Source organism: Nicotiana tabacum, chromosome 7 (assembly GCF_000715075.1).
Source record: "Nicotiana tabacum cultivar K326 chromosome 7, ASM71507v2, whole genome shotgun sequence".
NCBI lineage: Eukaryota > Viridiplantae > Streptophyta > Magnoliopsida > Solanales > Solanaceae > Nicotiana > Nicotiana tabacum.
In genome coordinates, this window is record NC_134086.1 from 14,730,771 (window position 1) to 14,802,859 (window position 72,089).

Sequence of the window (72,089 nt, forward strand, 5' to 3'; positions counted from 1 at the left end):
TACCACGTCCCTTCCCTTGGAGGTATTTTAGGACCTCTAAATCTGGGCAGTTCTAGACGACCCCTAAGGTGTTTAAAAGGAGAAAATTCTAGGTGACATGCAAGAACACATAGGACTTAACAGATAAATGTAGAAAGAAGCAATTAAGAGGCCCAGGTTTACCTCCACAAGTAATGCACATAAGCAGCACGTCTCAAACATGAACAAGATCAATTTTATTAGAGAAAAAACTTAAACAGGATATCTAAGTGGATGTCAATGCACAGAAATATGCAACTTTGTTTTTATAAACTTGATAGTAAGGTCCTAATCAGTCTGCCTACTGATTTTAAACTTGTTAAATCTGAATAGCTTTAAGTAGCAACAATACAGTTTCAGAGTTGCAGAATTTAAAATCGCCCTATAGGCCTAAAAGTAGAACAGTGATATCCTAAAAATATGATAACTACGTTGATATAGTAAAAGAGTGAGCAATTTTCAAAACAGACTCTTGAGGTCCTATAGGCATGCTTTCTAGTAGTAGTGAATGAAGGCAATGTTTAAAAGATCGATTAAAGAAGTGGACAATTGATTAATCTAATTTCAAATAAAATAACACGAATTAGACTGACTTGTGTAACTAAATTGATTTTAATTCTATAGGCAGAATTCCTGATTTTATTCCCTATAAGAATGATATCTAGTTGTTAAGAGATGATGTTAGAAACTTATAGGCATGATTTCTAGTGGAAACAAATGTAAACGCCCGTTGTAACAGAAACTGAACCTAATCACATTCTAAGGATTGATATCTAATTATAAAGTCATTTAGGTCCTATAGGCATGATTTCTATTATTGGAACCATTTAAATCCTATAGACATGGTCACTAGTATGGTAAAGCAAACATAGCAAGTATATTAACAAAATCATATAGGCATGGTTTCTAGTATGGTAAAGCAGACATAGCAAGTATATTAACAAAATCCCAAAGGCATGGTTTCTACCCGTACTACCCCATAGATGTATAACTACCCATCCCTTTTCACTAATCACTCCAATATTCGTTTACAAATAGTTATTACAGACCAGCTGAATAAATTACATAAATAGATAATAAAAAAAAAATAAAAGAAGAAGTTACACTATAGGGAGCCTGAAGCAGGCCCAAATGATTTTCCCAAGCCTCCCAATAACCTCAAATGCCAAATTCCATAAACAATATCATTGTCTAGGTGCGTTAGAGTTCCCTAAGGATCTAAAGGATCCCGGGCAGTGCTCACACCTAGATTTTATAACCAGAACTGAGTAAGTGTAGTGTGGAAGAGCCATATCTAGTGCATCAGAGTTCATAAGGATCTCATAGGGATCCCAAGGCAGTCATACACTGGAGGGGCAGAACTTAAGGACCTAAGAGTGGAGTGAGAATGCTTGACATGGTTTTGAAAAGGTTTTAATAGGAAAGCAGTATTTGAAAAGGCTCATTAGTTTTATAAATAGGGGAGTTGTTAAGTAAAATATTTTTAACAAGAGTTTTGTAATCAAACAAACAACATATCAAACATATAGTCAAGACAGATTCAACAACACTCAAACAATAGTCCTTCACACAGAGGTAATGGGAATTGGGGACACATAGAGCACATAGTATACATGAGCATAGCAGTTCTTGTGGGGGTTTATAGGATTAGGGGATAGCTAGTGGTACCAACACAGTATGAATTTCAGAATCAATCATAGAATCAGACATTTAAAGTAACAGATCAGTTTTTATATTAAAACTGGATAACAAGCAGATAAGCATTTGAAACAGGGTTGAGACAGGCTACCAGGGGAGTAGAACATGTTTTGAAATGCCCTAAGAGGGTTAGACTAGCATGTTAGATGAAGCAATATTGTAAATATGTCAATTACATGTTGAACAACAGAACCATAGATAGAAACAAATTACAAACATGATAAATTAAAGCAGTAGAAGAAACATATTGGATTTGAGACTTGAGTTGAAATCAGAACATGCTAGTGAAGAGATAGTAAACACAAAGTGAAGAATATGAGAGCACAATAATTAGCCTTGGCTTGCAGCCGGCTAACTCAGAATAATAGCAAGTAACCAAAGAGAAAGAGCAGAAAAGTTTTAAGTGTGAGAGAGTTTGAACTAATGTGTTCGTGTGTGTTGACTGTTAATAAGAGAACATATATATAGTAGTTCGAAACTAGGTAAAATAAGGTAAGAATCACAATTGTATAGTAATTATGGAACTCAGAACTAATTAGAGCAAAATCAGTACAAGTACTCCCTTAATTAAGGGAATTAGTTCAAACGGTAAGAACATGTGGCAAATAAGGAAAGAAATCAATGCGTAACTAGAGCATAATAAACAAGGAAATAATTCAAATATAGTAGGTACAGAGTAAACAATTATGGCTAGGTTCAGAAAATTCTAATTAAGGAGATAGTCGGTAAGAATCGAGTAACAATGCAGACAAGGTAAGGAAAAGTTAGTTTAGGCAAGCAAATCAATCATATTGAGTAGGAAGGTAAGAATCGAAGGTTTAAAGAAAAGTTTTCAAATCAAACCAAGAAATAGGGAATTCAGAATCAATCAAAAAGAATGTCATGAAAAGAGTTAGCGTTTAGCATATAAATAAAGTAAGACATGGATAGTCAAGAGTCGACATACAACTCTAGCAAACATGAAAGTTAAACAATACTGACTCAATGAGAAAGAGGCGAGTCTTGAACAGTCAAGATGAATACAAGCACATAAGATTAGTGTAGGTTTAGGCTAAGAAACCCAATATAAACATATCAAGGCAAGATAATCATGAGAAATCACAGAAACTCAAAACGAGAACCGGTCAGTCATGCTAATACACAGAACCAAACGAAGAACCCTACAAAATTAAGGCTTTCAGCATAATGAGTTAAGATGTAGTAAACTCATAGAATCAGTCAAAATATGTAAGAAATAGAAGTTTAAACACAAAGAATCAGTTAGACAAGGTTTTAAAAAGAAGTTCCGAAAACCCTGGTTTTAGAAGAAGACGAAAAACACTTGAAATCACATGATTCTTGTAAATAACCTCAAGTATGGTGTAAAACATTCAAGAAACAACTCAAATCATCCTAGATCTAGGAGATGTAGAAAATAAAATTAGGGTTTCGAAAGAAACCCATATAGAGATAAAGAAACCTGTTTGGAAACCCAAGGATCGTAGCAAATATAGAATGATTTCGCTTGGAATCACATTGGAATAGCTAGGAACAAGCAAGAGATGAACCCTAGATGCAAGTAGGCATGGCCCTGGGCCCTTGAGGACCTTAGAGAAGGCAAGAATGGCATGAGAGAAGCCATGTGAGGCTTAAGAAATGATGAGAGGTCACTAGAGATGACCGGAGATGGGAGGTCGGCATTTGAAGACTAGGGCTAGGTTGAGAGTGTTTTGAGAGCAGAGAGAGTTTTAGGGCAGCAGGTGCATAGAAATGATTAGGGTTGGGGTCATTTGGAATTAAAAAAGGTATGTTTTAACGAGGGCCGTTGATCTAAAAGATCAACAACCATGATCTGATGGGGTCTTGGGTCGGGTAGGTGTATTTAGGGTCTGAGTTGGGTAATTTGATCAAAAATTGGGCTGGGGTATTGGGTTGAATTGAGGCTGAAATTGAAATACAATTTGACTAGGTTTTAAATAGCCAATTCAACCCTATATAGTTTATAATAAATAATAAATGATTTCTAAAAAAATAATTTCGTGTACTAAAATGATTTAAAATAATTGTTTAATATTTTAAAAATATAAAAGACCCTTTTATGCATTAATAACGTAATTGTACATTAATAGGGTTAATATTGTAATTATATATAAATTGGCTTTTAAAAATTTAAATACAATTATAAAATGTACTAAAAATATTTAAGCAATATTTTGGCACAAATATAGAATTTAGATGGCTAAATCACTACAAAAATAATTTGAAGGATAATTATTGGAGATTTTATGAGTAAAAGGGGAGGAATAAATCAATTTGAAGCCTTTAAAATTATAGAAAAACTATAAAAATGCTTATGCATGCTTATATATGCATATATGATATTTTGAAAATATATTTATGTATTAAAAATATATAAGAAAAAAATTAGGTATCAACGGCTGCCTCTCTTTACCCGGGTAGGATGAAAGAGTTTTCGGGTAAAGAAATGATGGACAATTTTGACCGGGCGGGATGCTTTGATAAACAGAGGCTGGATTCCTGTTTTCGATTTGCCTACATATCCCTAGTTTTACAGGAATCAAGCCATGTGTAGTTCAGTATTTATCAGCGGAATATGCCGATGAAATTATTGCAAGAACGAACACGAGATGCGGAAGAGTCTATGGTGAGTGGTTAAGTTTCTGGATAGTTGAAGGAACTGGATTGAGATCGCTCCTGCTAGGATAGCAGTTGCTTACTGGTTACCTGCAGATAAAAGATGCTACAAACATGTATTTGCAAAAATTTAAACATGATGCAAATTCCCTTTGGACCGTGAAGGTTGTCTTTGGACACTTAAATATGACGTCCTTAGACCATGACGTCCTGGGCCATGAATTGTTTAGTGAGGGATTCGCATGCCATGAAATAATGTTCTCGGGCCATGACAATGGTGCCTTCGGACCATGACGACTTTGAATAATGATGGAGGCAGGGATTAGCCACATGCAGGTAGGGAGGAAGGGATTAGCCTCATGCAGATATGAAGGCAAGGATTAGCCTCGTGCAAATATGGAGGCAGGAATTAGCCTCATGTAGATATAGAGGCAGGGATTAGCCTCATGCAGATATAAGGGACATGGATTAGTCCCATGCAAAGAGCGAGTAGCAAATAAGAGTAGTGTATTTCTTAACTGGAGATATATTCAGTGTCTGATGGCCGGATGGATGGTGAATTTACTTTGTGTATATATGTTTGCGAGTGCTATCGTTACGTCAAATGTGTCTGCATTCAAAGAAAAATTGTAAGTTTTGTGGGGGGAGGTTGGTTCGTTCTTTTGTCCGCTGGCTTTGCTTTGCTCCGTTCTAAAGGCCTTTGAGTTCCCCTGGGTGACACCTAATTGTTATGGAAATAGAGTTTTCGAAAATATGCAATTATTGAAAAAAATAGAGTTATTTTTTTATAAACGTATTGATATATCAAATAATTTTTGATGAACTAGTGATTGTAACACGTCTCAAAGGCATTGCAGCTCTCTTATGTCAGAATTTTGAGGGTTCTCTTCAAAATTCTGCCCCATTTTAGTAGATGATCCTTCGGCTGTTTGCGGATAATGGATCTCGCTGAACCTTCTTCGGAATTTTGAGAATCCTTCTCAAAATTCTGCCCTAGTTTTTTAACTGATTACTGACCGTCTGACACATATTGGTGTTGGCTGGACTTGCTCTGGAATTTTGAGAACCCTCCTTAAATTTCTGCCCCAGTTTCTGGTCTTGGGGAAATGAAAATTTTATTATGATATGACCGAACCCATAGGGCTGCCTACATATCCCCTATTAAACGGGAATTAGGTCAAGCGTAGTTCAATTACATCAGATGAGGAAATGTAAATAATCTAAGCGTAGTATCTCTTGACTGCGTCTGAATTGATTGGTTTTGGCCAGATTTCTCCATCCATTTCTGCAAGTATGAGTGTGTTGATACCCAATTTTTCCCTATGCATCTTTACATGTAGATACTTTCAAAATAGCACACACACACACATATATATATATATATATATATATATATATATATATATATATATATATATATATATATATATATATATATATATATATATATATATATATATATGAGTATCTTATTTTTTTCCTAATTTTTAAAGGATTTTTAAATCAATTTATTGCCCATTTTAGCAGTATAAAAACCAATAATTATTCCCAAAATTATCATTTTGGTGAATAACTTATTCTATTCTCATATTTATACCCAAATATAGCTAGGGTAATTTTTATACATTTTTTTCAAATTTATTTGGTATTTTAAAAGCTAAATTGTCTATAATTGCAACTTTAGCCTATTTTAAGATTAATAGCATTTTATAATTATGAAATTGGTTCCAATATTTTTAAATTAAAATACATATATTATTAATTGACTCAGTACTTTTAATTTTTTTTAAAACTATTTTTTACCATTTTTATAAAATAAAAGGGAAAAACTGGCTATTTAAAATCTGGCCCATTTTTATTTCAATTATAGCCAAATTGATCCCCCTAATTGACCCAGTTCTGAAACCCAAAAACAGCCTAAATCCCTAACCCAATTCACCCAAGCCCAAAGGCAATTAGACCCGACCCAGACCCCTCTAATCCTGGCCGTTGATCTCTGAGATCAACGGCCCCTATCCGTTCATGCCTTTTTTAATCCAAAAGACTACCCTAATTCCTTCATTTCTCATCTCTCAGCCGCCTCAAAACACTCCTCTCTCTCAAACTCTCTCCAGTGTTCTTGAAACCCTAATCGTCTTCTACCAGCTTCAATCTCAAACTCACCGGAATCCATGGCCTGATGGATTAAACTCATCTCCTTCCGCTCTTAAACACCTGGTGTTCGAAGTTTCGAGGTCTGACCTCAATGGTGTCCGTTCAGATCCTCTCCGATTCAAGGTTCTATGGCCTCTCCGGCCTTGCTCCAGCATATCCAAGCATTATGAGCCTATTTCTGACTCATCCGACTCAAGATCGGACTTTTCCAAGCCTTTCTCATTCCAGGGTTCCTCTAAAACCCTAGCTATTCGAGGTTTTTTCTGATTGTTCTTTTAAATATATGCTATATCTGTGCTTTACTGGAGTTTTAAAAAAAAACGTTTTCCCCAATCTTTTCCTTCAAAATTTGTTTCTCTTCTATTTAGGGTTTTTGAAAAGTCTTAAAATGCTTTCTGACTCTTCTTCTTCTCTTCTTTGTATGAATCTATCTACGCTATGTTTGTATGTTCTCTTTTTTACCTAGCATGTTCTTCTCTTGTTTTTATGTTTGCCTTATTATGCATGTTCTTCTATGGTGCTTCGTTCTTTCTTCTACTATGTTTCTGTATCACGCTTCCATATGTTTATCTTATGTGTTCTTTTGCTAGGCTTTTCCGATACCCCTGTGTTCCTGTACTGTATTTTCTACTAAGATTTTTAGTTCTTTATTTTGCCTTCTTCTGGACCTTGTTTGAGTTCTCTTTAAACATGTTCTTCTACTGTTTTCTTAAGTGTTATATTACCTCTTTTCTCTTCTGAACTTGTTTAAGTTCCAAGCTTTTCTTAAAACTTGTTCCTTCTATCCTCACTATGCTTCAAATCAGTTTCTACATTCTATTTGTTTCGAACCTGCTATTTTATCTGTTTGTTTTCTCATGAGTCTCTGAAAGAGATCTCTGAGCCTATTTCAATTATTTGGCCCCTCGTCTCTATATCTGATTCGACTTTGAAACCCTAGAATTGGGGGGGGGTTGACGAGGTTGATTTGGTGTTTGGACTAGGGTTCTACTTCGAACCCTTGACTCTCTCAGACTCATTTTGAGTCTATGAACTAGATTTGAACCTTTTTGTTTATAACCCTGAACTCTTCTATACGAGACTCTTCTGATTAGAAGGACAGTTCTTTCTTGTTTAAGCATGTCTATATGCTTTTATATGTGTGTTGAACCTTATGATTGGATTCAAAATTTTAGGTTTGATTGATTGTTACTGATTTTCCTTAAGTAAAACATTTCCTCACCTTTCCTGGCTTGGTTCACTCGTACAAAGCTTATAATTTTGATTTCTTGACTGTCAACCGATTTCCTTTCCTTACTTGCACAAACCGTGTGCTGTTAAACCTTGTCCTTAAATAGACCTTTATGTATTTACCCCTCTTGTACTGCTTTGGAGAAGTGTTTGATTAACCCTTTTCCTTAATTATTTTGCCCGTTTGAAATCAGAATCCCTTACTCAAAGGGAAACCTTATGTAATTGATTTCAAAACTATTTTCTTACCTATTTCTACTTGCTTTCTGCACTATAAAGGGCACGACCCTTCTGCACTTTCACGCATGACTTACTGAACAACTCTCAATTCGACACTCTTAGACACATAATCTCATAGCTTTCTTCTAAGATTTTCTGACTATTTTGCTTGCAATTTGGCTTTACAAAACCACTACTTTCTCTTCTTGTTTCCCTGAAATTGGTATATTCTAATTTGGTTTTCAGCCTCATCCCTATGTGTTTGCTTTATAGCTTCTACAATCTTGTCTACTTTGCTGTTTATGTTCTGTATCGAATATGCTATCTCTTTGCATCTATTGTTGTATGAATTCCCATACCCTTATTCCCTTCTATGTGTTTGAGTTAAAGTTCAAAGCATGGCAACATCCAAATTGTTGCTCATGTCTGGACTTGATCCTTTAATGGATCCTAACTCCCAAACAATGTGGCTAACAGGCTGGTTGGGGTGTGCCAGCACTTCCAATTGCTGGGTATGACCACCAGCCTGTCTTGGCTTTCCCCAAAATCCCCTCTATGCACTTGTACTCTCTCTTAGATTCTAAGTTCTGCCCCCCTCCTATGAGCCTTGCTTTGGGACCTTGAGCTCCCTCTGAACTTGGACATTTGAGGGCTGGCCCTTCCACACTGCACTATAATTCTGCGATATATTTGGGTGTAAGCACTGCCCGGAGTCCACTTGAGACTCTTAAGGAACTCTGACACATCCCAAATAAGAGAAAGGCTTTGGAATTTGATCTTTGGAGTTGGTTTACTTCATGCTTCAGACAGAAGTCTGAATCAGGCTATCCTTGGTTGGGATTTTAGCTTTCTGATGTAATTTTTACTTTCCTTTCTTCATTCTGGGCTGTAATAATTTGTAATAACTTATGGGGTTTTAGTGAAAAGGGGAGGGTCACTCATGTATGCATAAGGGTAGACATCATGTTCATAGGTATTTACTTCTGCAATCATGTCCTGTTTTCACTTCTGCATTTTTCATATAGAAATCACTTTTACAAGTTCCGCACTTCCGTATTTTTCATATAGAAACCATGCCTACAGGTTTTGCATTTCATATAGACATCCTATTTATAGGTTCTGCATTTTCATATGGAAGTCATGTTTATAGGTTCTGCATTTTCATGTAGAAGCCATGTATATAAATTTTTGCACTTCTGCATTTTAGAAATCCTGTCTATAGCCTCTGCATTTCATACATAGATACCATGTCTATAGCTTCTGCATTTCATACATAGAGATCATGTCTATAGGTTTCTGCGTTTCTGCCTATCACATAGAGAACATGTCTATAGAGTTTCCTGAATTTTGCATATGCATCTATCACTAGGAAAACGTATTTATAGGTTTAAATAACAAACAACATTCTAGATACCATGCCTATAGGACTTCTGCACTTTTATTTAGACTATAAACATTTTAAAATCAATGACACTTAAAAAGCATGCCTATAAGAGTAATCAACTAATCTGAATCGACCACTCGCTTATGAGTTTTGAAATCAGTAACAGCATTGCTTAAACGCTTGCAGAATTTGTGTTCCTGCTGTTAATAAATCTATTGCTGAAATCAGTAGCTTTCTCTCGTATCTAGATGTCATGCCTATAGGTTTCACCTAGGCAAGCTATAAGGTAAATTAGCTAATTGGATCAGACTCTGTTAATTCCAACTAGCAGGCAGGACTGATTCCGGTTTCTTATCTGAAATGTGTAATAAACCAGTCTACCTCCTTAATATTTAAGTTTAATTCAGACCATAACCAGTATCTACAAGACATGTTAAACAATCTGTCTTTAAGTGAGGAGGCATGTTTGACCCTTTAACTGCTATGTGTTTTCCCATATCTGCTCTATGTGTTTTGTTTGTCGCCCTAGATTTTGTCTTTTAAACCATTAAAGCCCAGTATCCCTTCCCTTTAGGACTAGTAGTCCCAAATGCCTCCGGGACTGATAGGATTGGGACGGGCAAGAGCATGCAATAAGTAACGAAACTATTCTGCGTTTTAATACCTTAACGGGGTAGGAAATGTAGATATGGATATGATGACCGGTGCACTAATACCACGTGTAACCCTTCTTCTAAGGAGTAATTACCGGGTATCACATTGATGTGATCCATATTATTTGAAAACCTAGGACCCCCCTTTCTTTTACATGTTTATTTTATTACTTTTCAGATTTTCAAACTATTTCTTCAATTTTCAGCTTTCTTTGAAGCCATAATGTGACAGTCCCTCGTATTTGAAACCCTTATTTGCTTATTTGTTCTTAAAGTCACAATTGTAGCATGGCCGGGAACCACACTAGTGGATCCTGATGGGTTCCTAACACCTTCCCCTCGGGATAATTTCTAGCCCTTACCCAAACTCTGGTTTTCTAAATCAAACCCTTCTTAGTGTCCTAATGCACTTTAATCATTAGGTGGCGACTCTTCAATTCAAAATACAATTCCCAAAAGGGAATGAGTTGTCCTTCTAAACGTCATGAACCCAATTTCACGAGAAAAAGGGGGGCGCGACAGAGTGCTCCTCCTGTCAGTACCCTGTAAACCATGTACGGACATTGCCAGTTGGGGGAAAATTTCCCTTTGGCTTCATCTTGATGTGGGAAGATCTTCTTCTGCACCAACTGACCTGGTGCAAATTGCCTTGGTTTGACCATTTTATTGAAAGCTTTGAACATTCTATTCTGATAAAGATGGCCATGACACACTGCATTCATCCTCTTTCCATCGATAAGGGCCAATTGTTCATAGCAACTCATTATCCATTCTGCATCGCTGAGTTCAGCTTCCTATATGACTCTCAAAAAAAGGAATCTCTACTTCAGGTGGGATGACAACTTCGGTACCATAAACCAGCATGTAGGGAGTTGCCCCGGTTGATGTGCGAACCGTAGTATGGTATCACAATAAAGTAAAAGGCAGATTTTCATGCCACTATTTGTGATTCTCTACCATCTTCCTTAGTATCTTCTTGATGTTTTTGTTGGTGGCTTCTACGGCTCCATTCATCTGAGGTATGTAGGTTGTGGAATTCTTGTGTTTGATTTTGAAAGTTTCACACATAGCTATCATCATATCACTGTTGATATTGGTGGCATTATCAGTAATAGTGGACTCGGGAACTCCGAATTGGCAAACAATACGATCTTTGACAAAATTTGCGATGACTTTCTTAGTTACAGCTTTGTAAGATGCAACCTCTACCCATTTTGTGAAGTAATCAATGGTTACTAGAATAAACATGTGTCTGTTTGAAGCAGTGGTCTCAATCGGACCAATAACATCCATTCCTCAAGCGGTGAATGGTCAAGGTGAGCTTGTTGCATTGAGCTCGTTTGGCGGCACTTTTATCATATCGACATGCACTTGGCATTGAAAGCATTTGTGGACAAACTGGACGCAATCTGTTTCCATGGTCATCAAAAAGTAACCGGCCCTAAGTTTCTTCTTAGCTAAGACAAAACCATTCATATGTGGGCTGCAGGTCCCAGCATGTACGTCCTCAAGCAGTGTAGAAACTTCTTTTGCATCGACACATCTTAGTAAACCTAAATCAGGAGTTCTCGTGTACAAGTTTCCTCCGGTGTGGAAGAAATGATTGGACAATCTCTGGAATGTGTGCTTCTGAGTGTGGTTTGCATGCTCCAAATATTCTCCCTTTGACAAATACTCCTTGATGATGGAACCAAGGCTTTCCATCTATTTCTTCCTCAAACATGAGCACAATATGTCGGCTGATTATGGATCCTCACTGGAATGGTGTCAATATAATTCTTATCTGGATGTTGTATCATAGATGACAAGGTGGCCAATGCGTCGGCAAACTCATTCTGAATTCTGGGCACATGTCGAAATTCTATCTTCGTGAACCTCTTTCTCAATTCCTGTACATGGTGCAAATATGGCAATATCTTGGAATTCTTGGTGGCCCACTCTCTTTGTACCTGGTGCACGAGTAAATGTGAATCACCGATCACTAGTAGCTCTTGGACATTCAGGTCGATAGCTCTAGTATGCAAGCTTCATACTCCGCCATGTTGTTGGTGCTGGGAAATCTGAGTTTAGCAGATACCGAATAATGTTGACCTATTTCTGATACCAAGAATGCTCTAATACCCACTCCTTTGAAATTTGCAGCTCCATCAAAAAACATCCTCCAACTGTCATATGCTTCGGTAATGTCTTCTCCTACAAATGATACTGTTTCATCAGGAAAATACGTCTTCAAAGGTTTGTATGCTCCTCCCACCGGATTTTCAGCAAGGTGATCTGCTAATATTTGTCCTTTGACTGCCTTTTGAGTTACGTAGACGATGTCAAACTCACTCAACAATATTTTCCATTTGGCCAACTTTCCAGTCGACATGGGTTTCTGGAATATGTACTTTAGAGGACCCATCCTGGATATGAGGTATGTAGTGTAGGCACAGAAGTAATGTTCAATTTCTGAGCTGTCCAGGTCAAAGCACAGCAAGTGCGTTCAAGCAGACAGTACCGTGCTTCATAAAGTGTGAACTTCTTACTCAAGTAGTATATGGCCTACTCCTTCCTTCCCGTCTCGTCATGTTGTCCTAGAACACATCTGAAAGCTCTATCCAATACAGATAGATAGAGTAGCAAAGGTCATGCTGGTTTTGGCGAGACCAGAACTGGTGGTACGGACAAGTACTCCTTGATTTTGTCAAAAGATTTCTGACAATCCTCTGTCCAGCTTGTTTCAGCATCTTTCCTCAATATCTTGAAGATGGGTTCACATATGACTGTGGACTGTGCTATGAAGCAACTGATATAGTTGAGACATCCTAGGAAGCTCATCATGTCCTTTTTGCTCTTAGGTGGTGGTAACTCCTGAATTGCCTTGACTTTGGACAAATCCAGCTCGATCCCCCCGCTACTGACAATGAATCCCAGCAGCTTTTCTGCGGGAATCCCGAATGCACATTTTGCGGGGTTTAGTTTCAAATTGTACCTCCATAGCCTGTCAAAGAACTTTCTCAAGTCTACTTTGTGATCTGCGGCCCTTTTGGATTTGATAATGACGTCATCCATATACACCTCTATTTCTTTATGGATCATGTCATGGAAGATAGTTGTCATGACTCTCATGTAAGTGGCCCCAGCATTCTTCAGAATGAATGGCATCATCTTGTAATAGTGTACATCCTAAGATGTAATAAAAGTTGTCTTCTCTGCATCTTCTTCATCCATCCAGATCCGGTGATAGCCCGCGAAGAAATCTACAAAGGATTGGAGTTCATTCTTGGCGCAATTATCGATCGAGATGTGTATATTTGGAAGTGGGAAGTCGTCCTTGGGACTTGCTCTGTTTAAATCCCGATAGTCAACACATATTGTGACCTTCCCATCCTTCTTCAGAACTGGTACAATATTAGCTAACCAGGTTGGGTACTCAACCACCCTGAGAATTTTGGCTTTGATCTGCTTGGTAACTTCCTCCTTGATTTTCAGGCTCATGTATGGTTTGAACTTTCTGAGTTTCTATTTTACTGGCGGACACACGGGATTACTGGGCAGCTTGTAAGCCACAATGGATGTGCTCAAACAGGTCATGTCATCATACGACTATGCGAAAATATCCTCATACTCTTTTAGGAAGAGAATGTATTCTTCTTTCTCTATTGGTGACAAGTAAATGCTGATGCGAGTCTCCTTGACGGTCTTGGCATCTCCTATATTTACTGCCTCAGTTTTTTCCAGATTAGACTTAGGCTTATTCTCAAAGTTTTCAATCTCCCTGACAATTTCTTTGGGTATCTCATCTTCTTCATTTGAATCACTATTCTCATGTTGCATTGCCTCATTACATGTCACAATCACTGGTTCATCAGGAAAAGTAATAATAATGTTGTAGAAAGGAAAAATGTAAAGATAGTAGTGAATAATAAAGAGCAAATGCATTTGATTAAAACTTAAAAATTATCCAGACAAAGTACGGCTCGACGAATCGAGCATTTATTTTGAAACAAGTAAATCTTAAAACAAAATTACGGGAAATCTTAAATGCCTATAATGGCTATAGAAGTAAAATCTGCCAAGTACCCAGGGACTCGGCATGCTCGGGATGGTGTGGCAGTTCAATTCCTGAGAACGGCTCCCTTCTTTACGGTTTGAATGGTGGGGCCCCCTTCGTCCTCCTCCTCAATTATGGCACTGCAGTCCATGTCCTTATCCTCCAAGAACAAATTCTTCAACCCAGCTAGTGCTTCCTCTTTTACAGTCCCTCATATCATATCAACTTGGTGAAAAGCTTGTTCCAAACGTGGCACTGGTTGCTCGAAAGGGTAGTACAGTCCACGCCATGGAGGCGACCAATTTCTATACTCTTTCCATATGTACTGGTATCCGAGCCAAAAGGTTGTACCATGATTTTTCAGCTGTATTAGTTTGGTGATACCTTGGAGGTTCTTTCCTAATCCTTTGCCGAGTTCATATCCAAACCAGGCCAATATGCTTTTTATTTTACTGCTCTACCATTTATCCTTCTCAATGGCATTTACCCGTTCAATGTAATGATAGGTTTCCCCTCTTAGCCTTCTTTTATGTCCAATGGCCGGGATGGTTTGACTAGTGTAAATGGGGTTACTTCCATCTCCGTGAATGATTACCTCATGACGGTTCCATTTAAACTTCACAGCTTGATGTAGTGTGGAAGGCACGGCTCCAGTGGTATGTATCCATGGCCGGCCCAATAGAAGATTATATGAGGCTGGTATGTCAAGCACCTGAAACTCGACGTCGAACCAAGTTGGCCCAATCTGCAAGCAAAGATTGATTCCCCCGATCGTGGCTCTTTGGGATCCATCAAAAGCTTTCACGTTCATGCTTTCTACCCGTATTTCATGAAAACCTTTGTCCAACCTTTTCAAAGTGTCCAATGGACAAATATTTAAGCTTGAACCTCCGTCAACCAAGACCCTGTCAATGAAGTTGTCTTCAAATTGCACTGTAATGTGTAATGCTCGATTGTGATTCAGCCCCTCAGGGGGTAGCTCATCTTCGTGGAAGATAATCTTATGACTTTCCAATACTTTCCCCGCTATGTTGTCCATTTCTCCGCCAGTGATGTTATTGAGTGCATAAGCATCGCTCAGAACTAGAATTAAAGTGTTCTTATGTGCCTCTGAATTTGTAAATAGTGACAGGATAGATATCTGAGCTGGGGTTTTGTTCAGATGGTCAATGACGAAATACTTCTTTGCCTGTACTTTCCTCCATAGGTCATCTGGCCCTATATCAATGACGGGCGGCCTGGTAGTGGCATCCTGGCTTGATCTTTCCAAGTGTTCAGGCGTATAGATTCTCCTAGTCATTCCTTGTGCGACGTCAGATTCCTTTGCCTTGACCTTCCCTTTTCGCCTAGCCTCAGCAACATAGTCCCAGGGTATTGCTTTTAAGTTGAATGGAGGTATGGTTGATACTGTCACTGTGAAAGGTATGACCGCTTCTACTTCAAATGGAGTGGGGGTGGCTATAGGCAGAGCCACCTCTACCTCGAATGGAACTGATATGGTTACCTCAACCTCGATCGGTGACTGAGTATGTACCATAATAGGAGTAAATGTGACTGCAAATTTAAAGTTATCACCTTCTCGAACAAGCCAATCGACCCCTCAAGGTCCCATTCTTCGTTCGTCTCTATAACATGTACACCATCAGCTCTATGATCAGGGAGGGGGTTGTTGCGGACATTAGGTACGGCTTCCTTTGCCTGTATGACCTTGTTATAGATCAGCGTCTGGATCTTATCCTTCAATGTTCGGCACTTAGGAGTGGTGTGCCTCTTCATGCCAGAATGGTACGCACAAGTTTTATTAGGATTGACCTATTGGGATGGGTTTTCTAATGCCACAGCAGGAATAGGAGTGACGTAACTCGCGACTTTTAACCTTTCATACAACTGGTTGATGGGCTCAGCAATGGCGGTGTATTGTCTGGGTGGCTTGTGATCGAAGTTGGGTCTTGGTCTTGGAAATTTTTGGCGAGTTGGAGGTGATTGGAAATTGGATGGTTGGGAGTTATAGGTGTGATGGACAATGGCTGGTCTGGAATATCTGGGAGATAAAGGTTGATATGTGGGCGGTGGTGCTTGGTATGTGGGTTGAGGGGTTTGATATGTGGGTGGAGGTGTTTGATATGTGAGTGGAGGTGTTTGATATGGTATAGGTATTTGATATGTAAGTGGAGATTTTAGGCCTTGAGCCTCCATTACTACCCTAACATCTCTCTTCATTGATATGCCGCCTGATTGTAATGCCTTATTTGTGGCTTGTAGTGCCTCAAAATTTGTTACCATCCCACTCTTGATCCCTTCTTCAATTTTTTCTTCGAGTTTGATGATATTAGAAAGTTTGTAATTTTCGATAAGCATCAACCTTTCATAATATTGCGTATCCTATGCTCTGATGAAGAATTTGTTCATCTGTTCTTCGTCCAAAGATGGCCTGACCTTGGCCGCTTCTGACCTCCAACGATTAGCATACTTATGAAAAGTCTCAGTAGGTTTCTTCTTAAGATTCTGAATGTAGAAAACATCCGGTGCATTCTCTATGTTGAACCTAAACCGGTCCATGAAATCTGATGCCATACCTACCCAATTGGACTATTTCTTGGGATCTTGGCTGATATACTAGGACAAAGCATCCCCAATGAGACTCCTCATAAAGAGCTTCATCCGGATCTTTTCATCTTTCCCGACCTCGATGAGCTTCTCACAATAGATCCTTAGATGAACCCTGGGATCACCTGTACCGTCGAACATCTCGAACTTGGGAGGTTTGTACCCCTATGGTAGTTCTACATCTGGCTGTATGCATAGGTCTTCATAGTTCAAGCCTTCTATTCCTTAGCCACCTTGGACTCGGCTTGTCAACTTCTTGAGTTTTTCAGTCATGTTTTTAATGAGCAGGTCCTTTTTGGTGGATTCTGATATATAGGAGATGGGTTGGATGGAGTGAGGTAAGGTTTCTACGTATATAGGGTTGCTTTGATGGGTGCCAGGGACTTGGGTGTAATGATGGTCATTAGTGGAGTTTTAGGGATCGGGAATAAATTGTGGTGTGTTTTGGGGAGTGTGGTAAGTGGTGGTTGGTGGGTACTGAATTGGTTGTAGGTAATATTGTGGCGGAGTTGGTATTGGTAGTGGATTGAGATTTTGGGGTGGAGTTGTTTATTGATTTGGTGTGGGAGGATTCTTATTTTGTCTGTTTTGAGGAGGTGTTGGGTTCTTTGTGTTTTGTTGGTGGATGTCGGGACATTGCGGGTGAGTGACAAGTTTTCCAAGTTGCAAACCTGGTCAAGTTCTCCTTGCAACTCCAATATCTTTTGTTCCAATCTCAAGACTAGATCATTTGGGACCGGAGTACTCCGTCCATCTGAAGTTTCTACGTTCTCAACATTCTCCTTTCGAATACCACTAAAGTCATTTTTTCTTTTCCTTTGCCTTTTGTGTTGCTTGGAGGAGGAAGAGGTGGAGGGCCTCTAGATCTGGTATGATACGCAGATGAGGCCAGTATGAGTGAACCAACCTAAGAGGATGAGAATAATAAAATAAGGAAAAAAACAAAAAGGTAACAAGTCAGTGAGGATTCCGAAATGTTTGCAGTATTTAAACACATATTGCGAGAATGTAAATTCGGGTCCTAATTTGGGAGCCTCGTTGTGCCCGAGGTAGGCCTAGCGACAAATAGATTTGGAGAACTTTGGATGCCAATAAATACTTCATTTCATAATATTTAATAGACGAGTCCCAAAATGACACTAAGATAAAAATAAGTCTTTACTGGCACTTGGCCTTATTACATTCGGAAAGCGAGTGAATCTAATCTATTTGGTCTCGGAAGGACCTTCTTCAGGCTGAATGCTCTTGTCGATCAAATCCTCTAGTTCGCGTAGGTTCGTCAGTAAGAATGCCTTTGCCAAATGTCCTCCTTCGTTTCCCTCAGTGTTCTGGCAGTCGGCGACTCTCTCCCTCACTTTTCCTTCCAATTCCAACAGATTGTATTCCAGATATTCTAGATTTTTGCTAGATTTGGTGGCCCTCTCTTTCCATTCATTGATTTGGTCACTTGATGGAAGATTCCTCCACCAGTCTAGCAAGAGTGAGGGTGTGCTAACCATACCGAAGCTTGGGACCTCATTCCTCATCTTCTACAAAACAAAAGAGTTAGGCCTTTCTCTCCTACCAGACTCGACTATTTATACATTCATGATTAGCATATTGTCATTTAGTTCTCCAAATTAATGCACAGAATGTGGTTGTGTCCGTCGGGATTATGGAAACCCCGGTTGACTTTGGATAAGGCTTATCTTAAAGGATCATTATGTGGACAACATAACTGATTCGACTAGGTTTGACCATGATGCATGCACAATTTCGGTCAGAGTAAGGTTACTATGGGGCTTTAGACTGGCACCTTCAAGCGGACAACTTGAGAAGGAAAGGCACGGAACCGTCGACTACACTTCTGATCGACTGGTTTTACCGCAAATAAGCCTTTCCGAATTTAAGGGTAATAAATAAGAAGAGCGCAACCACTCATGAAGTGTTACTATAGGATTTGATATGCACGAGTGGAATATGATATGAAGCATGATATATACAGCAATTAATAGCATGTAGTCAAGTATTTGCACATAAGAAAAATAAATACAGTATTTAAATAATTGAAAAGACAGTTATAGAAAAAGAAAACAAAGAGACAAGTCAGTTTCATGAATAAAAGGAACATAAATGCTTAAAATAGGCAGTTAAATTCACATAAGGGGAAAGGGTACGGGGTAAAACATGCTTGGATTGATTCACAAAAGACAAGTTCATTATGGTAAGAGCCTAAAGGTATCCCCAGCAGAGTTTTCATGTTGTCGCTTCCCCTTTTTCCCTCCGCGGAGAGAAGGTCCGGGTTACGACATTACATGGGGGTGATAACTCATTTTCTTTTGGGAATTGGGTATTTGAAGAGTCGCCACCTAACGGATTATAATGTGTTAGGGCACCCATAGCGGTTAACTCTTGGATTGGTTTGCATTACCAGAGATTTAGGGTAAGGGCTCGAAAAAACCTTGAGGGGAAGGTGTTAGGCACCCCTCTCGGTCCACAACGGTGGGTCCCGGCCGAACTTATACTTATGTATTAGTCCTTTAACAAATAAATAATTGAAATAAATAATTGCAAATAAAGCATGTTGGACATTATATGACTCACATAATAAGACAAGGGATTTGAACAAGGTGTATACATAAAAAGAAAGTTTTAAGCAAAAGGAGTTTGGGAAAGGAGGGGTCCTAGGTTGGTTAGCCTAGTGGATCACCCTACACAATGCCCGATAAACACTCCTCAATGAGTGGCTACACGTGACATTAGCGCGTAGTCATCATATCTCGTTCTACCCAAGTCCCTCCCCTTAGTCATATCCTAAAGCATTCTAGTAACCTTGACAATGTCCTATGCGTGCACTACCCGCCCCTTTCATGTGGCCCTGGAGGTATTTTAGGACCTCTAAATCTGGGTAGTTCTAGACGACCCCTAAGGTGTTTAAATGGAGAAAATTCTAGGCGACAGGCAAGAACACATAGGATTAATAGATAAATGCTGAAAGAAGCACTTAAGAGGCCCAGGTTTACCTCCACAAGTAATGCACATAAGCAGCACGTCTCAAACACGAACAAGATCAGTTTTATTAGAGAAAAGATTTAAATAGGATATCTAAGTGGATGTCAATGCACAGAAATATGCAATTTTATTTTTATAAACTTGATAGTAAGGTCCTAATCAGTTTGCCTACTGATTTTAAACCTGTTAAATCTGTACAACTTTAAGTAGCAACAATATAGTTTTAGAGTTGCAGAATTTAAAATCGCCTTATAGGCTTGCCTTAACGCAGAACAATGATGTCCTAAAAACATGATAACTATGTTGATAAAGTAAAACAGTGATCAATTTTCAAAACAGACTCTTGAGGTCCTATAGACATGCTTTCTAGCAGTAGTAAATGAAGGCAATGTTTAAAAGATCGATTAAAGAAGCGTACAATTGATTAAGCTAATTTCAAATGAAATAACACGAATTAGACTGACTTGTGTAACTAAATTGATTTTAATTCTATAGGCAGAAATCCTGATTTTATTCCCTATAAGCATGATATGTAGTTGTTAAGAGCTGATGTTAGAAACTTATAGGTATGATTTCTAGTGGAAACAAAGGTAAATGCACGTTGTAACAGAAACTGAACCTGATCACATTCTTATGGCATGATATCTAATTATAAAGCCATTTAGGTCCTATAGGCATGATTTCAATTATTGGAACCATTTAAACCTTATAGACATGGTCACTAGTATGGTAAAGCAAACAACAAGTATATTAACAAAATCCTATAGGCATGGTTTCTAGTATGGTAAAGAAGACATAGCATATTAACAAAATCTTATAGGCATGGTTTCTACCCATACTACCCCATAGATGTATAACTACCCATCCCTTTTACAAATCACCCCAATATTCGTTTACAAATAGTTACTATAGACCACCTCAATAAATTACATATATAGATTTAAAAAAAATAAAAGAAGAAGTTACACTATAGGGAGCCTGAAGTAGGCCCAAATGATTTTCCCAAGCTTCTCAATAGCCTCAAATGCCAAATTTCATAGACAATATCATTGTCTAGGTGCGTGAGAGTTCCCTAAGGATCTCAAGGATCCCGGGCAGTGCTCACACCTAGACTTTATAACCAGAACTGAGTAAGTGCAGCGTGGAAAAGCCAGTTCCAGTGCATCAGAGTTCAGAGGGATATCATAGGGATCCCAAGGCAGTCACACACTGGAGGGGCAGAACTTAAGGACCTAAGAGTGGAGTGAGAGTGCTTGACATGGTTTTGAAAAGGTTTTAATAGGAAAGCAGTATTTGAAAAGACTCAGTAATTTTATAAATAGGAGAGTTGTTCAGTAAACAGTTTTAACAAGAGTTGTGTAATCACACAAACATATCAAACATAGAGCCAAAACAGGTTCAACAACACTCAAATACCAGTCCTTCACACAGAGGTGATGGAAATTGGGGACACATAGAGCACATAACATACATGAGCATAGCAGTTCTTGTGGGGGTTTATGGGATTAAGGGATAGCTAGTGGTACCAACACAATATGAATTTTAGAACCAATCATAGAATCAGACATTTAAAGTGACAGATCAATTTGCATATCAAAACTGGATAACAAGTAGACAAGCATTCGAAACAGGGTTGAGACAGGCTACTAGGAGAGTAGAACATGTTTTGAAATTCCCTAAGAGGGTTAGGCTAGCATGCTAGATGAAGCAGTAATGTAAACATGTCAATTACATATTGAACAACAGAACCATAGATAGAAACAAATTAGAAACATGATAAACTGAAGCAGTAGAAGAAACATATTGGTTTTGGGACTTGAATTGAAATCAGAAGAACATACTAGTGAAGAGATATTAAACACAAAGTGAAGAGCAGGAGAGCACAATAATTAGCCTTCGCTTGCAGCCAGCTAACTCAGAATAATAGCAAGTAACCAAAGAGAGAGAGCAGAAAAGTTTTGAGTGTGAGAGAGTTTGAACTAATGTATTCGTGTGTGTTGACTATTAATAAGAGAACATATATATATAGTAGTTCAAAACTAGGTAAAATAAGGTAAGAATCACAATTGTATAGTAATTGTAGAACTCAGAACCAATTAGAGCAAAATCAGTACAAGTACTCCCTTAATTAAGGGAATCAGTTCAAACGGTAAGAACAGGTGGCAAATATGGAAATAGATCAATGCGTAACTGGAGCATAACAGACAAGGTAGTAATTCAAACATACTAGGCACAAAGTAAACAATTAGGGCAAGGTTCAGAAAATTCTAATTAAGGAGATAGTAGGTAAGAATCAAGTAACAATGTAGACAAGGTAAGGGAAAGTTAGTTTAGGCAAGCAAATCAATCATATTGAGCAGGAAGGTAAGAATCGAAGGTTTAAAGGAAAGTTTTCAAATCAAACTAAGAAATAGGGAATTCAGAATCAATCAAAGAGAAAGTCATGAAAAGAGTTAGCGTTTAGCATATAAATAAAGTAAGACATTGATAGTCAAGAGTCGACATACAACTCTAGCAAACATGAAAGTTAAACAATACTTACTCAATGAGAAAGAGGCGAGTCTTGAATAGTCAAGATGAACATAAGCACATAGGATCAGTGTAAGTTTAGGCTAAGAAACTCAGTAGAAACAAATCAAGTCAATATAATCACGAGAAATCACAGAAACTCAAAACGAGAACCGGTCGGTCATGCTAATACACATAACCAAACGAAGAACCCTAAAAAATTAGAGCTTTCAGCATAAATGAGTTAAGATGTAGTAAACTCATAGAATCGGTCAAAATATGTAAGAAATAGAAGTTTAAACACAAAGAATCAGTTAGACAAGGTTTTAAAAAGAAGTTCTGAAAATCTTGGTTTTAGAAGAAGACGAAAAACACTTGAAATCACATGATTCTTGTAAAGAACCTCAAGGATGGTGTAAAACATTCAAGAAACAACTCAAATCGCCGTAGATCTGTACATATCTAGGAGGTGTATAAAAAAATTAGGGTTTTGAAAGAAACCTATATAGAGATGAAGAAACCTGTCTGGAAACCCAAGAATCGTAGCAAATATAGAATGATTTTGCCTGGAATCACACTAGAATAGCCAGGAACAGGCAGGAGATGAACCCTAGATGCAAGTCGGCATGGCTCTGGGTCCTTGAGGACCTTAGAGAAGTCAAGAATGGCTTGACAGAAGCCATGGGAGGCTTAAGAAATGATGAGAGGTCACCGGAGATGGGAGGTCGGCGTTTGAAGACTAGGGTTAGTTTGAGAGTGTTTTGAGAGCAGAGAGGATTTTAGGGCGGCGGGTGCATAGAAATGATTAGGCTTAGGGGTCGTTTGGAATTAAAAGGGTAAGTTTTAACGATGGTCGTTGATCTTTTAGATCAACGGCCATGATATGATAGGGTCTTGGGTCGGGTAGGTGTATTTAGGGTCGGGTAATTTGATCAGAAATTGGGCTGGGGTATTGGGATGAATTGAGGCTGAAATTGAAATACAATTTGGCTAAGTTTTAAATAGCTAATTCAACCCTATATAATTTATAATAAATAATAAATAATTTCTAAAAAAATAATTTCGTGTACTAAAATGATTTAAAATAATTGTTTAATATTTCAAAAATATAAAAGACCCTTTTATACATTAATAACGTAATTGCACATTAATAGGGCTAATATTGTAAATATATGCAAATTGGCTTTTAAAAATGTAAATACACTTATAAAAATGTACTAAAAATATTTAAGAAATATTTTGGCACAAATATAGAATTTAGATGGCTAAATCACCACAAAAATAATTTGAAGGATAATTATTGGAGATTTTATGAGTAAAAAGGGAGAAAATAAATCAATTTGAAGCCTTTAAAATTATAGAAAAACTATAAAAAATGCTTGTGCATGCTTATATATGCATATATGCTATTTTGAAAGTATATTTATGAATTAAAAATATATAGAAAAAAATTGGATATCAACAAGAAGAATGTATTTAGTTTGTGAACAAGAATTTCGTTTCCATGAGAGACGAAATCAGATTCGGGTAAATTGGTTGGAATAGATTCTGCAAAAACCTTTCATTGTTGTTAACAGGTACACAAATTTGATGTCCCTGTTACTGTTTAATCTTCATTGGTATCAGAGCATGGTTGTATCCGTACTCTGTGTTCTCCGCTGCAATTTTTATCCTTATAAAGAAAAGTTTGCATTCTAACTTTGCTTGAGGATCCTGTGGCTATCAAGAGTGATTAAAGTACACTTGAATCTCCTCTAGCTCGTGAATAATAGTGATGATAACTAGTGATCATATTTTAAAGCTTTAAGTACCTTATAATACTTTGAATTACACTTAGGCTGTCAATTTGATGGTTTGCTGTTAACAACGTACAATTGTTGAAGCCTCAATGAATTGACCAACCAGTAACCATTTAATGACCACTTCTGGACATCAATCAAATTGCTGGAAAAATCATGAAAAGAACAACCTGCTTGCTTGTTTGTGCGTGTTGCTATTTGGAACGAATCTTAAACAAAGGTTTCAAAAAGAAAAAAAAATATTGAACTGAAAATATGTGGGATCTCTGTGTCTTGATAGCTATGATATCTTTGGCATGTGTAAAAAATTTTCTTTGCCACTTGGATGGCATTATGTATTTGCTTATTTGCCAAAGTTTAATGGGTCCCGTAAGGCACTATGAAAGTAGTTTCAATGGTAATTATGATTTCTACAATTTTCCATTCCTTATCTAGTTGAGGAATAATATAAAACTTCAATCATATGTACTTCTGGTTAACAGAATCATTTGTCAACATATATTAATTGCTTTAATTCCTTAAATTAATATATGCACATCTAATTTCTATTTGGTCTTTAATATAATAGAATTGACCTGTGTATAACTCCTGATTTCTCAAATAATTTTATTTTGGTTAGTCCTAATTCCTTAAATTAAAATCTTTCTACTAGTAATTGTGATATGTGTTGTCACATTGAATGGTTGTAGCCATTCTTATTGTTCTTGGTCCAATTTCAGATATGGCTGAATATGGACAAGTTCGAATTACTCTAAGTGGGAGTTCTCGAAGTTAAGGAAGGGGACAACGTAGGAGAATACGCCGTCGCAGGAGATATTTCTATAATGATTCAGACTCGGAGTCTGAAGTCATCAGGAATGTCCCAAGAGCGAGGCAAAATGAGTTAAGGGATCAAAGGGCTGAACGAAGGGAAAGAGAAAAGAAATTTAGGGAGTTTAAGAAATTTAAAATGGGCCCTAATGCTTCCATCCCTGAACATATACACCTTTTTTAAGATAAAAGCGCTGAATTGGCTAATTACATAGAAATTACTGATTGGGAAGCATTAGCTATTTTAGCGGACTATCTTCGAGAGTCTAAGGGTAAAATTTTAACTCATATTTATCATGATGTTTGGCCTAGTGCACCTTTTAGCGCATATGAGTAAGAGTTAGTGTTCGATTGGTATATGGATGTTCTAGAAAAGATGTAAATTGTCATTATGTGTTTTATCTTAATGAAATCTATATTATGTTATTTGTCTCACCAATTACATACATTATTTATTATATTTTTTTTTGGATTGAGACTTGAAATAAAGTACACACTAAGAAGTGATTTTAATATTAATTTAAAATATTTAGACATAGATGATGAATGAAAACGTAGTGATCGTTCTATTCAATATTAAATGTAGAATTAATATTATAATTAATTTACTTGAGTGTGTAATCACATGCATAAATTAACTGAAGTATATATATTGATGAGTTAAACTTATAATATTGTCTCTAATATCAGACATGGCATCGAAAAGTATCATTGCTGACTTGAACAAGGGTGACAAACTGAGTGACAAACTGAATGGTGAAAATTACGATATCTGGAGTCGTAAGATGTGGTATGTACTTGAAGAGCAAGATGCTCTTGAAAGCATTAACCATGTTATGAGTCACCTAGAGGAGGGTAACACATCCCAACGCAGGAGAGATCTGGAAACTTACAATGTTTGAAAAAATAAAGATTCCATTGCACGTGGAATTATTGTAAGTTCAGTTGCTAATGATCCCATCCATAAATGTGAGCAATATCCTACTGATCAAGCCATGTGGGCACATTTAAGAGAGGCATATGGGGGTACGAATGTGACTCGCCTTCGATAGCTGATCATCAAGTTTGACATGTACAAAAAACGTCATGATCACAGTGTTAAGCAACATCTCAGGGTGATGTCAAATATGATTGCTCAACTCAAAAGTGTTGTCCATGTCCTCTCCAATGAGTAGCATGTTCAGGTAGTGATTCGGTCTCTTCCCAATAATTGGGAACATCTGAAGGTTAACTTGACCCACAATGATAGCATCAAAACTTTTGTTGATGTTGCCCGTCATGTGGAGCTTGAAGACGAGCGGCTTGGTGCTGCTAAAGTTGTACCTAATTGTGACGACCCGGTCAGTCGTCTCTGGAGTTACCGCTCCATTTACCCCATTTCAGCTTCTTTATGCTTCGTTATCCGTGCTTTATGGGATCGAGATGATTAGTTCGAGTTCAGAGAGGATTTGGTAAGAAATGAGACACTTCGTCTCTTTTAAGAAAGCTTAAGTTGGAAAAGTCAACTGGATGTTGACTTATGTGTTAGAGGGTTCGGATGTGAGTTCCGATGGTTCGGTTAGCTTCGGGAGGTGATTTGTGACTTAGGAGAGTGATCGGAAGTAGTTTTAGAGGTATGGTGTAGAATTAGACTTGAATTGGCGAAGTTAGTATTTTGGCGAATTCCGGTTGATAGGTGAGATTTTGATCCGAGGGTCGGAATGGAATTCCGAGAGTTTCTATAGCTTTGTTATGTCATTTTGGACTTGTCTGCAAAATTTGAGGTCATTCGGACGTGGTTTGGATGGGTTTTTGATCAAAAATGGAATTTGGAAGTTCTTGAGATTCATAGGCTTGAATTCGATGTGATTTGATGATTTTGTTGTTAGTCGAGGTGTTTTGATGATTGGAACGAGGTTGAATAATGTTTAGGATGCGTTGGTGCTTTTGGTTGAGGTCCCGGGGGCCTCGGGTGTGTTTCGGGTGAGTTTTGAGCGAGTACGGACACCCCGGAACTTAGAAAAATGGAGGGAGTAGGAGTTTTGGCACGGACCGTGCTCCTTTTCACGCTGGGCGCGCTGGCCTAGTGTTGGCCACGTCAAAATGGCCGGGCCGCGGTCGTGAAGACTGCAGGTTGCTGGTCCTACTTCGGAAGCTCATATCTTTTGATCCACAAGGAATTTTGAGGTGATTCAAAAACAAAAGTTGTAGACCTTCGTGTCTAGTTTCCAGAAAGGTAAAAATATATCGCAATTTGGACATCTGTAGCAAAATTTATGTCCATAATACTAAAGTCCGTCCCTGCAGAGAAAGGCCTGCGCGGCCGCAGTCGTTTTTGCGCGGACCGCGCTGGTTTTGCGTGGACCGCGGTCATTTTTGTGCGGTCAGAGGTGTCGTAATCCGAGGGGTACTCTATAAATACGAGGTTTTGGAATTTATTTGATACTTTGACCTAGAGAGCTCAGATTTTGGTGATTTTTCGAAGGGTTTTCAAGAAATTGGTCGGGGTAAGTGATTCTAACTCAGATTTGGTTTGAGTACATGAATCTATCACTGAATTCATCATTTAATTCGTGATTTGAAATGGAATTTGGGAAGAAAATTGTGGAACCTTTCAAAAATGTAAAATGATGATTTGAAGGACCAAAATGGTATTGGAATTGGATAATTTTGGTATGGTTAGACTCGTGAGGGTATGAGGATTCTGAAAATGTAAATTTTACCCGATTCCGAGACGTGGGCCCAGGCTCGGGTTTTTCTAATTTCGAGATTATTGATATTTTTTCGATTGTTTTTGCTTGGGCTTTGTTCTCTTAGAATATTGTGATGTATTCATTCTGATTTTGGATAGATTCGACGCGCGTGGAAGCCAATTCGAGGGGAAAAGGCATCGCGAGCTAGAGAATTAGCCAGTTCGAGGTGAGTAATGTAAATGATGTTCTGAAGGTTTGAAACCCCGGATTGCACATCGTAGTACTATATTGAGGCAAGATACGCGCTGGATGATGAGCGTGGGGTTTTCACTACTGGGGATTATGACTTGCTCCATCCCGATTGATTATTTTACCGAATATTTGACTGAAATTCATTTGTTACCATCATGATTTGGGCTGATTGCCATATTTGGGCTTCGTGCCAACTATTTGGACCCTTCGGGGATTTTTATCACTGTTTCTTTACTGCTTGACTTATTATTTGAACTCAGTCCTATTGATATCTACTGTTTTACAAACTCAGCCACTTTTACTTAGATTTGAAACTTAAATGATATTTCTACATCATGTTTTGGGCTGAGAACTACTGTTTTACTAATGCCCAAGGGGCTTATGATGATTTCTGGACTGAGTGAGGCCGAGGGCCATATGTGAGGATATGCTGAGTGATATGAGGCCGAGGTCCTGAGATACTATTTGTGCCATGCGGTGGCTTGAGTTATGTGAGGATATGCTAAGTGATGATGGCATGAGGTGGCTTGATATAGCGCTTGGGCCGTAAGGGGCCCCTCCGGAGTTTGCACATCCATAGTGAGCGCGGGTACCCATGTGATTTGAAATAGTGGTAACAATGACACTGTTTGATGAAAGTTGGTCGGGTAACAATGGCTGACCATTATGCTGAGTGATTGTGAGGTAGCCCGAGGGGCTGATACTGTATTGAGAGTGAGCCCGAGGGGCTGATACTATGCTGAGCGGTTGATACTGTGCCCGAGGGGCGGATTTATACTTCTTAAATTACCTGTTTTACTTGTTTTAAAAGGGAATATCATTTGATTTCTTCAGTGATTTACCGCTTTAAATGATTTTACTGCTTGATATGGAATTGCTTTGTGCCTTTACGTGTTTTTATACTTTCAGTCATTATTTGTAATTATTACTCACTAAGTCAAAGTACTCACATTACTCCCTGCACCATGTGTGCAAATCCACGTATAGTAGAGTCCGTACCTGAGCGTTGATTCCTTCCAGGCTAGGCAGTGATTTGGAGTTACGAGGAAGCTGTTGATGTCCGCAGCCCCTTGTCTCTCTTATCCTCTATCATTTATGTTTTCTTCAGAATGTTGTATCAGATTCCGTACTTTGTAAACCTATAGCAGATTCTATAGAAGCTCATGACTTGTGACACCCTGGTTTGGGTTGTGTCAGGATGGTTCCTGCTGTTATTATCGTTGAATTCCGCAATTTATGAGCATTATATTATATGTTATTACTGTTTATGATGATTAACTATTTAAAAGAGGTATTCCATTTTGGTCTGGCTGACCTTGTCTTCATGAGAGGCGCCATCACGACCGGGTTCGGGGATTGGGTCGTGACAAGTTGGTATCAGAGCCTAGGTTACATAGGTCTCACGAGTCATGAGCAGGTTTAGTAGAGTCTCGCGGATCGGTACAGAGATGTCTGTATTTATCCTCGAGAGGCTGCAGAACCTTTAGGAAAAATTTCATATTCTTGAATTCTTATCGTGCGTCCTTGATTCAGCTTGAAAAGTAACTCTTGAAATTCCTTCCACATGTTCGTATGCGTGTATGAGCGCTCAATATCAGATGTGCATCAACGGCTTGTGATTCCCCGATCGAGGGGCGAGATGTGATCTCTATGAGTTGATGTTGGGCTAGTCTGGAGGACTTGAGGTCGGATCTTTGCCTATGGATTGAGCATCGAGGTGTTGATTGTGTGAGCAAGTGTTTTGAACTTAGGTGTTCAGTATTGCCCCTATTGGTTTGAATGACGGCTGGATAGCTACATGATGAGTATGTTAGTACTGCGAGATGTATCTATATGACTCGGAAGTGGAGAGGAAGGTCTTCTGGATGATAGATGAACCATTAAGTGTTTGATTTCTATTGTAATTGGATGTGTAGCCCTGAGTTATAGGCACGTGAAAAATCTTTTCATGTCTCCTATTTGGAGTGAAGTAAATTTCATGTTACGGTATGAGTTTAGACTTAGGAATATTAAGTGAATGTGTAATGTGTATGACAGTGGAAGGTATACAAAATGTTAATTGGAGGCAAAACAGGTGGGTTATCTTCTGCGGAGTGTTCTAAGGTGGTGTGATCCTTATGTTGTCTGTTAGAAGATCTCATTTACAAGTGAAGAATATGCGTTGAAATCTAAATTGTGCTGCCTAGAGAGTGGGCTTAACTGTTATGTGAGTGAATGTAGGAATTGCAGAAGAGTTAAAATTCCAGATGATTTGTGTTTCCACAAGCTTATGAAGGAGTGAGTTCAATATCACTATGGTATTATAGCAACAATAGAGTATGTGCGTCATGATTTATTGAGTGCGTTTTGTTATATGGCTTTGATCCAAGTTGGGGAGTTTGATATTAATTAAGTTGATTGCACGGTTAAGAGCTATATTGTTTCAGTCTGCCACAAAGATGCCTCTGTATTATTTGATCTCGGTTCCACCTTTTTCTTATGTGTCATCATACTTTGCTCGTTATTTGGGTACGGCCCGTGAGTTTTTTGCTTTACCTATTCATGTATCTACCCTAGTGGGCGATACTGTTGTTGTAGACCGTGTGTACCGGTCATGTGTGGTGACTATTGGGGGTCTGGAGACCCGAGTGGATCTATTGCTATTGAGCATGGTGGATTTTGATATCATTTTGGGCATGGATTAGCAATCTCCATGTCGTGCTATTCTAGACTGCCATGCTAAGACAGTCACTTTGGCTATGTCGGGTGTACCGCGGATTGAGTGGCGTGGTGTGACTGATTATATCCCTAGTAGAGTGATCTCTTTCTTGAAGGCCCAGCGTATGGTTGGGAAGGGTTGCCTTTCGTATCTAGCATTTGTGAGGGATGTTGGAGTTGCGACTCCTAGTATTGATTTTGTCCCAGTTGTGAGGGAGTTTCCCAATGTTTTTCCTACAGACCTACCGGGCATGCCACCGGACAGGGATATTGATTTTGGTATTGACCTGGTGCCGGGCACTCAGCCCATTTCTATTCCGTCATATTGTATGGCACCATCAGAGTTGAAGGAATTGAAAGAACAGCTTCAGGAACTCCTAGATAAGGGGTTCATTCGGCCTAGTGTGTCCTCTTGGGGTGAACCACTTTTATTTGTGAAGAATAAGGATGGCACGATGAGAATGTGCATTGATTATAGGCAATTGAACAAAGTAACAATTAAGAACAAGTATCCTTTGCCTCGCATTGATGATTTATTTGATCAGCTTTAGGGAGCGAGGGTGTTCTCCAAGATTGATCTCCGTTCGGGTTATCACCAGTTGAAGATCAGGGATTCAGATATTCTTAAGACTGCTTTCAGGACCAGATATGGTCATTATGAGTTTCTTGTTATGTCCTTCGGGCTAACCAATGCCCCAGCATCATTCATGCATTTGATGAACAATGTATTTCAGCCTTATCTGGATTCGTTCGTTATTTTATTCATTGATGATATTCTGGTGTACTTGTGTAGTCATGAGGAGCACGCGGAGCATTTGAGAGTTTTGTTGCAGAGACTGAGGGAGGAGAAGCTTTATGCAAAATTCTCCAAGTATGAGTTTAGACTCAGTTCAGTGGCTTTCTTGGGGCACGTGGTGTCCAGCGAGGGTATACAGGTTGATCTGAAGAAGATAGAGGCGGTTCAGGGTTGGCCCAGACCGTCCTCAGCCATAGAGATTCGTAGCTTTCTTGGGTTAGCAGGCTATTATCGTCAGTTTGTTCAGGGATTTTCATCCATTGCATCGCCCTTGACCAAGTTGACTCAGAAGGGTGCTCCATTCGTATGGTCGGACGAGTGTGAGGAGAGCTTTCAGAAGCTCAAGACATACTTGACCACAGCTCCAGTGTTGGTTTTGCCATCAGCTTCAGGTTCATATACTGCGTATTGTGATGCTTCAAAAGTTGGGATTGGTTGTGTGTTAATGTAGGAAGGTAGAGTTATTGCTTATGCTTCTCGGCAGTTGAAGCCCCATGAGAAGAACTACCTCGTTCACGATTTGGAGTTGGCTGCCATAGTTCACACATTGAAAATTTGGAGGCATTACTTGTATGGCGTATCTTGTGAGGTGTTCATTGATCATCGCAGTCTTCAGCATTTGTTCAGGCAAAAGGATCTTAATTTGAGGCAGCGAAGATGGTTGGAGTTGCTTAAGGATTATGATATCACTATATTGTACCATCCGAGAAAAGGCCAATGTGGTGGCCGATGCTTTGAGCCGAAAGGCAGTGAGTATGGGGAGTTTGGCATATATTCCAGTTGGGGAGAGACCTCTTGCGGTTGATGTTCAGGCCTTGGCCAATTGGTTCGTGAGGTTGGATATTTCGGAGCCTAGTCGGGTGTTGGCTTGTGTGGTTTCTCGGTCTTCCTTATATGATCGCATCAGAGAGCGCCAGTACGATGATTCGCATTTGCTTTTCCTTAGGGACAGAGTCCAGCATGAAGATGCCAGAGATGTGACCATCAGTGATGATGGTGTGTTGAGGATGCAGGGCTGGATTCGTGTGCCCAATGTGGATGGGCTTAGAGGGCTGATTCTGGAGGAGGCCCATAGCTTGCGGTATTCCATTCATCTGGGCGCCGCAAAGATGTATCAGGATTTGAGGCAGCACTATTAGTGGAGAAGAATGAAGAAAGATATTGTGGGATTTGTAGCTCGGTGTCTCAACTATCAGCAGGTGAAGTATGAGCATCAGAGATCGGGTGGCTTATTTCAGCAGATGGTTATTCCCGAGTGGAAGTGGGAGAGAATTATGATGGACTTTGTAGTTGGACTTCCTCGGACTTTGAAGAAGTTCGATGCTATTTGGGTGATCGTGGATCGGCTGACCAAGTCTGCGCACTTCATTCCTGTGTGTACTACCTATTCTTCAGAGTGGTTGGCAGGGATTTATATCCGGGGGATTGTTCGGTTGCATGGCGTTCCTATTTCCATCATCTTAAATAGAGGTACTCAGTCTACTTCGTAGTTTTGGAGAGCCGTGCAGAGAGAGTTGGGTACTCAGGTAGAGTTGAGCACAACATTTCATCCTCAGACGGACGGACAGTCCGAGCGTACTATTCAAATATTGGAGGACATGTTGCGTGCTTGTGTTATTGACTTTGGAGGTTCATGGGATAAGTTTCTACCACTTGCAGAGTTTGCTTACAACAACAGCTACCAGTCGAGTATTCAGATGGCTCCATATGAAGCTTTGTACGGGAGGCGGTGTAGATCTCCGTTTGGTTGGTTCGAGCCCGGCGAGGCTAGACTATTGGGGACAGATTTGGTTCAGGATGCCTTAGAAAGGGTGAAGGTGATTCAGGAGAGGCTTCGTACAGCGCAGTCACATCAGAAGAGTTAAGCGGACCGGAAGGTTCGAGATGTGTCCTACATGGTCGGTGAGAAGGTCTCGCTGAAGGTTTCGCCCATGAAGGGTGTTATGAAATTTGGGAAGAAAGGCAAGTAGAGTCCTCGGTTCATTGGGCCTTTTGAGGTGCTTCAGAGGATTGGGGAGGTGGCTTATGAGCTTGCTTTACCACCTAGGCTGTCGAGTGTGCATCCGGTATTTCATGTTTCTATGCTCCAGATGTATATTGGGGATCCGTCTTATGTTTTGGACTTCAGCACGGTTCAGTTGGTGACGATTTGACCTTTGAGGTGGAGCCAGTAGCTATTGTGGGTCACCAGGTTCAGAAGTTGAGGTCAAAGGATATAGCTTCAGTGAAGGTGCAGTGGAGAGGTCGGCCCGTGGAGGAGGCTACCTGGGAGACCGAGCGGGAGATACGGAACAGATACCCTCATCTGTTTGAGGCTTTAGGTATGTCTCTTGACTCGTTCGAGGACGAACGTTTGTTTAAGTTGGAGAGGATGTGACGACCCGGCTAGTCGTCTCAGGAGTTACCGCTCCATTTCCCCCATTTCAGCTTCTTTACACTTCGTTATCGGTGTTTTATGGGATTGAGATGATTAGTTCGAGTTCGGAGAGGATTTGGTAAGAAATGAGACACTTAGTCTCTTTTAAGAAGGCTTAAGTTGGAAAAGTCAACCGGATGTTGAATTATGTGTTAGAGGGTTCGGATGTGAGTTTCGATGGTTCGGTTAGCTTCGGGAGGTGATTTGTGACTTAGAAGAGTGATGGGAAGTGGTTTTGGAGGTACGGTGTAGAATTAGGCTTGAATTGGTGAACTTAGTATTTGGGCAAATTCCGGTTGATAGGTGAGATTTTTATCCGAGGGTCGGAATGGAATTCCAAGAGTTTCTGTAGCTTCGTTATGTCATTTTGGACTTATCTGCAAAATTTGAGGTCATTCGGACGTGGTTTGGTTGGGTTTTGGATCAAAAATGGAATTTGGAAGTTCTTGAGATTCATAGGCTTGAATTCGATGTGATTTGATGATTTTGGTGTGAGTCGAGGTGTTTTGATGATTGGAACGAGGTTGAATAATGTTTAGGATGCGTTGGTGCTTTTTGGTTGAGGTCCCGGGGGCCTCAGGTGTGTTTTAGGTGAGTTTTGAGCGAGTACGGACACCTCGGAACTTAGAAAAATGGAGGGAGCAGCAGTTTTGGCGCGGACCACGCTCCTTTTCGCGCTGGGCGCGCTGGCCTAGTGCTGGCCGCGTCAAAATGGTCGCGGCCGCGGTCGTGAAGACTGCAGGTAAAGATATCACAATTTGGACATTTGTAGCGAAAGTTATGGCCACAATACTAAATCTTGTCCCTGCAGAGCAAGACCTGCGCGGCCGCGGTCGTTTTTGCGCGGACCCCGCTGGTTTTGTGCAGACCGCGGTCATTTTTGTGCAGTCAGCGGTGTCAGAATCCGAGGGGTACTCTATAAATATGAGGTTTTGGGTTTTATTTGATATTTTGACCTAGAGAGCTCGGATTTTGGCGATTGTTCGAAGGTTTTTCAAGAAATTGGTCAGGGTAAGTGATTCTAACTCAGATTTGGTTAGAGTACATGAATCTATCGCTGAATTCATCATTTAATTCGTGATTTGAGATGGAATTTGGGAAAAACAATTCAAAAATGTAAAATGATGATTTGAAGGACCAAATGGTATCGGAATTGGATAGTTTTGGTATGGTTAGACTCGTGAGGGTATGAGCATTCTGAAAATGTAAATTTTACCCAATTCCGAGACGTGGGCCTGTGGCTCGGGTTTTGCTAATTTCGGGATTTTTGATATTTTTTGATTGTTTTCACTTGGGCTTTGTTCCCTTAGCATATTGTGACGTATTCGTTCTGATTTTGGATAGATTCGACGCACGTGGAGGCCAATTCGAGGGGAAAAGGCGTCGCGAGCTAGAGAATTAGCCAGTTCGAGGTGAGTAATGGTTGTAAATGATGTTCTGAGGGTTTGAAACCCCGGATTGCATATCGTAGTGCTATATTGAGGCAAGATACGCGCTGGATGATGAGCGTGGGGTTTTCACTACTGGGGATTGTGACTTGGTCCATCCCGATTGATGATTTTACCGAATATTTGACTGAAATTCATTTGTTACCATCATGATTTGGGCTGATTGCCATATTTGGGCTTCGTGCCAACTATTTGGACCCTTCGGGGATTTTTATACTATTTCCTTACTGCTTGACTTATTATTTGAACTCAGTCCTGTTGATATCTACTGTTTTACAAACTCAGCCACTTTTACTCAGATTTGAAACTTAAATTATATTTCTACATCATGTTTTGGGCTGAGAACTACTGTTTTACTAATGCCCAAGGGGCTTATGATGATTTCTGGACTTAGTGAGGCCGAGGGTCATATGTGAGGATATGCTGAGTGATATGAGGCCGAGGGCCTGAGATACTATTTATGCCATGCGGTGGCTTAAGTTATGTGAGGATATGTTGAGTGATGATGCCACGAGGTGGCTTGATATAGCACTTGGGCCGTAAGGGGCCCCTCCGGAGTCTGCACACCTATAGTGAGCGCGGGTACCCATGTGATTTGAAACAGTGGTAACAATGACACTGTTTGATGAAAGTTGGTCAGGTAACAATGGCTGACCATTATACTGAGTGATTGTGAGGTAGCCCGAGGGGCTGATATTGTACTGAGAGTGAGCCCGAGGGGCTTATACTATGTTGAGCGGTTGATATTGTGCCCGAGGGGCGGATTTCTACTTTTTAAATTACCTGTTTTACTTGTTTTAAAAGGGAATATCATTTGATTTCTTCACTGATTTACTTCTTTAAATGATTTTAATGCTTGATATGGAATTGCTTTGTGCCTTTACGTGTTTTCATACTTTCAGCCATTATTTGTAATTATTACTCACTAAGTCGGAGTACTCACATTACTCCCTGCACCATGTGTGCAGATCCAGGTATAGCAGAGTCCGCACCTGAGCGCTGTTTCCTTCCATGCTAGGCAGTGATTTGGAGTTACGAGGTAGCTGTTGACGTCCGCAGCCCCTTGTCTCTCTTATCCTCTATCATTTATGTTTTCTTCAGACTGTTGTATCGGATTCCGTACTTTGTAGACCTATAGCAGATTCTGTAGTAGCTCATGACTTGTGACACCCCGGTTTGGGCTGTGTCGGGATGGTTCCTGCTGTTATTATCATTAAATTCCGCAATTTATGAGCATTATATTATATGTTATTACTGTTTATGATGATTAACTATTTAAAAGAGGTATTCCGTTTTGGTCTGGTTGGCCTTTTCTTCACGAGAGGCGCCATCACGACCGGGTTCGGGGATTGGGTCGTGACACTAATGCCTTTGTGGCAGAATCAAGTGGTACAAAGAGATCAAGTTTCAAGCGAAAGAGAAACTAAAAAAGTGACGATAAGGGTAAGGAGGCCGGAGAAGGACCCTCCAAGAAAAGAAACAATCCAAATTCCAAGAAAGGAAAACGGTTCTATAAGAAGAAAGACAAGAGCAAGATGAAGTGCTACAATTGCCAAGTCCCAAGGCATTTTGCTCGTGAGTGCACTGAGCCGAAAAAGGTAGCATTTCAAAATGCATCTCTTAGTGATATATATGTTTCTAGCACTGTTGTACTAACTTAATCTTATCCTATGTGGATTGTAGACTCAGAGGCCACCTACTATGTGAGCCGCAATAGAGAAGCGTTTATAGAGTTTCGTCGAGTTCCACCTGGATCAAAGCATGTATATGTGGGAAATAATACAAATCTTGAAGTCAAAGGGATAGGCACTTGCAGAATGGATATGCGTGGTGGCCAATATTTGATGTTGCATGACATCCTATATGTTCCAGAGATTCGATGAGACTTAGTCTCTGTGTCTATTCTTCTAGATTTAGATTTCAATTTGAACTTTAATCGCAATGGTCTTAGAATTACTCAAGACAATGTTTTTTATGGTTTTGGACATCGTTATGATGGTTTTATTGTGTTAGATTGTAATCCTTATATGTACAACTATTATGTTGACCGTTATATTATGGCATGTTATTCTAGTAACAGTGATGTTGATGTTATTACATGGCATGAAAGATTAGGTCATATAGGGCAGGATTGAATGAATAGATTGGCTAACGAAGGACATTTAGGTTCTTTCTCTAAAATTGAAATGCCAACTTGTGAAAAATGCCTTGTCGGAAAGCTTACACGTAAACCATTTGGAAATGCCAAGAGAGGTGATTTTCCATTGCAATTAATCCATTCTGATGTATGTGGTCCAATGAATATGAGAGCTAGGTCTGGTGTTTTATATTTCATTACGTTCATTGATGATTTCACATGCTTTGGTTATGTCTATTTGATTTCTCATAAATCTGAAGCACTAGAATGCTTTAAACAATATTAGAATGAAGTTGAGAATCAATTAGACAAAAAGATTAAGACCTTAAGAACCGATAGAGGGTGTGAATATCTTTCAAAAGAATTTTAAGGATTGTGCAATGAAAAGGGAATCACTAGACAGATAACTATTCGATACACACCTCAACAAAATGGTGTAGCAGAAAGGAGAAGTAGAACACTATTGGACAAGATAAAGTCCATGATAGCGCAGGCAAATTTACTTGTCTCCTTTTGGGGAGATACGTTATTGACTGCAACCTACATATTTAACAAAGTACCTTCTAAATCAGTTTCTTCCACTCCTTATGAGCTATGGACTAGTCATAAACCAAACTTAAAGGATTTACGACCTTGGAGCTATGCTGCATATGTAAAAGATTCCTTTAGTAAGTTTGGTAAATTAGGTCCAAAAGTCAAAAAAAATGTATTTTTATAAGATATTCAGAACACTCCAAAGGGTATGTGTTCATTGGTAAATTAGAGGATCGAAGTGTTACTAAGATTGAATCACGAGATATCACATTTCTGGAAAATGATTTTTCAAAGAAGGGCGAGGTAACGAATGGAGAGCCTCTTTATGAAATGTTGAACTCGGATAGCCAGCAAGTGTCTTCTGACACAGTTGATATTCAAATTCATCAAGATCTTATTCTTGATCTGAATGGGAGTGGGAGTGGGAGTGGGAACTCTCAATCCCAAAATCCTTCCGATGAACCTGAATTTCAACTACTAAAGAGTGCCAGGAAAAATATACCCAAACGTACTTATAAAATTGAAGATTATATTTTCTTGGTATCTCCCACAGAAATGGCTAACCAACCTCTATGACCGAGGCTTTATCGAGCCTTGGAGAAGATGAGTGGATGAAAGCAATGAAAGAAGAATTAGAGTCCATGAAAACCAACAAAGTCTGGGATCTATTTGACCTTCCGCCTGGGCGTAGAGCTATTGGGAACAAATGGGTTCTCAAAGTTAAACGCAAAGTGGATGGATCAATAAAAAGATACAAGGCATGATTAGTGGCAAAAGGCTTTACTCAAGAAGTTGGAATAGATTATGAGGAAACATTTTCACCAGTTGTGAAGTTTACCTCAATTCGCTTACTTTTGGCTATTATTGCACGTTTGGATTTGGAATTACATCAAATGGACGTGAAGACAGATTTTCTCAATGGAGAACTAAACGAAGAGATCTACATGGAACAACCTGTAGGCTTCATCATTAAAGGCCAAGAAAAGAAGGTCTGTAAATTGAAAAGATCTATTTATGTCTTGAAGAAATCTTCAAGGCAATGGTATTTGAGATTTCACAAGGAGGTGATCTCATATGATTTCACCATGATCAATGAAGATCATTGCATTTATGTAAATAAGTCTAATGGGATGTTTGTAATTCTTTCTCTTTACGTGAACGATATTTTATTGGCCGAAAATAATTTGGAGTATTTGAAACTATTAAGTCGTGGCTTTCGAGGTCATTTGACATGAAAGATATGGGTGAGGCAGATTATATCCTTGGAGTTAAGATCGAAAGAGACCGTTCCAAAAAGTTATTAAGTCTATCTCAAGAAACTTATATAAAGAAAATTTTGGAGCGTTTTCACATGAACTGTTGCAAATCCATGGATACTCCTATAGCGAGAGGTGAAACTTTAAGCCTTGAAATGTGTCCCAGAAAATGAAAGGGAAGACATGTCTCGAGTTCTATATTCAAGTGTTGTCGGGAGCTTGATGTACACTATGATGTGTACTCGCTCAGACATTTGTTATGTCGTAGGTCTGGTTAGCAGGTATCAATCCAATCCTGGAAGAGATCATTGGAAAGCTGTGAAGAGAATTTTCAGATACCTGTAGGAAACTGCAGATTATTCACTATGTTATAGTGGAAATGATTTATACTTGAGAGGATATACAGATGCTAATTGGGCTGGTGATCGGAATGATAGAAAATCAACATTCGGTTATGCCTTCTTACTTAATGCAATGATCGGGCCTGCCATTTCATGAGTTACCGCTCTGTTTCCCTCATTTCTGCTTATTATTTACTTATTCAACTATATTTTGTATTACCGGGTTAGTTGGCTCGGGTTCGAAGAGATTTCTGTAAGGTTTGAGACACTTAATCTCTTTGAGGAAGCTTAAGTTGGAAAAAGTCAACTGGATATTGGCTTATGTGTTAAAGGGCTCGGATGTGAGTTCCGATGGTTCAGATATCTTCGGGAGGTGATTTGGGACTTAGGAGCGTGATCGGAAGGTGTTTTGGAGGTTTGGAGTAGATTTAGGCTTGAATTGGCGAAATTGGAATTTTGGCGTTTTCCGGTTGTGCCACGACCTGGATTTCCCACCCTCGGGAGCTGTGATGGCACCTACTCGTGAAAGCTAGGCAAGCCGCATAATATAGAATCACTAACTCTTTTATTTAGCCTTTTTAACAATTTAAATTAACATGCGATTAACAATGAAATATTAACGATAAATAAATACATGCGGAAGACTTAATCTGATAACTTAGCCAAAACCAGTACGGCAATACCAACATACATCTCTACCCGAAATACGGTGTCACAATATCACAGACCATCTACGAACACTACATACAAATGTCTGGAAAAAAAGGTACAATCTGTCTCTGAAGTAAATAAAAGTAGAATACATATAAAGATAGAAGAGAACGCCGGGCCTGCGGACGCCTGCAGCACTACCTCGGGATCTCTAACTGGACTGAAGGCAGCCACCCAAAGCTACCATCCAAAAGCTGCCGCTCCGGGATCTGCACATAGTGTAGACTGTAGTATCAGCACAACTGACCCCATGTGCTGGTAAGTGCCTGGCCTAACCCCGGCGAAGTAGTGACGAGGCTAGGACCATACTACCAAATAAACCTGTGCAGTTATATAATATGCAGCGGAAAATAAAACATGAATAAACAAGTAAGGATGGGAGGGGGTACATGCTGCGGGGGAATATCAATACCATCAGTAAATTAAGAGAAGGGCATAAGGACAATTTAGAATTTACAGTAAAACAATAAGGAACTCGTAACCAATCTATAAACACTTTATATTATCAATTGTTGTGGCGCACAACCCGATCCCAAAACATAATAACACTGTTGCGGCGTGCAACCCAATCCATATCATTTATCACTGTTGTGGCGTGCAACCCGATCCAATTATATTATTGTTGCGGCGTGCAACCCGGTCCAAATATGATAATAACACTGTTGAGGCGTGCAACCCGATCCATATCATTTATCATTGTTGTGGTGTGAAACCCGATCCAATTATATTATTGTTGCGGCGTGCAACCCGATCCAATTATATCATTGTTGCGACGTGCAACCCGATCCAAGCATAATATTGTTGCGGCGTGCAACCCGATCCCAAAACATAATATTGTTGTGGCGTGTAACCCGATTCAAATATAATATTGTTGCGGCGTGCAACCCGGGTCCCAGCAAGGGATCAATAAAGAAACAATACTATCCCGGCAAGGGAATCGACAGTATAAGTAAATACGTCCCGGCAAGGAAAAATCAGCTATAACCAAACTTGTTCCAACATCTAACTACCTCAACTAGCACCAATACTCAATCCTAAGTAATTTCCACGAGAATAATCATAATCCTTGCTCAACACAGAGAATCAACAACTTAGGCATTCGTAGTATTTATTAAGAACACAACAATTTCAATATAAGACTCACAATCATGCTTGACACCAACGTATAGATACTCGTCACCATGCCTATACGTCGTACTCAACAAGTAACATGTAGCAAATTGGACACAACTCCTAATCCCTCAAGCTAAGGTTAGACCAAATTTTACCTCAAACTTCCACGGCCAACTCAAGCCTCAAACACTGCTTTTCCTTTTGAATTTGGCTCCAAATAAATTGTATCTAGACATAATCGACTTAATAACATCAATAAACGCTAAACAATCCAATTCTAATGCTCAATTATATATTTCCTATCATTATTCCCAAAAAGTCAAAAATCGACCCCGGACCCGCATGGTCAGAACACGAGTTCGGACCAAAACCCGATCACTCATTCACCCACGAGCCCGAATATGTAATTAGTTCCAAAATTCGACCCCAAAACGAGGTCTAAATCCCAATTATGCAAAAAGCCCTAACACTACCCAAATCCCTAATTTTCCACTCTTAAGAACATGATTTAGGCCTAGAAATCTAATGGGTGTTAATGAAAATTGAAAAAAATTAGTCTAAGATTACATACCTATGAATTTGTGGTGAAGTTCTCTTTCAAAAATTGCCCAATTTGGAGTTTGGAAGAAGAAGTTATGAAATTTTGGTTTAATCTCGAGTGTGTTGTTTACTGTTTAAAAAATGCTAGGCAGACCTTCATCGCATTCGTGATGGGTCTGCCGCATTCGCGAAGAGCAGCCTTCCTCAAGCTTACGTGATCGCGAGTCCTATTACGCGTTCGTGAAGGGTTGTCCCCCCTGACCTTTGCATTTGCTGGTCTGTGCACGCGTTCGCGTAGAGGAACGATTACTTCCCAGACCACCCCCCATTTACGCTACGCGTTTGTGGGACATGGGTCGCGTTCGCGTAGAGCAAACCCCCAATGCTCCGCGTTCGCATTGAACAAAATCCACCCCTACCCATTTTCCCTTTCACGATCGCGTGAAGGGCTTCGCGATCGCAAAGCACAGAGGGCCTGTGCATCAGAACAACAATTTCTACAATTTTTCACAAGTTCAAAACCTTCCGAAACACATCCAAAACTCACCCGAGCCCTCGGGGCTCCAAACCAAACATGCATACTAACTCAAAACATCATATGGACTTATCCGTGTGATCCAATCGCCAAAATAACCTCTTAACCAATGAATTTAGCATAGAAATCTAAGAAAAATCTCAAAACTTTCAAAGTATCAACTTTCACAACTATGGGTCCGAATCACCTCAAACGACTTTCGTTTCTTACCAAATTTCACAGACTCGTCTAAAATCACATATAAGACCTTTACCGGACTCCAGAACCAAAATACGGGCCCAATACCATCAAATTTTAAATGCATTTCATTTCCAAAACTCATAAATAATTCCAGAAAATAATTTTCTTTAAAAATTCATTTCTCGGGCTTGGGACCTCTCCATTCAATTTCGGGCATACGCCCAAGTCTTATATTTTCCTACAGACCCTCCGGAATCGTCAAATCATGGGTCCGGTTCCATTTACCCAAAATATTGACTGAAGTCAACTTAAATCCATTTTAAAGGTAAAATTCATCTTTTTTCACAGATTTTCACATAATGGCTTTTCGGCTACGCGCTCGGACTGCGCACACAAATCGAGGTAATGCTGAAAGAGGCTTTTAAGGCCCTAGAATGCAGAATTTATTTCTAAAACAAGTGATGACCTTTTGGGTCATCACATTCTCCACCTTGAAAAAAAATTGTTCGTCCTCGAATGGACATAAGAAGGAAGTACCTGAGTCGGGGAAAAGATGAGGATAACGGCTCCGCATATCAGACTCAGACTCCTAGGTCGATGCCTCAACAGGCTGACCCCTCAACTGAACACGAACAGAAGAAAAGCTCTTTGATCTCAACAGACGAATCTGCCGGTCTAGAATAGCTACCGGCTCCTCCTCGTAAGACAAGTCCTTGTCCAGCTGGACAGTGCTGAAATCTAACATGTGGGATGGATCGCCGTGATATTTCCGAAGTATGGACACATAAAACACTGGATGCACGACTGATAAGCTCGGTGGCAATGCAGGTCTGTAAGCCACATCTCCCACTCGATCAAGAATCTCAAACGGGCCAATGAACCTACGGCTAAGCTTGCCCTTCTTTCCAAATCTCATCACGCCCTTCATAGGCGACACCCAAAGCAATACCCGCCCACCAACCATGAATGCCAAATCTCGAACCTTACGGTTGGCATAACCCTTTTGCATGGACTGAGCTGTACGAAGCCTATCCTGAATAATCCTGGCTTTGTCCAAGGCATCCTGAACCAGATCCGTACCCAACAACCGAGCCTCCCCCAGCTCAAACAATCCAACCGGTGACCGACACCGCCTACCATATAAAGCCTTATAAAGAGCCATCTGGATACTCGACTGGTAGCTGTTGTTGTAGGCAAACTTTGCTAAAGGCAAAAATTGATCCCACGAGCCTCCAAAGTCAATGACACAAGCTCAGAGCATATCCTCCAAAATCTGAATAGTCCGCTCAGACTGCCCGTCCGTCTGAGGATGAAACATTGTGCTCAACTCAACCCTGTGCCCAACTCTCGCTGAACTTCTCTCCAGAAATGTGAGGTAAACTGCGTTCCTCGATCCGAAATGATAGACACGGGCATACCATGAAGACGAACAATCTCCCGGATATAGATCTCAGCTAACCTCTCGGAAGAATAGGAGACTGCCACATGAATGAAATGTGCTGACTTGGTTAGCCTATCAACAATAACCCACACTGCATCGAACTCCCTCTGAGTCTGTGGGAGTCCAACAATGAAGTCCATAGTGATACGCTCCCACTTTCACTCAGGAATCTCAATCTTCTGGAACAAACCACCAAGCCTCTAATGCTCGTACTTAACCTACTGATAGTTCAAACACCGAGCCACATGTGCAACAATGTCCTTCTTCATTCTCTGCCACCACTAATGCTGCCACAAATCTTGATACATCTTAGCGGCGCCCGGATGAATAGAGTACCGGGAACTATAGGCCTCCTCTAAAATCAACTCTCGGAGTCCATCCACATTAGGTATACAAACTCGACCGTGCAATATCAGAACTCCATCATCACCTAAGGTAACCTGCTTGGCACCTCTATGCTGCACCGTATCTCTAAGGATACACAAATGGGGATCATCATACTGTCGATCATGGATACGCTCCAATAAAGAAGAACGAGCGACCGTGCAAGCTAACACACGGCTGGGCTCAGAAACATCCAACCTCACGAGCTGATTGGCCAAAGCCTGAACATCCAAGGCAAGTGGCCTCTCACCGATCGGAATATAAGCAAGACTGCCCATACTAGCTGACTTCCTACTCAAAGCATCGGCCACCACATTGGCTTTCCCGGATGATATAAGATGGTGATATTATAGTCTTTCAACAGCTCCAACCACCTTCTTTTCCTCAAATTTAGATCTTTCTGCTTGAATAAGTACTGCAGACACTTATGATCCATGAATACCTCAGATGCACGCCATATAGATAATGCCTCCAAATCTTCAATGTGTGAACAATGGCTGCTAACTCCAAATCATGAACCGGATAGTTTTTCTCATGAATTTTCAACTGCTGCGAAGCATAGGCAATGACCTTACCATCCTGCATCAACACCGCACCAAGTCTAATACGAGATGCATCACAATAAACTGTATATGGCCCTAAACATGTGGGGAAAACCAACACCGGTGTCGTAGTCAAAGCTGTCTTGAGCTTCTAGAAGATCACCTCACACTCGTATGACCACCTGAACTGGCACCCTTCTGGGTCAACCTGGTCATTGGGGCTACAATAGACGAAAACCCCTCCACAAATAGACGATAATAGCCTGTCAACCCCAAGAAACTCCGGATCTCTGTAGCTGATGCTGGTCTAGGCCAGTTCTTGACTGCCTCAATCTTCTTCGAATCAACCTGAAGACCCTCTGTTGATACCACATGACCCAAGAATGCAACTAAACTCAACCAAAACTCACACTTCGAAAATATGGCATACAACTGACTATCCCTCAAAGTCTGAAAACCACTCTAAGATGCTGCTCGTGCTCTTCCGGCTGCGAGAATAAATCAAAATATCATCAATGAAGACTATCACGAACGAATACAAGTAAGGCCTGAACACTCGGTTCATCAAATCCATAAAAGTTGTTGGGGTATTTGTCAACCCAAATGCCATCACCAAGAACTCATAATGCTCATACCGAGTGCGGAAAGCTGTCTTAGGGACATCAGATGCCCTAATCCTCAACTGATGGTAGCCAGATCTCAAGTCAATCTTCGAAAACACCTTGGCACCCTGAAGCTGATCAAACAAATCATCAATCCTTGGCAATGGATACTTATTCTTGATTGTAACCTTGTTCAACTGTCGGTAATCGATACACATTCGCATCGATCTATCCTTTTTCTTAACAAACAACACCAGCGCACCCTAAGGCGAAACACTAGGTCTAATGAAAACTTTTTAAGCAAGTCTTGCAACTGTTCCTTTAACTATTTCAACTCAGGCGGGGCCATACGATATGGCGGAATAGAAATAGGCTGAGTTCCCAGAGCCAAATCGATGCAGAAGTCAATATCCCTATCGGGTGGTATTCCCAGTAGGTCTGAAGGTAATACCTTAGGGAACTCATGAACAACAGGCACATAATCAATAGGAGGAACCTCGGCACTAGAATCACGAACATATGCCAAATAGGCCAAACACCCCTTCTCGACCATACGCTGAGCCTTCACATAAGAGATAACACTACGGGTAGAATGACCATGAGTCCCTCTCCACTCTAAATGAGGTAAACACGGCAAGGCTTGTCACACCTCCTTTTTACACACCTGAGGGTATAAGGGAGTTTTTCCAATTTAAGTGACATTATTCGAAATGAGATTATTTATTTAATTCTAGAGTCTCCACTTGGAATATTTTAAATAGTATCCCAAGTCACCGGTTTATTTTAAATCCCAAATCGAGGAAATTTCGACTTTCCTTTTTGAAGTCTGCGAACCAGAAATTCTAAGTAAGGAATTATGTTAACCCGGGAGAAGGTATTAGGCATTCCCGGGTTTCGTGGTTCTAGCACGGTCGCTTACCAATTTATACTCGACTTAAATTGTCTAATTACTTATTTTAGAACCTATGTGCAATTATCTTTTTACCGCATTTAAATCACTTGATTTATTCGTAATTAAAGAATTGAGTTACGCGTACGTATACTCTTTTCCTTTGGCACGTCAAAAATCATGTCACACGAACGTGTCCACAATTAATAACGCTTCGTTGATTCATTAGGAAAATTTGGTTGAAGGTGCGCGAACACATCCCTCAAGTCTTTTAAAAGTTAAATTTGCAATCATATTATATATAATCGCAATATTAATCTAAATCGGGCCTAAAGCAAATTACGATTGTTCAAATTTTTAAAAGCAATATTTGTGAGGGCCATGGATGATCTAATTTATTTATGGCACACCTCAAACATTTTCTATAAGTATTAGTTCTTAATCTAATCTTACGAGTGCCATGAATTATAAATTTTGTTTGGCATGACACACCTCACTTATTTTAACAAAAGGAAGTTGCATTTTTATTTTAACAATTAATCACGCTATATTAATTATTAAGAAAGTTTTGCCGAAGTTACGCAAACACATACCTAAATTTATTTTAGAATCATAATTATATCACGCGAACGTGTACACAATCACGATGGTTTATTTATTAATCATGCCTAAAGTATGCTACAAACATTTGTCATTTTATATCTAAGTCGTGAAGTTAATATGGGGGCCACAAATGATAAAATTATGAATGGAACACCTAAATCTATATAAACTAAAATTAATTAATAGCCCATGGAAACCCATTTTTATTATTAACAAAAGTTTGATCGAAGGTGCGCAAAGGCATACTCCGAATTGATTATTAGAATCATGATCATGTCACGCAAACGTGTACACAATCACGATAATTGCTAATTCAACTGCAATGACTAACTAAATTACAGAAACTACATATCCTCCAGTCCAAGTAATTATCAAAACATAACTCGTGGAAGATTATTATAGAATTCCTTTTGTGAAGATGAAACAGTGTAAAAATCACATATTGCACTTCTTAAAGCACTTGAAGGATGGAAAGATGCTAAACATTATAGAAAAGAAAGAGCTTTCTGTTGGGAAAAGTTCTTGTCTCCTGCGTATATCATTAATCAAAAAGGTCACAAATAAGTGTCATTACAATATGTATACGTCTTCCAAATGACACTTATTACAATATTACAAAATGTATATATTAACAATTACTTTATATGAATTAATGAATATAATCCTTAACTGAAAATTGGATGGTTTTCTATTATCAAAATGACGGGCAGTACCGTTTTCTTCTCCTTATAACCAAATTAATCATGTTTCCTTACTTTGTTGTAAATCAAACAGAAAATAATACTTGCAAAATAAACTCAAAATGAATCCACACCATTACCATTATAGAAACATAAGAAGAAGTAAGAATTGCACCTGAAAAATGAAGTTTTAATTCCTCAAAGCATTCAGCAATTACACAGACAAAATCGACATCGCAGCCATGACAGGAACTCAAACGGACGGGAGCTCGGACCTCGACGGAACCTCGTCGGAATTTTTTTTTTTAAAAAACAGTCGGATCTGATTTTGTAGAACAAAGTCACTAAAATAACTGAAAAATGAGAGGAGAACAGTGGAGAGAGACAAAAATGCGATTTCGTCGGCGTTAATGGAGGCCGCCGGAATTTCTCGAACTAACTGAAGTCCCATGAATTCTTGTTATTTCTTTTGTTGTGTGTGCATGTGTATCTGTTTCCAATAGTGAGGGCGAAGAAAACGAAATAGTGGTCGTCTGGGGTGGGGTTCATGACCTTGTATTTTTCAATGGCTGCCTGTGTATATCTAGTGTATATCGAAAGTATCTCTAGTGTATATAGAATGTATAGTGACTGTATATCGAGTGTATACCCCCTGTCTCCTTTAAGAAGAAACCATCCCTTTTTTTCGTCTGTGTTTTGAACTTCTCTTCTCGTTTCTTCTTACTTGAATTTTTTTTCTGTCTTCTTTTTTCTTTTTATTTGTGAAGTGTATTATATAGATGTGTATGTGTGTTTTTGTGTAAGATCGTGTGTGTGTGCCAGTGATTGTGTATGCGCATGATGTGAGACGTGAGGGAGTGAGCACTAACATGAGGAAGTGGGGATTGGGACATGACCACTAACATGAGGAAGTGGGGAAGTCACTAATATGAGAAAGTGGAAAAGTCACTAATATGAGAAAGTGGAAAAGTCACTAATATGAGGAAGTGGAAAAGTCATTAATACGAGGAAGTGGAAAAGTCACTAACATGAGGAAGTGGAAAAATGGGAGTTAGGAGGAGAAATCGTGGGGCGGTTGAGGAGATCATGGGTAAAAGGGATATTATTTTGTATCTTTCTTAATTTACTGATTCTTGTTCTTCCGTTAGTTTATTATTTGTTTTATTTTAACTTTTCTTGGCACCCCTTTTTTTCTAAAGTAAAACATATTAAAAGTAAGATAATTGTTTTTAAAAAATATTGAGATTAGACCTAAAAGAAATATTTACACTAAACTAGTATAAAATTTGAGTGCGGTCAAAAATTAGGTGTTCACAGCTGCCCCTCTTTGCTAAAAAATACGAAGAGTTTTCGGACAAAGATAAAGTGAACCATGTGACTAATTTTTTGACCATATCGGTATTCAAAAGAGGAAAAAAATAAAAAGAAAAGGTGCAACCGAGTCCTGGTTTTGGACAGCCTACATATCCCGAGTTATAAGGGAATCCGGTCGCGTGTAGTTCAGAAATGGATGAGGTGATGTAGTGATGTTCGAGAGTCGAGTGAGGTTCCGTCTGAGGCTCTGATCCGCAATCCTGATGTTACATCAAAAATCAAAACATGGAAAAAACTAGCTAAGCCTATCAACTATTAGTTACAAGATTCCTATCTATAAGTCTTCTGAAGCTAGATCTTGAGTCTTGAATGGTTCTTCATGCAGACTTTGGATTTGAACATTGACGCTTGCTAGTTGCAGGTGCTAGCCCGTTCTTCTTCAGATTTTCGGATCAAGACCGGACATGTAGTGCTTGTCACCTTAACCATGTCTTGAGAAGCTCACATCTTTTATCAACTTCTGCATTTGGATTCACTTCTTGCCTTTCTCTTTTTTTTTTTGGATCGTGACTAACTTCTGTTGATCAGCTCGGACTGTTGACTCGCATTCTTGCCGTGAACTTCTTTTGTTGTTGACTTTAATTGTAATCTGAGATGTTTTCCCTTTCCTCCAAGTAGATGCCTGACCGCTGAACTTGAATTATAGTCTCATGCTCTCCAGGTGGGCTCCTGATTGCGGAAACTTGAATTGTATTCCCTTGCTCTCTAGGTGGGCGCCTGATTGCTGAAACTTGAATTGTATTCCCTTGCTCTCCAGGTGGGTGCCTGACTGCTGAAACTTGATTTGTATTCCCTTGCTCTCCAGGTGGGTGCCTGATTGCTGAAACTTGAATTGTATTCCCTTGCTCTCCAGGTGGGTGCCTGATTTCAACAAAATAGACAAAAATAAAGAAATATTTCTGCCCCAGTTTGGTAGCTGGGCATATATATGAGTGTAAACTAAATCATGTTACCAAATATCAGTAAGAACTTGAAAGCTGAAACTTGAATTGTACTCTCTTGCTCTCCAGGTGGGCGCCTGATTGCTGAAACTTGAATTGTTGTTCCTTCTTCTCCAGGTGGACGCCTGATTACTGAATCTTCAACTGTTTTTCCTTATTCTCCAGGTGGACAACTGATTGCTGATACTTCAACCGTTGTTCCTTGTTCTCCAAGTGGACGCCTGATTGCTGATATTTCAACTGTTTTTCCTTGTTCTCCAGGTGGACGCCTGATTGCTAGTACTTGGTCATGCTCTTATCTTTAACATCCGTGTTGTTATCCCTGTTCTTCAGATGGGCACCTGACTTCAACAAAAATAGACAAAACAAAAGAAACTTTTCTGCCCTAGTTTGGTAGTTGGGCGCATCTGTGAGTGTTAAACTGAATCATATTACCAAATATTACTAAGAATTTGAAAGCTAGGTCCCATTATCCAGGGGGTCCTAACAACTCTTAAGTAAACAACAATTTTAAATCTAAGTTATATCTTTTAAAGGTATGACTTCTGCTAAATCTTGTTATCTAAGAAGGTCTTAAACTACTCCCCATTATCCGGGAGGGTCTTGACAACTCTTAATTAACGACAATTTTAAAGCTAAATTATATCTACTGAAGGTATGTCTTATGCTAAATCTTGTTATCCAAGCCAGATTTAAACTACGTCCCATTATCCAGGAGGGTCTTGACAATCAAAAATCAAGTCTTATCTTAAGTTACGGCTAAATTGTACTCTCTTATAACAACACTTACTTATCTAATTGAATACTTAAAGTTACGTCCCATTATTCAGGTGGGTCCTGAAAACTCTTATGCGAACTTTGAAGCCAACTTATATCCCTTTTGGTGCACATTTGTCCTATATTCACTACTTATGTTTTTTTTTGGATTTTAATCTATGTCCCATTTTCCAGGAGGGTCCTGAAGTTTCGAATTGAGTCTTGTCTTAAAAAAAGGAAAAATTCAAACCAACTTATATTTTCACGAAGTAGAGCTTATGCTAGAGCTTGTACTCATGAATGTTTTGAATTAAAGCTAAGTCCCATTTTCCAGGAGGGTCCTGAGAATTTATACGATTAAACCTGCATGGTACTTGTTTTCCTTACAGGGTGCTTCCTGAAATAAATGCCATCTTTGCCCCTGTTTCAAATCAAACAAAATCTTGTCAGTTTAAAACGTGGTGGTTAGTTGTGGCATTCTTGCTGGGGATGGTTTTCTCTTTGCCATGATTTGCTTCAACAGACTGCCTTGAACTGGTCGAAAGGACTGTTTTGACCTCATGACTGATCCTTAACTGCAGGATCCCCAACTGTTGTTTTTCACTTCTGACCCTTTTATTCGTAATCATACATCTCTCATGACATTACTGAACCATTCCATCGATTTAACCTTTGCTTACACCCTAGGTCCCACTTTTCATCATACTATCTCCAGCATGTCCTAGCCGTATTTTGCTTTGTGCAATTTTGAATCTGGTAGTACACTTTGACATTCCTTCTTATTTGTTGGAACAAGGCTAACCTTGGAAGAGCTTTAGAGGAGTAGAAATTAATAGCAATGAAATGCGACGATTTTGAGAATTAAGAATAAAGAAGAAAATCCAAATTTGGATGACTGTTGGAGATAGGAAAAAGGAACTTATCTGAGTGGAGTCACTGGCATCAATGATCATGGTATGCATTTTGGATTAATCAGCCCAGTCTATTTAACCAATCTCCTTTCCAATTGTTTTACTTTGTTCTCCAAGATTTCCACAACCCAATTTTACTTCCCGCCAACTTACGGACCTTGTTCAACTTGTAGTGCCCTGAAGGGTTTTCACCGACAAACCTCTCTCATTCGTTTGTTCCTCAATTCCTTGTCGTCTTATGGTGCCCGCAAAGGTTTTCACCGATAAGACTCTCTTATTTATTACTTTCTCTCAGCTTTCGTCGCCTCATGGTGCCCGTGAAGATTTTCACCGATAAGACTCTCTCATTTTTACTTTCTCTCAGCTTTCATCGCCTCATGGTGCCCATGAGGGTTTTCACCAATAAGATTTTCTCATTTTCATTACTTTTCCTGCTTGGACTAGAGTGTTATTCTGATATGAATCACCTCTATTTGCTCAACTTGGCATCTCTCGAAGACTGATTGGAAGGTCTTTCTTTGGACCGTAATGTGGGCTTTTGGATGGGGTTAGAAAGAAAGGGTATCAAAAGCTCAAAACAATTTGACATGGGTTTAAAATTACAACTCTTGGAATCACATTTCTTATTACAAGTACAACTTTTGCCCCAGTTTCTTGCTTGGGGATCTTTTGATATTTTATTTTACTATGACCGAGCCGTGAGGCTGCCTACGTATCCTTAACTGGAATCAGGTCAAATGTAGTTCACACTTGAAGTTCCTTGTTGTTATACTTTCTCTTTTCACTTCTTTTCTTTTCTCTTTTCTCTTTTTCTTTCTTCTCTCTCTTTTTCGTTATTGATTCCAAAAGAGGGGTATGAAAGAAATAAATAAAGATCAAAAGGGGGAACAAAGGGTAAAGTATTTAGATAGCAGAATGAATTGCCTTCGTCATTTCAATCTTCGAAACAATGCCCGGTACAAACAATCAACAATTATAACAAAGAAATCATACATAATATCTCTTGACTGCACCGGAATTGATGGCCATGTCTATGCATTTTCCTTCGATATCTGTTAAACATAGAGCACCATTGGACAATACTCTGGTTACAATAAATGGCCCTTGCCAATTCAGGGCGAACTTGCCTTTTGCTTCAACCTGATGTGGAAGGATACGTTTCAACACTTGCTGACCCACTTCAAACTTTCGAGGACGCCCCCTTTTGTTGTATGCTCTTGCCATTCTCTTTTGATATAATTGGCCATGACATACTACTGCCAATCTTTTTTCATCAATCAAGTTCAATTGTTCTAAATGGGTTTTGACCCACTCATCATCATCAATCTTAGCCTCAGCGACAATCCGAAGGGAAGGAATTTCAATTTCTGCAGGTATTACTGCTTCAGTGCCATATACTAACAAATAAGGAGTTGCACCTACCGAAGTACGAACAGTAGTGCGATATCCCAACAACGCAAATGGTAATTTTTCGTGCCATTGCCTCGAACCTTCTACCATTTTCCGAAGTATCTTCTTTATATTTTTGTTGGCTGCCTTGACTGCTCCATTCGCCTTGGGACGATATGGGGTAGAATTGCGATGTGTAATCTTAAATTGTTGACATACCTCTTCCATCAAGTTACTGTTAAGATTAGCACCATTATATATGATGATCACCTTTGGGATTCCGAATCGACAGATGATATTTGAGTGAACAAAATCGACCACTGCTTTCTTGGTCACCAATTTAAAAGTTTTGGACTCAACCCACTTGGTGAAATAATCAATGGCTACCAGAATGAACCTGTGCCCGTTGGATGTTGTTGGCTCAATTGATCCAATGACATATATGCCCCAAGCAACGAAGGGCCATGGTGCCGACATTGTGTGCAATTTTGATGGTGGAGAATGAATCAAATCTCCGTATATCTGGCACTGATGACATTTGTGCACAAAATTGATACAATCTCGTTCCATGGTAAGCCAATAATAACCGGCTCGGAGAATTTTCTTTGCCAACACATATCCGCTCAGATGTGGTCCGCAGACTCCCAAATGTACTTCGGACATGACAGTCGTAGCTTGTCTAGCATCTATGCATCTTAATAATCCAAGGTCTGGTGTTCTCTAATACAAAACTCCTCCACTTAAGAAGAATCCATTTGTCAACCGTCGAATTGTTCTCTTTTGATCCCCCGTGGCTTGCACTGGATATATCCCCATTCTGATGTACTCCTTGATATCGTGGAACCATGGTTCGCCATCAAGTTCTTCTTCAATCATGTTACAGTAAGCATGCTGATCTCAGACTTGAATATGCAGAGGATCGACATAAGCTTTGTCCGGATGGTGCAACATTGATGCCAGGGTATCCAAAGCATCGACGACCTCATTATGAACCCTTGGAATATGCCTGAACTCCACTGATCGAAACCGTTGACAAAGATCATGCAAACATTGTCGGTACGGTATGAGCTTCAAATCTCGCGTTTCCCATTCTCCTTGAATTTGATGTACCAGGAGATCCGAGTCTCCCAAGACCAAGACTTCCTGGATATCCATGTCTGCAGCTAGCCTTAGACCCAAAATACAGGCTTCATACTCAGCCATATTGTTGGTGCAATAAAACCGAAGCTGAGCCATAACAGGATAGTGATGCCCTATTTCAGAAATAAGCACAGCTCCTATTCCGACTCCTTTCATGTTAGCAGCCCCATCAAAGAAAAGTTTCCAGCCTGGTTTTTCAATTTGCTCCAGTTCATCAATATGCATCACTTCTTCATCGGGAAAATAAGTTCTCAATGGCTCGTAATCTTCATCAACCGGGTTTTCGGCTAAATAATCGGCCAATGCTTGGGCTTTCATCGCAGTCCGAGTCACATAGATGATGTCAAACTCTGTGAGCAATATCTGCCACTTCACAAGTCTCCCTGTCGGCATAGGCTTTTGAAAGATATACTTCAACGGATCCAAGCGCGAAATGAGGTAAGTAGTGTAGGATGACAAATAATGTTTCAATTTCTGAGCCACCCAAGTTAGGGCGCAACATGTCCTTTCCAGATGAGTGTACTTAACCTCATAAGCCGTGAACTTCTTGCTAAGATAGTAGATAGCATGTTCCTTTCTACCGGTAATGTCATGCTGCCCCAGTACACAGCCAAATGAATTTTCCAAGACTGTCAAGTAAAGAATCAAAGGTCTTCCTGGTTCTGGCGGAACCAGCACAGGTGGGTTTGACAAGTATCCTTTTATCTTATCAAATGCTTCTTGACACTCATCAGTCCACTTGACCACAGCATCCTTCTTCAGCAATTTGAAAATAGGCTCACAAGTTGTTGTGAGCTGAGCAATAAACCTGTTAATGTAGTTCAACCTCCTTAATAGACTCATCACTTTAGTCTTGTTCCTCGGAGGTGGCAATTCTTGGATGGCTTTGATCTTTGATGGGTCCAACTCGATGCCTCGCCAGTTGACTATGAATCCCAACAGCTTTCCGGATGGAACACCAAATGCGCACTTGGCAGGGTTAAGCTTGAGGTTGTACCTGCGAAGTCTCAGGAAGAATTTCCTCAATTCCCCAACTTGGTCGGCTTGACGCTTTGACTTTATGATCACATCATCCATGTATACCTCAATCTCCTTATGTATCATATCATGAAACACCGTAGTCATTGCTCTTATGTAAGTTGCCCCGGTATTCTTCAAATCAAATGGCATTACTCGGTAGCAATAAGTTCCCCATGGCGTGATAAATGCCGTCTTTTCTGCATCTTCTTCATCCATTAGAATCTGATGATACCCGGCATATTAATCCACAAAAGATCCTATCTATGCTTGGCATAATTATCGATCAAAATATGGATATTTGGTAGTGGGAAGTTGTCCTTCAGACTTGCTTTGTTGAGATTGCGGTAATTGACATATACTCTGATCTTGCCGTCCTTCTTTGGCACAGGTACGACATTAGCCAACCAAATAGGATATCGAGTGACCCGAATAACCTTTGCATCCAACTGCTTGGTGATTTCTTCTTTAATCTTCACGCTCATATCAGTTTTGAATTTCCTCAACTTTTGCTTGATGGGAGGAAATGCTGGATCAGTGGGCAATTTGTGGACCACTAAATCAGTGCTCAAACCCGGCATGTCGGCATACGACCATGCAAAAACATCTTTATATTCGATGAGTGCTTTGATTAACTCTTCCTGGATCTTTGGCTCGAGATGGAAACTTATTTTAGTCTCTCTGACATTATCTGTGTCCCCTAAATTGACGATTTCTGTTTCATTTAGGTTGGGTTTGGGTTTTCTTCGAAGTGAATTAACTCCTTACTGATCTCTTCGAAGGCTTTATCTTCATCATATTCTGATTCGTAGTCACAATCTACTTCTTAACTATTATTTCGGAATCAGATTGATTTTTAAAACTTGGCTGACGATTCCTCATGCATGTCATGTCATTAGAACCAGAGTAAAAAGAACTGTACAGAAAAGAAAAGAAAAACAAAAGAAAAACTATCAGGAATTATAAAGAAAGGGAAACTACATTTCATTAAATGATGAAAGATAACAAGGTTTGCACACTTCAAACAGACTGAAAGATAAAAAATCTGGATTGCAACCCTGGAATAACCTAGACAAACTGAAGGAAACTCAAAATAAGCTACCAAGACTCCTTCCGAGTGGGGAGAGGAGTAGCCTTCTAATTGTTAAGCTTTGTTTTTGGCCCGACAAATTGCACTTCCATGTTGCTAGAACCCTCTCCAATTTTCACCATGTTCACACTGTCGAACAACTTCTCAAATCTTTCAATTAACTCCTTGTCAGGATCAGTCACAGAACTGGGAATTGTTGTTATTGGGCGACTTCTGGTACCGGACTTGACAAATGATTTGGAAAGACGTGGGACTAGCTTTGAAAGGACCCATGCCTTCTATTTTAGCTTTTTGGCCTTTCTTATGTCTGCGACAGTGGGCTTGAATCCCAAACCAAATGTTCCCAAGTTTTCAGGAAGAGACACCGGTTGTATGATGCCTTGCAAAGATGAGCCCAAACCTTTACCGAGTACAAAACCATTCTTCAACATCTCATAGGCTACTATGACTTATGCGGCGGTTATCTTTGGATTTGGAATGTATTTCCCCTCCGGAACTTTCTCTACCAACATCGTGTCAGAAACCTGGTAGACCCATGGTCCCTGGTCATCTTCCATTTCAATGACTGGTACAATGGCATTGCTGCGAGCACATAAACTGTCTTCCCCATGCACAACTATTTCTTGTCTATCCCATTCAAATTTGACTACCTGGTGTATTGTTGATGGGACTGCTTTAGCGGCGTAGATCCATGGTCGACCCAACAATAAATTGTAGGAAACAACTATATCCAGCACCTGAAACTCCATTGTGAACTCAACTAGCCCTATCGTCAGCTCCAGCACTATGTCCCCAACTAAATCTTTACCTCCGCCGTCAAATCCCCGCACACAAATATTGTTCTTATGGATCCTCTCACCTTCTATTTTCAAATTGCTTAGAGTGGAAAGAGGACAAATGTTTGCGCTTGACCCGCTGTCAACCAATGCCCGGGTCACCACAGAGTTCTCACATTTTAATGTGAGGTAAGGAGCTATGTTGTGCTCAGTACCTTCTACAGGCAATTCATCATCAGAAAACGTGACTCTGTTTGCTTCGAATATTTTGTTGGCTATTTTTTTCAAGTGATTCACGGAGATCTTATCGGGAACGTGCGACTCATTCAAGATCTTCATTAAAGCTTGACGGTGCTCATCCAAATGGATTAATAATGACAATAGGGAAATTTGAGCAGGCGTCTTTCTTAATTGTTCCACGATAGAGTAGTCCTGTAACTTCATCTTCCTCAAGAATTCTTCTGCTTCTTCTTCAGTTACGGCTTTCTTTACTGGCGCTGGATTATCTTTAGCTCTTCTTAACTCCTCGGGAGTAAAACACCTTCCCGAGCGAGTCAAACCCTATACTTCATAGATTTCTTCTTTGACTTTCTTCCCTTTGTACATCACCGTTACCCATTCGTAATTCCATAGAATAGCCTTGCTGTTGATTATTGGTAACTAGGTTACTGGCTTGATAATAACCCGATCTGCGCAGGCTCCTTCCACGATTATGATGGGTTTGCTGGCCGCTCCCGGTACAATCACCTTCACCCCTTCCTGTTTCGTTGCAACTTTGCTTAAAGACCCCTTCTCAACTGCCACAGATGGCTCTACACTCTTTTTGCTCTGCTTGAGCACCAACTTCTCATATGCTGATTGTTCATCTGTCTTGACTCCACTAGACCGAATCATCATGACGGTCTGTGATGGATTCTTGGGTTCTCCCTCCGCATGCACTATTTAGATCATATTTGCCTCCTGATGGGCTGGCATCAGATTCCTATTGATATTGGGTGCTTCGGGAGCTTGAACTTCAATTCTATTGGTATCAATAAGCTCCTGTATCGCACTTTTCAAGTGCCAGCACTTTTTTGTATCATGACCCGGAGTACCAGAACAATACTCATAGCTGACAGTATAGTCAAGATTCTTTGGAGGAGGATTTGGCAGTTTGGACTGTATCGGCCTTAGCATATCTAGCTGTTTTAACCTGTGGAACAGACTAGTGTATGATTCTCCCAACAGAGTAAAGGTTTTCTTTTTCTGCAACCTTTCACCCTAGAATGCTTGACTAGGCCTGAAACTTGGTCCGGGAGTGTTTTGGTAGGCTCGTGGATGTGGATAAGTATTTGGTAGGACCGGAGCACGCCATTGAGTGTGGGAAGGAGGTTGGTTGTATGCTTGTGCATGGTGGACGTAAAAATGAGGTTCTAGTGAAGGATAGTAGTGTTGGGGTGGATTGTGGTGATAAGTTTGTTGGTGGGGTCGAGGTTGATTGTAGTGGTAAGGTGAACCTCTGGATCCGGACCAAGTTCCTGAATCAACCATTGCTGCTTCCTCTCTTTTCTTCTTCCCAATCCCTCCTATGCCGCCCTGAATAGCCTGAGTAGTCGCTTTGATAGCCAAATAGCTCATGATTTTATTCAACTTGAGGCCTTCTTCTACCATGCCCCCCATCTTTACTACTTCGTTGAATGATTTTCCCACAGCTGAGACCAAATGGCCATAGTAAGTAGGTTCCAAAGCCTGTAGGAAGTAATCTACCATCTCACTTTCCTTCATTGGGGGATCTACTCTTGATGTTTGCTCCCTCCATATAAAACCATATTCTCTGAAGCTTTCACTGTGCTTCTTCTCAAGTTTATTCAAGGACGGTTGATCTGGAATGATCTCAAGATTGTATTGGAAGTGACAAGCAAATGCTTGCGCCAGATCATACCATGTGTACCATCTCCCATGGTCTTGGCGGGTATACCATTCCAATGCTGATCCACTCAAACTCTGACTGAAGTAAGCCATTAACAATTTATCTTTTCCTCTAGCTCCCCTCATCTTGCTACAAAACCCCCTCAAGTGGGCTACTGGATCGCCGTGCCTGTTGTATAGATCGAACTTGGGCATCTTGAAGCCTACCGGTAATTTCACATTCGGGAACAAACATAGGTCCTTGTAGGCCACGTTGACTTGCCCTCCCAACCCCCTCATGTCTCTAAATGATTGTTCTAAGCTTTTAACTTTCCTGAACATCTCCTCCTATTCTGTATTTTGACTGGTTTATCAGCTTCTATCGGGAGGTCAAAGTGAGGAGTATAGGAAAGGGTTTCTGGAGCTTTGAAAGTGGGCTCCGAGGGGTAGTATTGGTTGTCCTAGGCCTGGAACATAGGCTCTCTAGGAGATTTGTGGAGTGTAGCTGGTGGAGATGCTACGAAGACAAGAGTTACTGGTGGAGGGGGTATGGAATCGGTTTAGGGGGTGGAGATTGTAGTGTATGAGAAGTGGTGCCCCGGTAGTGTTGGTAAATGGGAAAGCTCGGGGATAGATCGGTGGCAGGATGATCCTGAGTTTGAGCCGGTGGTGGAGTGAAGGTAGGGTTAGCCGGGTAGGCGGACGGCGGTTGTCCTTTAGCCCAGGCCTGATACATTTCGGCCATTTGTTGTTTTAATTTGTACATCTCTTCTTTTATGGCATTAACGTCCAACTCTTCTCCTTCAATGACACTGGTGTCTACATTTGGGATAGACATGATTATTTCTCCTTTGGATCTGGTTTGGTAGGGTGGGTTGCCAGTATGCTTAGGTGTACTAACTTCTTGAATTCTGATAACAACAACCAAACTTGTTAGTGATTAGAGTTTTAACAAATAAACAACCATACATAGGGATGCAATGCACCTAGGCAATTAGTCATTTCTACCATGTATTTGCTTGGTTGCTTGTGTCATCTCAGCTTTTCCTGCCCTTTCCCTTTTATTGTCACTCACGCCTATCTTTTATTCCTCTCTCCCTTTATTCATTTTATTCTTTTCTTTTGGTTGTGGTCGAATCCTATGGAGATTGCCTACGTATCATGACCCCGCATGAATCAGACCGAGCGTAGTTCTGGCGGAAACAATTATTATTACTTTTATCTATTTTAACAAACGAAATAGTACAAAGACAGAAATGACATTACATTTGGACAATACTTTAAAAAAATGGTTTAAAAGACTCAACATGGACTTAAACTAAAACATGACTACTATATGAAAAGTTCAAACAACTATGACCACGCTTCACTCCACAATCTTTTGCTTTTAATCACTGGAACATCTGCTCACGGTAGGGCTTGACCTGGCTGACCTCCTAGTATATGGTACATACTCTCTAACTCCATTGCAAGATGACGAGAAAAAGTAGGTGCATGCTCTATAACCTCTCATAATCCATCCCTTGGCAGTTGACATGACTTTGAGAGGTGTAAACAACCAAATCATGGATTTGTGCTCTGAAGTCCCGAAGATTCTGGTCTTGGTTTTGTAACTGCTGTTGGCGAGTGGTGGCTATATCTCTTATGTGGCCTTCGCGATTTAAATCCGACTCCAATTGAGCCTGAAGACTGGCCTGATAGAGTCTTGCCTGTGCTCTCTCCCTATCAATATCTGCGTGCTGATGTTCTCTATTGTACCTTCTCATTTCTTCCAACTGTGCATGGAGTTGAGCTTCTGAATGTATCCAGTGGTCCTTCTCTCTCTTGAATTGAGCCATTTCTTCTTCACATCTCATTACTTGGCGTTCCTTACTAGATTTGGCCTCCTCATTTAACTATATGATTTTTTCCTTAGCTTTGTCTAACGCCTTTTCAGTCTTTGTCAAGATGGAGTCATAATCTTGCATTTTTTCCATTAGATTGGCAATGATTTTATGATCTTTCCAACTTCTCACTGGCGCTTCAGAGGCTTTCTTCATCTATTGAAACTGAGCACGGAGAGTTTTATTCTCGCTAATCAGACTCTTCTTTTCACCTTTTGCTTCTTGTGCTTGTAACTCTTTCTCCAAATTGAGGTTCCTCAGGCTTTCTTCTAAGGCATGAATAGTTGCTTTGTACCCCTTTTCCTTTTCACCCCAAGCCAACCGTTCTTGGATTTTGTCATCAAAGGCTTGAACATGCGGTCTTTTTATGGGCCTTCTAGGATCAGGTTCTGGTGCATCATCCACACGGGATCTTTTCTCAAACCACCTAGCATAACCCAGATTTATCTCACCTTTCGCAGGATCTGGAACTTGGGTATCATCTTTCAAGTATCGACAACCATTCCAAATCCGCTGGATTAAAGCCTCAGGGAGAGTGGCTTCGAGGTGTAGCTCAATCACTTGCACACTCTAATCTTCATCATCAAGCACCACTTGGTATCTCCCTAGCTGTCTTAGAACTCTCTATGGCACATACAGCTGGACACTTCTTAAACCCAACTGCAGCAAATAACTCTTTAAGGTTGACATGTGTATCGCCTCTCTTACCGGGAGTCATCCCAAAGTCCACTCAATTTGACTTGTCATTAAAGATCTTAAATAGGATATCCAGGCTTCCACCCCTTTTGGAGATTTATATTCTTTTATTCTTTCTTCATAACTCTCAATAAAATTGTCCTTACTCGGACCATACTGCATGAACTTGGGGTGATGTCGGAGATGTTCAGTCAACCACATTTGCAACAAAATATTGCACCCTTCGATGAATTTTGCCCCGGATTTACACAAAGTCAATGCCCGATAAATGTCTGAGAGAATGATCTGGGCAAGAGTGTGATGTTCTTTGGTATTGAGGACTTGTACGACTCTGGCTATGCGAATATCAACTGTCCGCTCTTTGTTTGGGAAGACCATGATTCCCAGAAAAGCCACCATAAAAGCGAAGCGATGGTGAATCTGCCAGGTGTCCTTGTTTTGTTTGTTAGTAAGGCCCTTTTCATGAATTTCAAATCCATCCAGCTTTCCGAACCTTGAATATAGGAAGTTGAAAGAACAACACCCTTTGACAATGTTGCTTTTTCTGATTTGATTACTGATATTCAAAAGACCAAAGAATCGGTGTACTGAGGGAGCCTTTGGGAATATAAGATTCTGGTTTCTCAAATCTCCGTCAAAATCGGAATATCTAGCTATTTCTTCTAATGTGGGAGTAAGCTCGAAATCACAGAAGCGAAAGACATTATGAACAGGGTCCCAAAAAGTCACTAGTGCCGTAATCAAATCATCGCGTGGTTTAACTTTCATAATATCTGTGAGAGCTCCCAAATACTTAATGACCCATTTCTGACCATCTCCTCCTAATTCATACCACCACATCTGAAGCTGAAATAGAAACTCATCTACATCTGTGAACGGTGGGTTTTGGATGGTGCTCATTTTGTACCTGCGAGTGATTTTAATTTTAAAAACAAAAATCAAGACTCATTTTGAAAAAAAAATTCATAAAAAAAACACTTCGATGAAGAAGATTTAAAGGCTGTGTTTGCTAACCGGCAATTTTTTTTTATATATTTTTTTAAAAAAAAACGACCAAAGGCGACTGTTCTTGCAAAAACAGCCTTCCGGTGCCCTTTTGGGGACATTCGGTATATTTTGGAAAAGAATGACATCGCCTTACTTATGAAAACACAACGACATTTATGTACCCACATTTTTATTTATTTATTATCTATTTTTCTTTCTTTTTTTAAAAAAAATAGCTGGGCCCGATGTGGGTTGCCTACGTATCTCATATCCGGCGAGAATCAAACTTACGTAGTTCGTAATAATAAAAATATTTTTAAAAGAAACATAAAATTTCCTTCTTTTGTTTTTTCAAAATTTCGAAAGAATTTCAAAATATTTTGGAAGTTTTTTTTTTTCGAAAAACAGCCAATTTTCTTTCTCGGTCCTCACCTTGATTTTCCTTTTCTAACTTTTCCTATAAGCTGGTCAACATGCAAATCCGAAACAAATGAATGCACAAGTAAGATGCATCAGGATGGTCTTTTCATTTCAGGGTACACCTGCCCTAGACAGACCCAACCCCTGTGTTGAGTCTCCAAAGTTAAATGCACATGATGCAAACAAACGTTCCTACTAGGGATCTGACATGAAGCTGAGTTATTCTAAGTGTAAAACCTGGGGTATACTGTTCTAGACTTGGCTTTCCCAAGTGGACAGCTCGAGCCGAAGTGGGGGTAACGTACCGGGAGCACGAAAGTCTACCCGACCTAGTTACTTGGACCAACTTCGTTCTATTTAGTATGACCTCTAACAGAAAGGTGGGCCACGCGCACGTGTGCACTATAAATTCAGAAGACTCAGAAAGAAGAAGGGTTTCGTAACAGTTTATATATACAGTTCAGATAATATCAAAGCGGTAAAAAGCAATATTTCGCACATTAAGCACAAACATGAAAAAATAATAAAGCCAATTATAACAGTTAATGTAAGCTCGAATTCTTGAACCCTGAACCAGAAATTCTGGGTTCTTGTCCCTAGCAGAGTCGTCAGAGCTGTCACACCTCCTTTTTACACACTTGAGGGGTATAAAGGAGTTTTTCCAATTTAAGTGACATTATTCGAAATGAGATTATTTATTTAATTCTAGAGTCGCCACTTGGAATATTTTAAATGGTGTCCTAAGTCACCAGTTTATTTTAAATCCCAAATCGAGGAAATTTCGACTTTCCTTTTTGAAGTCTGCGAACCAGAAATTCAAAGTAAGGAATTCTGTTAACCCGGGAGAAGGTGTTAGGTATTCCCGGGTTCCGTGGTTCTAGCACGGTTGCTTACCAATTTATACTCGACTTAAATTGTCTAATTACTTATTTTAGAACCTATGTGCAATTATCTTTTTACCGCATTTAAATCACTTGATTTATTCGTAATTAAAGAATTGAGTTACGCGTACGTATACTCTTTTCCTTTGGCACGTCAAAAATTATGTCACGCGAACGTGTCCACAATTAATAACGCTTCGTTGATTCATTAGGAAAATTTGGTTGAAGGTACGCGAACGCATCCCTCAAGTCTTTTAAGAGTTAAATTTGCAATCATATTATGCGAAAGTATATATAATCACAATACTAATCTAAATCGGGCCTAAAGCAAATTACAATTGTTCAAATTTTTAAAAGCAATATTTGTGAGGGCCATGGATGATTTAATTTATTTATGGAACACCTCAAACATTTTCTATAAGTGTTAGTTCTTAATCTAATCTTACGAGTTCCATGAATTATAAATTTTGTTTGGCATGACACACCTCACTTATTTTAACAAAAGGAAGTTGCGTTTTTATTTTAACAATTAATCATGCTATATTAATTATTAAGAAAGTTTTGCCAAAGTTTCGCGAACACATACCTCAATTTATTTTAGAATCATAATTATATCACGCGAACGTGTACACAATCACGATGGTTTATTTATTAATCATGCCTAAAGCATGCTACAAACATTTGTCATTTTATATCTAAGTCGTGAAGTTAATACGGGGGCCACAAATGATAAAATTGTGAATGGCACACCTCAAGCTATATAAACTAAAATTAATTAATAGCCCATGGAAACCCATTTTTATTATTAACAAAAGTTTGATCGAAGTTGCGCGAAGGCATACTCCGAATTGATTATTAGAGTCATGATCATGTCACGCGAACGTGTACACAATCACAATAATTGTTAATTCAACTGCAATGACTAACTAAATTACAGAAACTACATATCCTCTAGTCCAAGTAATTATCAAAACATAACTCGTGGAAGATTATTATAGAATTCCTTTTGTGAAGATGAAACAGTATAAAAATCACATATTGCACTTCTTAAAGCACTTGAAGGATGGAAAGATGGTAAACATTATAGAAAAGAAAGAGTTTTCTGTTGGGAAATGTTCCTGTCTCCTGCGTATATCATTAATCAAAAAGGTCACAAATAAGTGTCATTACAATATGTATACGTCTTCCAAATGACACTTATTACAATATTACAAAATGTATATATTAACAATTACTTTATATGAATTAATGAATATAATCCTTAACTGAAAATTGGATGGTTTTCTATTATCAAAATGACGGGCAGTACCGTTTTCTTCTCCTTATAACCAAATTAATCATGTTTCCTTACTTTGTTGTAAATCAAACGGAAAATAATACTTGCAAAATAAACTCAAAATGAATCCACACCATTACCATTAGAGAAACATAAGAAAAAGTAAGAATTGCACCTGAAAAATAAAGTTTCAATTCCTCAAAGCGTTCAGCAATTACACAGACAAAATCGACACCGCAGCCATGACAGGAACTCAAACGGACGGGTCGAACCTCGACGGAACCTCGTCGGAATTTTTTTTTAAAAAACAACCAGATCTGATTTTGTAGAACAAAGTCACTAAAATAACTGAAAAATGAGAGGAGAACAGTGGAGAGAGACAAAAATACGATTTCGTCGGCGTTAATGGAGGTCGCCGGAATTTCTCGAACTAACTAAAGTCCCACGAATTCCTGTTCATTCTTTTGTTGTGTGTGGGTGTGTATCTATTTCCAACAGTGAGGATGAAGAAGACGAAATAGTGGTCGTCTAGGGTGGGGTTCATGACCTTGTATTTTTCAATGGCTGCCCGTGTATATCCAGTGTATATCGAGAGTATCTCTAGTGTATATCGAGAGTATCTCTAGTGTATATAGAATGTATAGTGACTGTATATCGAGTGTATACCCCCTGTCTCCTTTAAGAAGAAGTCATCCCTTTTTTCGTCTATGTTTTGAACTTCTCCTCTCGTTTCTTCTTACTTGAATTTTTTTTTCTCTCTTCTTTTTTCTTTTTATTTGTGAAGTATATTATATAGATGTGTATGTGTGTTTTTGTGTAAGATCGTGTGTGTGTGCCAGTGATTGTGTGTGTGCGCATGATGTGAGACGTGAGGGAGTGAGCACTAACATGAGGAAGTGGGGATTGGGACATGACCACTAACATGAGGAAGTGGGGAAGTCACTAATATGAGGAAGTGGAAAAGCCACTAACATGAGGAAGTGGAAAAATGGGAGTTAGGAGGAGAAATCGTTGGGCGGTTGAGGAGAACATGGGTAAAAGGGATATTATTTTGTATCTTTCTTAATTTACTGATTCTTGTTCTTCCGTTAGTTTATTATTTACTTTATTTTAACTTTTCTTGGCACCCCTTTTTTCTAAAGTAAAACATATTAAAAGTAAGATAAAAAAAAATTTAAAAATATTAAGATTAGACCTAAAAGAAATATTTACACTAAACTAGTATAAAATTTGAGTGCGGTCAAAAATTAGGTGTTCACAAGGCTAAGGTCACAGTTTTGGCATGACAGTCCAAGATAGCATGGTAAGGTGATAACCACTCTATCCCCAATATGACATCAAAATCAATCATATCCAGAAGTAACAAATCTACATGAGTCTCAAGACCCCCAGTCACAACTACACACGAATGATGGACTCGATCTACCACAATAAAATCACCCACCGGTGTAGATACATATATAGGGACACTCAAGGAATCACTAGGCATGAACAGATACAGTGAAAAATAAGATGACACATAGAAGTATGTAGACCCTGGATCAAATAAAACTGAAGCATCTCTGCCACAAACCAGAACAGTACCTATGATAACTACATCGGAAGCCTCAGCCTCAGGCCTGGCTAGAAGAGCATAACATCGGGGCTGGGCCCTACCACCCTGGACTACATCTCTAGGATGGCATGCAGCTGGATGGCCTCTACCTCTGGCGGTCTGAGCTCCACCTCTAACACCTCTACCCCCACCCCTAGCTGGCAGAGCAGGCGGTGAAACACCTAGTGCCTGAACCATAGCACGGGACCCCTACTACTGCAACTGAGTACCTACTAATCTCGGACAAGTCCTCCGGATATGACTATACTCACTGCACTCAAAGCATCCACCTGAATGTTGCGGCTGAGGAAACTGAGACTCACCCTGGCGACCTGAATGACCACCCCGAAAACTCTAGAACGGCGGTGCACTAATAGGAGCTGGTGGTGCATTGTAGGGCTGCTGATTAGAATACTGTATATGAGATCCCAGACCACCTGAAGCGCCGTGAAAAACCTGAAGTGCTGACTAAAAGGGCCTAGGAGGACGGCCTCTACCATACGAATCCCTGCCTCCAAATGAGGTACCACTAAATTTGCCCGAATGATGAGGGCTCTTGTCAGACCCCTGATCACCTCCCTACGACAGAACCATCTCCACTCTCCTAGCCACATTGGCCGCCTCCTAGAAATAAATCTCACTCCCGGGCTCCTTATCCATCTGAAGTAGAATCGGCTGAATAAGTCCCTCAATAAACCTCTTCACCCTCTCTCTCAGTGGGAAGTATGATAAGAGCATGACGAGCCAAGGCAATGAATCTGGTCTCGTACTGAGTGACGGTCATAGAACCCTGCTGAAGACGTTCAAACTGCCTCCGATAGTCCACTCTCTGAGTGATGAGGAGAAAGTTCTCCAAAAATAGCTGAGTAAACTGATCCCAAGTCAAAGCTAGCGATCTGGCTGGTCTAGCCAAACAATAGTCTCTCCACCAAGTCTTGGCGGATCCAGATAATCGAAAAGTAACAAAATCGACACCATTGGTCTCCACTATCCCCAGGTTTCTAAGAACCTCATGACAGTTGTCTAGATAATCCTGGGATCCTAAGAAGATGCACCGCTGAAAATAGTAGTCAAGAGCTTGGTGAACATGTCCAATCTCCACAAAGCATCGACAGACATAGTGGCTCCATCACCGGTCTGAGCTACCACACCTGGCTTAACTGCTCCAACTAGATGAGATGCTGGAGTCTAAAACTGGGGAGCCACTTGCTCCGTAGTGCGAGTAGTAGGAGTCTGGGCTCCTCCTCTAGCTTGAGAGACAGTTAGTGCTACCGGAAGCAAGCATGCCCGGGTGACACTCTCCATGAGGCCCACTAGACGGACCAGAGCATCCTAGAGTATGGGGGTAGCAATAAACTCCTCTAGGACCTGAGCTAGGCCGACCGGAACTGTCTGGGCCAAAACCTCATCATCAAAGTCAACCTGAGGCTCCGCCGCTGGTGCTGCTGCTCTGGGCTGAGCTCTGCCCCTACATCAGCCTCAACACGGCCTCGGCCTCGCCCTATACCCCTCGTGGGAGCTGCTGCTAGGGGCTCGGGCTGCTGATCGGTGGATGAGAAAGCACGTGTTCTCGCCATCTGCGGAACGGAGACGTCTGTATTTATCCTCGAGAGGCTGCAGAACCTTTAGGAAAAACTTCATATTCTTGAAATTTTTGTCGTGCGAATTTGTTGATCCGAGTACTAAACTTATGTTATTCTATTCTCTCACAGATGGTGAGGACACACGCTACCGATCAGGATGGACAACCACCAATACCACTAGTTGTAGCCACTAGAGGCTGAGGACGTGGTCGTGATCGCGGTAGGGGCAGGGGTGTTGCCTGCACAACAGCTAGGGAACCAATTACAGATCTACCAGCCACCTCAGTTCAGGATCAAGTCCCAGTTATGGATGCTCCAGCAGCACCAGCTCAGGCACCAGCTGTGCCCATTGTGATTCCAGGTCTTTAGGAGGCCTTGGCTCAGATTTTATCAGTATGCACTGGCCTAGATCAGGCGATCTTAGTTACTATAGCCACATCTACTTCTCAGGCTAGGGGAGGCATACAGACTCCCACCGCTCGCACACCTGAGTAGGTCATGTAGGGACTTCAAACACCGGGGCATATTCAGCACAACCGATTATAGCTGCTCAGGACTATGTAGCTCCTGCCATGATAGAGGATGAGCAGCGCAGGTTGGAGAGGTTTGGTAGACTTCAGCCTCCGACTATAAGTGGTGTAGAGGGCGAGGATACCCAGGGTTTCTTGGACAAGTGTCGGAGAATTCTTCGCACAATGGGCATTCTAGAGACCAGCGGGGTAGCTTTCACTACTTTTCAGTTTTCTGGAGCTGCCTTCACTTGGTGGGAGGCTTATGAGAGGCGTAAGCCTGTTGGTGCAGCACCCCTTACCTAGCACCAGTTCTCCATTCTTTTTTTGGAAAAGTATGTGCCACATTCTCGTAGAGAGCAGCTGCGCAGGCAGTTCGAGTGGTTGCATTAGGGAGAGATGACTGTGACGCAGTATGAGATGAGGTCCTCAAAGTTAGCTCGTCATGCTATTTGGTTGGTTTCGGCATATAGAGAGAGGATTAGGAGGTTTGTGGATGGCCTCACTTATCAGCTTCGTATTCTCATGACTAGGGAGAGGGTGTCTGGTGCTACTTTTGAGGAGGTTGTAAACATTGCTCATGAGATTGAGTCAGTTCGTCGCCAGGAGTGAGATAAGAGGGAGGCCAAGAGGCCTCGAGGATCTGGTAGTTATAGTGGTGCTCCTTCGAGAGGTTAGTTTCAGCACAACAAAGGCCATCCATTCAGGCATACTCAGCCAGCTCGCCCAAGTTATCATGGGGCGTCATCGGGTCATGGTTCTCATGGTTCTCATTAGGGCCAGTCATCACTCAGTGCCCTTCCAGCTCAGAGTTCGTCCCGTGCTCCGTCAGTTCAGGGCTCTTCTATGCTAGGTAAATTTGCTAGTCATTCTGGTGTTAGGGGTTCCCTTCAGTCCCCGTCTCCAGCACCCGGGAGTTGTTATGAGTGTGGAGAGATGGGTCATATGTGGAAGTAGTGTCCTCGTCGTCTTGTGGGTTCATCTCAATAGAGGAGTCAGCCATCAGCTTCAACACCAATTACTTCACCACCACCCACCCACCCAGCTAGAGGTAGAGGTCAGTCAGCTAGGGGTCACCCTAGAGGGGGAGGTCGATCAGGTGGTTGTCAGGCCCATTTCTATACACTTCCAGCTAGACCTAATGCTATTGCTTTCGATGTTGTTATTACAGGTATTGTCTCAGTCTACCACAGAGACGCTTTTGTATTATTTGATTCCGGTTCCACTTATTCTTATGTGTCATCATACTTTGCTCATTATTTGGATATGCCCCGTAAGTCTCTTGTTTCACCTGTTCATGTATCTACTCCGGTGGGCGATACTGTTGTTGTAGACTATATGTACCGATCATGTATGGTGACTATTGGGGTCTGGAGACTCGAGTGGATCTTTTGTTGTTATGTATGGTGAATTTCGATGTTATATTGGGCATAAATTGGCTATCTCCGTGTCGTGTTATTTTGGACTGTCATGCTAAGACAGTGACATTGGCTATGCCGGGTGTGCCATGAATTGAGTGGCAAGGTTTGACTGATTATATTCCCAGTAGGGTAATTTCATTCTTAAAGGACCGGCATATAGTTGGGAAGGGTTGTCTTTTATATCTAGCCTTTGTGAAGGATGTCTGTATAGAGACTTCCAGTATTCTGTTCCAGTTGTGAGGGATTTTCCCGGTGTGTTTCCTATAGACCTGTTGGGCATGCCGCTGGACAGGGATATTGATTTTGGTATTGACCTGGTGTCAGGCACTCAGCCCATTTCTACTTTGCCGTATCGTATGGCACCAGCGGAGTTGAAGGAGTTAAAGGAGCAGCTTCAGGAACTCCTTGATAAGGGTTTCATTCGGCCTAGTGTGTCGCCTTGGGGTGCGCCTATTCTTTTTGTGAAGAAGAAGGATGGCACTATGAGGATATTGCATTGATTATAGGCAGTCGAAAAAAGTAACAATTAAGAACAAGTATCCTTTGCCTCGCATTGATAATTTATTCGACCAGCTTCAGAGAGCGAGAGTGTTCTCTAAGATTGATCTCCATTCAGGTTATCACTAGTTGAAGATAAGGGACTCGGATATTCTTAAGACAGCATTTAGGACCCGGTATGGTCATTATGAGTTCTTGGTGATGTCTTTTGGGCTGACCAATGCCCCAGCAACGTCCATGCATTTGAAGAACAGCATGTTCCGGCCTTATCTCAACTCGTTTATCATAATTTTCATTGATGATATTCTAGTGTATTCGTGTAGTCAGGAGGAGCACGTGGAGCATTTGAGAGTTGTGTTGCAGAGATTGAGGGAGGAGAAGCTTTATGCAAAGTTCTCCAAGTGTGAGTTTTGGCTCAGTTCAGTGGCTTTCTTAGGGCACGTGGTATCCAGTGAGGGTATTCAGGTTAATCCAAAGAAGATAGAGGCATTTCAAAGTTGGCCCAGACCGTCATCAGCCACAGATATTTGCAGTTTTCTTGGTTTGGTGGGTTATTACTGCTGTTTGTTCAGGGATTCTCATCTATCGCATCAACCTTGACCAAATTGACTCAAAAGGGTGCTCTATTCAGGTGGTCGGACGAGTGTGAGGAGATCTTTCAGAAGCTCAAGACTGCCTTGATCATAGCTCCAGTGTTAGTTTTGCATCAGCTTCTGATTCATATACCGTGTATTGTAATACTTCAAGAGTTGGTATTTGGTGTGTGTTGATATAGGAGGGTAGAGTTATTGATTATGCTTTTCGCCAGTTGAATCCCCATGAGAAGAACTACCTTGTTCATGACTTGGAGTTGGCTGCCATTGTTTACGCGTTGAAGATTTGGAGGCATTATTTGTATGGTGTATCTTGTGAGGTGTTTACTGATCATCGTAGCCTGAAGCACTTGTTCAAGTAGAAGGATGTCAATCTGAGGCAGCAGAGATGGTTGGAATTGCTAAAGGATATTGATATTACTATATTGTACCATCCGGGAAAGGCCAATGTGGTGGCCGATGCTTTGAGTCGGAAGGTGGTGAGTATGGGGAGTTTGGCATATATTCCAGTTAGGGAGAGACCTCTTGCAGTTGATGTTCAAGCCTTGGCCAACCGGTTCGTAAGGTTAGATATTTCGGAGCCCAGTCAGGTATTGGCTTGTGTGATTTCTCGGTCTTCCTTATATGATCGCATCAGAGAGCGCCAGTATGATGATCCTCATTTGCTTGTCCTTAAGGACAGAGTTTAGCACGATGATGCCAGAGATGTGACTATTGGTGATGATGGGGTGTTGAGGATGCAGGGCCGGATATGTGTGCCCAATGTAGATGGGCTTCGAGAGTTGACTCTGGAGGAGTCACATAGCTCGCGGTATTCCATTCATCCAGGTGTCGTGAAGATGTATCAGGATCTGAGACAGCATTATTGGTGGAGGATAATGAAGAAGGACATTGTGGGATTTGTAGCTCGGTGTCTCAATTGTCAACAGGTGAAATACGAGCATCAAGACCGGGTGA